At 35.3% G+C, this 72,089-nt stretch overlaps 2 protein-coding genes across 2 annotated transcripts; one reads left to right on the plus strand and one right to left on the minus strand.

Annotated features, from left to right (window-relative positions):
- Positions 1-4,925: 4,925 nt before the first annotated feature.
- LIPI (lipase I) lies at positions 4,926-39,156 on the minus strand. The gene is given in 10 exon segments (XM_053667265.1): positions 4,926-5,013; positions 13,384-13,560; positions 17,001-17,109; positions 26,327-26,428; positions 28,069-28,236; positions 29,192-29,281; positions 32,967-33,068; positions 35,982-36,090; positions 38,718-39,111; positions 39,113-39,156. Coding segments are annotated over 10 exon segments (1,383 nt in total).
- Positions 39,157-49,133: 9,977 nt separating this feature from the next.
- On the plus strand, positions 49,134-57,138 carry RBM11 (RNA binding motif protein 11). Its single transcript, XM_037136408.2, has 5 exons — positions 49,134-49,229; positions 51,731-51,893; positions 53,207-53,279; positions 54,398-54,494; positions 56,756-57,138. The coding sequence occupies exons 1-5, from the start codon at positions 49,134-49,136 to the stop codon at positions 57,035-57,037; spliced, it is 711 nt and encodes a 236-aa protein (XP_036992303.2). The 3' UTR covers positions 57,038-57,138.
- Positions 57,139-72,089: the final 14,951 nt, after the last annotated feature.

Here is a 72,089-nt window from a genome sequence, read left to right on the forward strand (position 1 = left end):
CTTGCTTTTCCTTGTTTTTAATGCTTCATACCAATCTCTTTTAGCCTGCAAAACTTCTGTCAAAAATAAACTGACAGTGTTAACTATTTTTCTCTTGCTGCTTTTAAGGTTCTCTCTTTATCTCTAACCTGTGTCATTTTAATTATGATGTGTCTTGGTGTGGACCTCTTCAAGTCCATCTTGTTTGGGACTGTCTGCACTTCCTGGACTTGTGTGTCTATTCTTTTTACCAGATTAGTGATATTTTCAGTCAATGTTTCTTCAAATAGATTTTCAGTCTCTACTATTTTCTTTCTGGTGCCGCTTTAATGCAAATGTTGATATACTTGATGTTGTTCCAGAGGTCCCTTTAGCTGTCCTTATTTTGTAAAATTCATTTTTTGAAGTTCTGATTGTGTGTTTTTTGCTTCCTTGTCTTCCAAATCTCTGATCTGATACTTCATTTCAGTTGTTTTATTCTTCATTTCTGACCAGTTCTTTTTAATAACTTCTATGTCCTTAATGTTACCTATCTTTTTGTTGAAGTTCCCACAGAGATTATCTGTTCTTCCCTTAAATTTATTGAGCACCCTTATAACCAGTGTTTTGAACTGTACACCTGGTAGGTTGCTTCCCTCCCTTTTGTTTAGCTCTTTTTCTGGAGTTTTGTTCAGTTCTTTCACTTGGGTCATGTTTCTTTGTCTCCTTATTTCATCAGCTTCTCTGTGTTTGTTTCTATATAATCAGCAGATCTGCTACCTCTCCCAGTCTTGGTTTAATGTAGTAGGTGTCCCGTTTGGCCCAGTGGCTCAGTCTCCTGAGCTGGGTGCTCCGTCTCCTGTGTAGATTGTGTGTGCTCTCCTGTTGTTGTTGAGCCTTGATTGATGTTGACAAATAAGTACATGAGATTGACAGGTTGACTGTTATGAGGACTGGCTGTAACTACAGCAGACAAGCTATTGTTTGTGAGATAACCCCAAAGAGTAGGATTTGCTTTAGAAGGTCTGTTGCCTGTAAAGCCTACCTTTTGGGTATGTTGTTTGTGGAGCTTACTGGATGGTACTCTGGCATGGTCTGAAGTTGGCCACCAGAAGGGCTCTGGTGCAGGGTAACATTAGCTGCTGTGTCTGTTCTGGGGCCATCTGGTAGGACCTGTCAATTGATCTTTGGTTGGAGCTACCTGTGCTGGCCTTGGAGATGCTTGGGTGTGGTTATGCTGCAATCTGAGGCTGGTTACCACTAGTGCTAGTCTTGGGGCCACTTGACAGGTGTTATGAGACTGCTTGCCTGGAGTTTGCGAACCTTTAAGAGATTTGAGGAAGGTCTGCAGTGTGGGCTCAGGCCTGCCACTTGTGTGGACTAGCCTCTGAGAAAGGTTTGGGCCAGGCGGGTGAGTTGGACGAGTATCACCAGGACAGGGCTAGAGCAGTGTTAGCCAGATGACTGGAGAATTGGACTGGCGGTCCCCCTGCCCCTGCCATCCGTGTGTGTGAGAGGGGACCAACGAGAAACAACAGCACCTGCCAGCACTTTAGTTCAGAGAGAGCTGTCTCTAGCCTTTGCCCAAGCCAAATGATTCAGTTTCTCCCCTCGTGTTCCTGGTGCTTTTTGAGATGTTGCCCCTTCTCTGGAGTTTAGAGCTAGTATTTGTAAACACCTTTGTCTACAATATCCTTCCATGTCACATGGACAGAATCCAGAATCCCTGCTGACTTTCACAGCCAGCTGCTAAGGAGACTTCTCCTGAAACTGGTGCTCCAGGCTAGGGAACCTAGTTTGTGGCTGGTACCCCTTTTTCCTCAGTGGGGACCTCTCTAACCAAGATATTGCTCTTGCTTCTTAATCACCACACATGAATGTGGGACTAGCCTGTTTTGGATCCCACCCCTCCTACCAATCCCAACATGGCTTCACCCTTATAATCTTAGATATAGAAGCTCTGTTCAGCTAGTCTTTAGGTGGTTCTCAAGAGTGGTTGTTCTAGAATTTAATTTTAATGTTGTGTGGTCATGAGAGGAGGTTAGCACAGCATTTGCCTGTTCCACTATCGTGACCTAAAATCCTCAAACTACACTGTAGATGGAACTTTTAAAAACAGTGAGTTCAATCCTGTGACTTGTGTCAAGCAGACATTCTGAAGGTTCGATAATTGAAACACCTTATCTCTTTGTTTCTTATGTATCTGATCTAGGATGTTGTGTCTTCAGAGCAGCCTGGAATAACATATTTTGTGCATAAGAGCTATTTGTTCTTTTTGTTGGTCTGGATAATTGCTACAGAATACCTGGGCTTTCTCATGACCCATTGAAAAATACAGGTTTTTCTTTTTCAATTTTGATCTATGACTTCCACAAATTTTAAAAAATAAATAGGATTAAAATACTCCTTGAAGACTATAAACGTGAGTATCAGAGGAGTTTCTTTCCCTCACCACCAAGAGGAGTTCCAAAGCCTCCCTTTCTTCATTAACCTTTATGTTGAAAAAAGATGCAAAAGAAATTGGGATACTGGGGAAGATATTGTAATGTAAGGATACTATAAGGGTATGTCTTTGCATTATCCTTAAAAGATTCTATCACCTGTGTTTTCTATCACCTCATAAGTTTTATTATGAGGATGATGGGGTCATTTACTTTGCTATGAAGCAAGCTGGCTACTGTTCCTCTTTCATCCAGGGCCCTAAGCAGTCACACAGATGGCAGCAGGGTTTCTGCTCCTGGAAACGTGTGTATAGTGCATTTTATTTAATTTTAAGTATTAAGGTCATCAAATGAGATTTAAAAGTTTCTGGAGATATTTGCCAAATTAATTAGGGGGGATTGGAAAAGTCAAGTTATATAAGGGTTTATGGTTTCGTTTAAGAATGTGGGAAGTTTGTGAGCAAATGCTGAAGTGACAAAAAAGAAGGTATCTCTGTGGACTGGAGTCAGAGGCCTGTGGAGTGATGGGCTGTGGCAAAAGCTGAAGGAGTCGTTTTTATTTATTTTATTTTTAAAGATTTTATTTATTTGTTTGTTTGTTTGTTTATAGAGGGGGGGAAGAGAAGGGGAAAGAGAGGGAGAGAAACATCAGTGTGTGGTTGTCTCATGCACACCCCCTACTGGGGACCTGGCCTGCAACCCAGGCATGTGCCCTGATTGAGAATCAAACTGGAGACCCTTTGGTTTGCAGGCCAGCACTCAATCCACTGAGCCACACTAGCCAGGGCAGAAGTTGGTTTTTAAAAATGACTGTCAGACAGTAGAGGGGCAGGTAGCCCTGCTTACATCCCTAAGCAAAGAGAGAAGCTGCTTCTACTTGTCTTTGCACAAGTAGAACACAGATCTAATACACCAAGGATATTCATACATTAGTGTTCTCCAGGTAGGCACCAACAAGGACTCTGATTTACCTTCAAATGACTCATTAGGCAAATCTCATCATTGTGAAGCTAAGAAGTTGAGACAGATGTTATAAACTGAACTGTCTCCCCAAAATTCTTATGCTAAGGCCCTAACCCCCAGTACTTTAAACGTGACTATATTTGGCGATAGGCCTTGAAAGCGGTGACTAAATTTAAATGAGTTCATTGGGGTGGGCCCTACTCCAAAGCGACTCATGTCTTTATAAGAAGAGAAAATGTGGATACACTAGAGACACAATGCACAGAGGAAAGGCCGTATGAGAACACAGCAGGAAAGTGGCTGTCTGTAAATCAAGGAAGGAAGCCTTAGAAAAAGCCAAACCTGTTGACATTACGATCCTGGACTTCTAGCCACCAGAACTTTGAGAAAATAAATTTATGTTGTTTAGGCCACCCTATCTGTGGTATTTTGTTAAGGCAGCCCCAGCAATTCCTCCTGGGGAATTCAAAAGCATATACAGGCTGACTCAGTTCATAGATTGGCTAAGAAACATACATAAAGCAAACCTTGGGAACATTCATATATAAGTGAGAGGGACCTACAGCCCAGGAATTCTTGCACTGAACAAGTAAATAGGACAATGCCAAGTACATGTAGATTAACATTTTGAATGCAATAATATTTGTAAATACAGATACTACCATGTGTTGAACTGTGGAGAACACTTTATAGGGGTTAAAATATGGACAAAAGGCCTGATGACTTTGATTTTGATTTTGGTTTTGAGCATGATCCTGGCTATGTTAGTTCACATTTATGTGCCTCGGTTTCTTCATTGGTGGTGACAACAAGGTCAACCTCATAGGGGTTTTGTAATGATCAAATGAATAGAAATATAGCAATTTATGTGTTAACTATCATTATTTTTACCATTAGCATTACAGGCAGACATTAGTCAAAGCATTGAATCAATCTTCACAAAAATTCTGAGTGACTGAAACAGGGCAAGATAAATCTGGTTACTCATGATAACACCATGAGTAGCAGCGGACACAGGATCTGACCTTAAGCATTATGGACCCTTAAACTATTATGCTCCTAAAGATTTTGGAAACAAAATTTTTATTTACAAAGCATTACAAAATACTGAATAGGTCACTAAACTGAAAATGCATTTATGTTTATAAGAGCTACATTAATCCAAGTGGCTTCTCCCAGTGACAAATTTACAATTTTAAAATTTTCATATATGTTACCACTGTAGTCTGAGAAATGGAGAATGTTTAGACAGTGTATTGAAGCAATAAGCTTCTTTTTTTTTATAAAGACATATTATCTATTAATAATAAACAAGGGAAACATTCTATGATAAATGGTTGATTGAGGTAAACAGAAATAAACAGCTTTTAGAATGAACTCAAAATGATTGTCATATATATTTTTAAGTTTTATATATTTTTGATTTTTAAAAGTTTATTTAAAAAAGTGGAAATATCTGACTAACAGATTTAACAATGCATTCTAAAAGAAATAGTAATTACATTGTTCCCAGTTATACCTTCTTTAATTCACAAGTTGTTGCAATTAAAGGAAGAAGGCATGTCATATTTCCTCTGGTTTGCAAGTACATAGATTGAGAAATACTTCTTTGTTTTCTTCAAGTACGAAGTCATACCTACAGAGTGGAGGTCTGTGAGAGAGAAAAAAAAGAAAGAAAAAGAAAAAACCTATTAGTAAAACAACAAAGTTTCTTTTTCTCATAAATATTAGAATATGTTATGCTTATTATAACTAACTAGTTTTCCAAACACAGGGAGTTGGAACAAACCTACAGGAAGGTTTCCACTCTCTTTTTGGGCTTTGCTGGAATGAAGCAGACATGATGGTTATGAAAAAAAGAACAGAATTTCTGTGTTTAAACTTCTCTCTTTGCTGCTCCACTGAAATATGTACAATGCGTGGGAGATATTGCTGGACACCGAAATAAATGAAACCCGAACTCAGCTCAGTGGCTGGGCCGCTGCTCCTACCACTGAAATGCACAGACAAGTGCTGATGAAGTGACTTAATCAATTATCTTTGCCACCTACTAAAATGGAAGTGATAATATGTGAAGTATTCTATACCTGGGAGAGATTGTGTAGTTGGTAATTGAAGATTTTTGAGAAGTCAAGTAACTGTGGTAAATCAAGCATCTTGTCTAGTTATCTTCCTCTTAATATCTTGAAAATCTTCAAAACTATAATTAACTAGAATTAATAAAAGATTGGGAAGTGTTCAGAAATGGACGGTAAAGAAAAAAATGGTGGTGATAAATAGAAATTTTCTATGTCAGCAATCGGAACAGTCCAGGAGAAGGGACAACTCAATGTCACAGGGGCTGGTCATTCGCCATTATTTGTCACAAGCACTTCACCGGTTCAAGGGACAGAAGCTCCCAGCCTCCTAGCTTGGTGAAGATGTCACTGAATACATTTTTAAAATATTCAACAGAATTTTTAGGTTAAGTTACTTAATTTTTAAAATAAACCAACTTTTCTTCTGCTAATGTATTTAAAAGTAATAAAATGTAGACATTCACCTTTAATTATAAAAGCTGATAAAAATACTATAGTATTTTACATTTAAAATAATAAAGACATTAACATTTTAATGTTAATACTATAGCAGTAAAGGTACAATAAAATGATAATACTTGAATCTCTTAAGAATCTTTAGATGTTAGCAAAATATCTTTTCAGTGCATTCTTAGAGGTCAGAATATAATTGAAAAATCAAACTCACCTTTCTCTCCCCTGTATGAGAGAAACAATACAGGGGAGAGGAACACACAGGGGAGATGTAAGTAGAAGGATGACTTTACCACTCCCCACCCAAATGTACACATATTCATACCAGTTGTTTATCCCGCCACACCCCTCATTCACCGAATGTGCCTTTGGTTTTTGGGTCTCCCTCTGCTTCCTTGTTTAACTTATCCAATTATCAATGGATAAACTACCTCAGCCATTAAATAATACTGCTATTCACATATTGTAATACACAATATTAAGATAAGGTTTTTTTCAGTCCTCACACAAGGATATTTTATTATTGATCTGAGAGAAGAGAGGAAGGGGGTCGGGGAGAGAGGGAGGGATGTAAGAGAGAATGATCAGTCAGTTGCTGCCCGGACACTCCCCACCCAGGAATGAACCCAGAACACAGGTGTGCACTCTGACCAGGAATTGAACCCACAACATTTTGGTGTCATTTTGGTGTCCCCAACAACACTCCAATCACCTGAGCAGCCCCACAGGGCTGGCTTTTCATTTTTTAAATCCTCACTAAGGATATGTTTTCCTTCCACTGACTCTGGAGAGAAAAAAAGGGAGTGAGAGAGAGGCCGAAAGATGAAGAGACAGATACAGAGAGAAACGTGCAGAGGGGAGAAACAATGATGTGGGAAAAACATAGATAAGTTGCCTCCTGTGTGAACCCTGACTGGGTTTCCAACCTGTAACCTTGGTATGTGCCCCTACCAGGGATCAAACCTGCAACCTTCTGGTGAATAGAACGATGGTCCGACCAACTGCATGACTGGCCAGGGATGATTTTCCTTTCTATAATAATACAGAACCTCTGAACCCTGTTACTAATTGAAGTGTCTTCAATTAGTAATATACTAAATGTATACTTATAAGTAAGTATTCCAGGTGGTACACAGCCTCCACAAGCATTACACACAGGTTAGGCTGGTTTGTACTGGTTACAAGGTTAAATTTCACCAACACATATGAGGAACACCAAGCTTGTGTGTTTCTGTGTTGTGAAAAGCCTATCCAGTCCTGCTGTCACGGTTTTAACTTTGACATAACTTATTCTGTTACTAATAATTCCTCCATAGGCAATAAAAAAGATTTTAAAAAACCTATACTTTGTTTCAAAGTCTGTGGTACATGTTGAGTTACCATGGGGTAAAAATATTATGTTTTTTTCCAATTGCTGAAAGAAATAACTATTGCATTTTAGTGCTTTGCTTACCACACATTAGCAGAAATGAACATACTGTATTGATAAATTATAACTCTCTAAAATCCAATTACAACTAGTGATAATTTCTCTAAAATCCAATTACAATTAGTTTTTTTATTTCAATCCATATATATTATGACAAATTACAAGAGATATACGTTCTTTCTCATTTCAAAATTCACCTGATGGATTTTGCACAACATATCAGCACATCCGTGCCCCTAATATTCCTTTAAAATGTTACCTAAGATTAGGTTTCCGGCACTAGCACATGTGCCTGTCCCCACCTATCAGATGGGGAAAACTAATAACTCACAGATCTCTGATAAAATGCATAAAGAGATCTTGCCTCAGTTGTCAGAATAATGGACCCAAAACTGAACACTACTCCAGGTATGCCTAAAAAATCTTAAAAGCAGAACCTGAAAGAATCAATTTGTTTGTAGGTAACTGAACAGCATCTTGAGAAGAAACCTGAAGAACATTCATTGCGCTAGAAAAATATAAGCACTCCATGTGATAAAATACACAATGTCTGGCACATCATCAAGAATTTCCAAGCATGCAAAGCAGTAGGAAAATGGACCCAACATGATGGTCAACCAACTGAAACCAGCCCAGAACTAGCAGAGATGTAAGAATCAGCAGGCAAGGGTATTAAAAGAATTATATAACTGTATTCCATGCATTCAAATAGGTAAGTAGAGACATAAGAGATACAAACAAATCCAAATCAAACTTCTAGAAGTGAAAGCTATAATGTCTGTTATGAAAAGTGCCCTGGCCCTGGTTGGTGTGGCTCAGTTGGTTGGGCATCATCCTGCAAACCAAACGGCTCCAGGTCTGATGCTGGTCAGGGCACATATGAGAGGCAATCAGTTGATGTTTCTCCCTCACATCCACGTTTCCCTCCTTCTCCTTCTCCCTCCCTTCCCCTCCCTTTAGAATCAATAAAAGTATAAAATATATACATTTTTAAGTACCCTGGATGAGATTCATATTACATTAGACAATACAGAAGAGAGAATGGTGACCTTAAAAACATAGCAATAAAATATATTCAACATGAAATAAAAGAGGAAAATACATTTAAAAATTGAGACCATCAGTAAGCTGTGGGAAAATTTCAAGCAGCCTAATAAACTTGACATTAGAATCCTCAAAGGGAGACCAGATTAAAAAGGGACACAAAAAAAGATTTTTAAAAATAGTTAAATTTTTAAATAAAATTTGATAATATGTATGAGCCCACAGACCCCAGAATGTCAACAAACTCCCAACACAAGAAGTAGGATAAAATTATAAGTTACAACATAATCAAATTGTTTAACATCAGTAATGACAAAATCTTAAAACCAGCCAGAGAAAAATGGCATATTTTCTTCACAGGAACAAAGGAAGGATAGTAACAGATTTCTCATTAGGGTAAATGCATAGTAAAAGACAGTACAGCAACATGTTTAAAGTAGTCAAAGTAAAAAAAAATTAAAGCTGTCAAACTAGAATTCTATAACCCAATAAATTATCTTTTAAAATGAAGGTATTAGAAAGATTTTTCAGACACAAAAAGTATGAAAAAATTTACGACCAACAGACCTACACTATAAAAAATAGAGTTTAAAGAACTCTATTAGTCAAAAGATAAATTATACCACATGAAAATATCCATCTACTATGGCTTAGAAGTCCACTAGAAGTGGTAACTAAGTGGATAAATACATTAATTTTCTTAAGTATTTATAATCTCTTTAATAGCTTGACTCTTTATAACTGATAGATTGGATTATGGAATTTCTGGCATATGTAAAAGTAAAATGTATGCCAACAACAAAATGAAATCTATAGTGGAAGAAATATAATTATATTACTTTAGTTTTTATGTTACATGTTATGTGGTAAAAATCACTTGAAGGTACACTGTGGCAAAGATTATAATATCAATCCCCCAAAAACATCTAAAATATTTTTAAAAGAGTTATAGATGATAAACCAATAAAAGAGATAAAGTGGACTCATGAGACTATTGGATTTATACAAAAGAATGCAGACAATGAGAAAAAAGGAAATAACAAACAGAATACAAAATAGAAGATGATAAATTTAAACCCAACCACATTAATAATCACATTAAATTAAAAGATATAAATACCCTTAATCAAATGGCAGAGGTCATCAACATACTCTGTCAAGTTAAACCTATATTTACAAGATGATCCAGCAATCTCCTGACAGGTACTTATCCAAGTAAAATAAAAAGTTATATTTACATAAAAATATGTGTGCAAAAACATGCAAATATTCGTGTTGGCCTTATTCAGAGACAGATATCAAAAACTGTGAACAAACCATATGTCTTCCAACTGGTAAATGGATAAAGAAACTCGGGTATACCATACACAGAATACTATTCATCCATAAGATTCCATGGATATAAGGAAGAACATGGATAAATTTTAAATGCACAAAGCTAAGTGAAAGAAGCCACATTTAAAAGGCTACATACTATATGATTCCATTTATGTAACGTTTTGGGAAAGGCAAAACTAGTACAGTGGAAGGAGAAGTGGGGAATGCAGTTGAAAATGAAGGCGACAGCACCAGGCAGTTTCTGTGACTGATGGAAATGATCTGGATCTTGGTCGTGGTGGCTACACGAACGTATCAAAACTCCTAGACCTGTATGCCTAAAAGAGTGATTTTACTGCAAAGTTTAAGGAGGTAGCTTTATTCCAACTTTCCTCAAGATGTAATACCATATCACCAACACTGTGAATGTACCTCTCAGTCCCCAAATTCCAAGGCCCTGCTCTCCAGGAAAACCCTAGAAGAGAACTACACTGTAGTCTTTACCACCCTTGGTTACAAAGAAATAATCACTGGTTGAGTGCTTACACAATTTAATCTGGACCATAAGGCATCACATTTTTATAACTCATGTTCCTAATAATTTGGCAGTGCTAATTCTCATTAATTGCACACTATCTGTATGGACAGATCTAAATAGGAAAAGCAACTAAATGGTTATGACAATTACCTAGGTAATTAAATTGGAGGCACACATTTTATCCAAGCATCTGTTAGCATCTCCAGCCAGCAGGAGATGTTAAGAGTTTTGCTAAACACCCACAATGTATTTTAGTTTTTTTCCCCTGAGTAGAAAATTTGGTGAATTTTCATAGTCTATCCACTGTCTAAATTTCACATAAAGGTTAGTTACAATGCATGCTTACTTTTTGTGCTGTAACATATCCCTATGACTTCACCCTATTTCTTAGCTAACTAGTAAATGAGTTGCATAAAACATTTCTCTATGTAAATCATAATTAAGAACATAATGACTCAAACATAACAGCAGTCACATCTGTCTGCCCTTCCTTTCTCCCTAAAATAAGTCACTTAGAAAGGCATGAAGGGGGTGCAGTGGCTGTCCGTAGGCTCACCAACACTCTGTGTCAAGGTGTGACATCATGTGGTGAGGTGGAAGATTTGAAAATGTGTCTTCTCCTTGAAATGTCTTCTACGAATATAAAACCAAGGAACTGTTCAAAGTGCAGATAGTTGTCTATACGTAGCCAGTGTTTATGATAAGCAAATACTAAAGATAAATGAAGTATCCAACAATAAGAGAAAAACTAAGTTGATGATTCCACAAAAGACAGCAGCCATTAACTTATGGTTGGAAAGACACAACTGTTTATAAACAGATTCATGTTGCAAAGCTTCCAGTACATTGTGATTGTACTGTTATTATCTATGTGAACAGTGACCCTAGAAGCTATTACAGGGAATGACCTGCATGACTCTCCACAGTTTAAACAACGAGAAGTGAATCTAGCCTTGGCATTTGCCCATATACACATAAGGCAGATTATCCTTGGTCCTTTTACTGTTTACATGGAACTAAATTTATCTTTCTCATTTTAAGCTCCTGGGATGTTTTATGTACAGCGATTCTAAGCTAAATATTTGGTGCCTGGCCTAGATTTACATTGTGTGCTTTTTCTATACTATGGAGGTATTGCTTTTGTTTCTCTTTCCATTTATGGTATGTAGGAAAAAGACTTTATTCCTGGACAATATGTACCTTTACATCCAAATGTCAGAAACAGAGTATGTAAGCTAAAGCCTCTAACTTCATTGTTTATAGTTACTTTTCTGATGCTCACAGAGGTATTAATAGGGGGAGGGGGATTTAAGGGAATATGATGGTGCAACAACCCTGGCCCTTTAAAACCTGGCTTTTGGGGACAGCAAAAGTACAATTGTCCCTTGAACAATTTAGGAGTGCAGATTCCACACACAGTCAAAAATCTGTGTTTAACTTCTGACTCCCCCAAAACTTAATTACTAACAGCCTACTGTTGCCTGGAAGCCTCACTGATAACATAAGTAGCCAATTAACACATATTTTGTATATATATGTATTATGCTGTATTCTTGCAATAAAGTAAGCCAGAAAAAAGAAAATATTAGAAAAATCATAAAGAACAGAAAATACATACATATATTGTATGTGTTCATGACATACCTAGCTTTTAAATTTTCTAAATTTCTATGCTATGTGATTCCTGTACAGTTTTTTTCAAATTTTCATAAATCTTTAAAAGCTTTTAAAGTATATTCATTTTTAAAAAAACTGTCCATGTGTAAATGGGTCCATGCCATTCAAATCTTCAGTCCTTCAAACATGACCTCATAACCCCCCCCCCAACACACTGTCAGGGAACAATGTTGCTAATTTCTTAACTAAAAATATCCATATATTTTCATATTCCAAAAGAAAAGGACAGTAAAAATATCCCAGTATTTTTCCATTATAATGACATCTTACTTTTGACTTTTGAATTACTAAATATTCTTTTATACCAAGTTACAAAATAACTTATGCTTTAAAGAATTGTCCCAACTCTCCTCTATTTGATATATATGTCATCTAAATGAACATTACTTACCATTTTTATTATTTTATTCTCCAAAAATTCTATTTACTAAGTTCAACAACACCCATAGATAGGCAAATAGGAAATCAAATATATTAATACAGAGAATAATCAATACAGAAGAGTAAAAATTAAGTGTTGCCCCAACTAAAGAAGAGAGATTTGAACAATCCCCAAACCTATTGATGTCGGCACTCAGTTGATGATGTTCCCTGTGAGAACACCTGCTGTTCAAACTGCCAGATGATCAGCTCACTGAAGACCTCTCAGTGGTTCTTAGTGCTTTCACAGGGGCATTTTCGTGGAAATATGGCTTCTGCCAATGTGAACATGTATTGCTATGCCAAGACTGTGAGGACAAGGATGGAGGGAAAAACCTTCTTGGTTGTGAGGACATGAAACCAAGAACAGCATATCAAATGGGCTTAGGAAAATGCTGTTAGAGTCTATTATCTTTTTAAAAATGGTACCCACGCAGTAATGCTGATGTCACAATTTTTGGAATAGAGATATTGGTGATGTTACTGACAAACCAAGACAGGGGACTGTAAAACTGCAGGGGGAGGGGGATATGAGATACTAAATGGTAATGGGAAAAACAGAATAAACTTTTTCTTTAAAAGTGTAGAGTCAAATTCTCCTCATGTTGTTATTGTATATATGCTAAAGTCTGACTCCTGTCAGTATACTCTTGGGGTTGAATCTCTAACGATTGGTAGAATCTTATATGTCTTACTATAGTCCTTTGGACCTCATCTAAAGGATTGTATAAAAGGACAATAAACCACTGTGTACAATATATGCATATGTAAAAATTATTGATATACTTCTAAGCTAGACATTTGTCTTACTCTTTTCATTTTTGTTGTGTCTTATGCAATAATTGTGTGTGTTTTTCTTTGATGGGGTGATGTGATTCCAAATGAATCTCCTCCAAGCAAAAAACAAAAGTATTTTGTACTTTTTTAAATATTCTAATAAAATATAATTTGAAATACACACACAAAAAAGATATTTGAGTACTTGAATTCTTAAATCATTTTATAGCAAACCAATATTTTCAAGTTTAAAAGGCAACATATTTAAATCAAAATTTATTTTCTTACCTCTCTGGATATGTAAGGGATTTTAACATGAGACGCTGGATTCTATATTGGCATGTGGAACACTGATGATTTGAGCTTTGATAATATGCCAAACCGATGCTTGAGATATTTACAACATCATTTAAAAACTGAGCAAGAATCTTGACTTCTCGAACTTTATGAAGTGATTTATTATTCCTAAACAGAAAATTTGACATATTCAGAATATAAGTACTTTGACATATAGCTTCACTCTAAAATCAAAATAATATGAACAATGCAGGATAGAGACCAATCATATAGAAAAAGGCCAAACAATAAACATTATTTAAGTAATTATTTAAATAGTTTAAACAGTAATTTAGAACAAAATATATAAAATAATAATACTTTCATCCCTATACACAATATTTGGGGAATACTTTTTGAAAAAAAGTGGGACATCTTATCTTTCTGACTAGGTGTTTAGATTATTCCTTTGTCTAAAATTAGATAAGTCATCTTATGCTTCTTTTTTTAGACCCCTAAACAACTATCAGAGTTCCCTGAATAGAACGGTGCTCAAATAATAATCCTTTGTTGTTCTGTGCCACTTTATCAAATATTTGTGAATTAAAGAGACAATTGTAAAAGCCTGAGTTTCTAACGAAAAATAATAAATTCAGTATTAAATAAGCACAATTTCCTGAATGTTTATGATATACCAAGAACTACAATAAAGCTTTATATACTTGATCTTATTTGATGATCTCCACAATTCCTTTTATTAGGTACTATTTGTGTTACCATTTTACAGATGAGGAAACTGAGTATTAGAGAATATAAGTGTCTTTCCTAAGCAAGTGAATGCAAAACTGGATGCAAACACAGCCACATCAACACGCTTTACCACTCTGCTCAATTCCTTATCCATAGGTGTCAGAACTGTGGGGCCCTGGGGTCAACACAGGTCTGCTGACTCCAGACAGAACTCTGAGGAAAATGAAAATGAGAAGAAAGAGGAAGAGGGCGAGGAGGAGGGGAAAAGGGAAGGGGGGAAGGAAGAACAGGAAAAAAGAGGAGAGGGGAGAGAAGGGGAGGAGAGAAAGAAGAGAAAGAGAATATTTTTTAAATCTGTTAAATAATTTCCTTCTTTGAGGCAGCATTTTGCTTGTGCAAAAGTCTCAATCACACACAGAACAGCCCGAGTGCAACCAGCTGGCACCTGGCACTAGCTCTATCTTGTATTTATCTCTGCTCTCCTCTCCTTTTGAATCTTCACAGCAGGTCAGCCCGAATGGTTATCACTCCCTCAAAGTTTATCTCCGTACAGTCCTGGCTGAGTCACTACCTTCTCTTTCACAGAATATGTCATTGGCCACACCTCTCATTTTTGTCCAAGAGCTTATCTAGGTTTCTCAGAGATATTTCAGAGTAAACATATTCAGTTGGGTATGTGTTATCTTACTCCACAAAGTCACATCTACTCTAATGGTTTCAAATACCTTGGTTTGTGACCACCAAATCTCTGCCTCCAGCTTGGTCCTGTCTGCTGGATTCAGACCATATACCCGCTGTTATTTACCATGGCCACTTAGATATCCATCTCAAGGATACCTAAAGCTCAATAGGCTAAATATAAATGACACTCTCCCCAACGTCTACCTCTCAAAAAAAAGAAAACCAAAAAAAAAAACACCAGAATCTACACATTTCCTTACCATTTTAAATTGTAACCCTCACTTATTCCCCAAACCAGACAACTAGGATTAATCCTTCAGAGTATCCTCTCTTTCATTTCCTACACCCAGTCAATCATAAATTCCTACTGACTTTACTTGTGAAATTCCTCAAATATGCTTTGAATTCATCCTCATTTCTCCATTACCACTGCAAACACTCTTATCTCAGGACCATTTCTTGCCCATATCCTTACAACACTACCCTGTCTTTCCTGCTTCCAATCTACTGTGGACAAACAGTCTTTCCAAAACGAAAATCCGGTCCTGTCCCAACCAGACTGCCTCAGCTAACATGTCAATGGTTTCCATTTTCCCCATGAGAAAAATATAAATCCTGGAACATGTCCTACAAGTTCTAGTTCCTACAAAACCTAGGTGCTCCCTACCTCTCTCAGGTCTCCCTGCCTGTATTTTCAGACATAATGCTCTTTGTTCAGCACCTGAAATTGAGTCTGCTCCCTCCTGCTTCAGGGTCTGTGCCTGTATTGGCCTCTCTGCCTGGAATACCGCAAAGCAGACTAACTCCATCTCACCATTTAGGTCCCAATCAACGAGTATAAAACATCCTTGGAGAAACTTGTAGTGGCCCCACTAATTCTCATCCCCTCACCCCAATTTTACGTTTCCTTTCACACCATAGTGTGCCTCAAGATATATTATGAGATATATAAATATGACAGATTTTATTTACATATTTTCATAATTATTTAATTATTGTTATATTTTTCATTAGGGTTCTAATGAGAGTAGGACCATGTCTGTTTTTGTTTATCCCGTTATCCTCAGAACTTAGCACAGTACCTACTTCCATGGGGATAGTCATTAAAAATTGTTTGAATAGAGAAATGACAAACCATTTTATTTGTATTATGTATTTGTACAGTCTCTCTGCTGAACTAGACAATATAAGGATAAAAATATAGTTAATCCAAAATTCCAAGCCCCAATTTTTAGTGCAGTTACTGGCTTATTATTATTATAATAATCAGCTTTCTATTCTTGTTTTTCTAATCCCCCCATTAGCCACTCATCTGGGGAGTTATTCTCACCTCAATATCCATTATTGATAATGGCTTAAAATCCTAGATTGGCATATTAATATATTTAGTATCATATTTTAATGTATGTGACTTTAATGACATAGAGAAAAGCAATCATGCTATAGCATTTACATAAAAATCAAGACAAAACAATGTGTGACAAGATCCTAATTTTAAAAAATAATATGTGTGTGCACAGGGGCATGTACTAAAGGAAAATATAGGACAAAAAAGAGGAGGTGAAGAAGGAAAAGAAGGAGGAATAGTTATAAATCAAATTGTAAAACTGAATGTTAAAAATGATATAATTGTAGATGATTCTCATTGTCTGCTGTATAATGTGACATGTTCTTTTACAGCAAGCAAATATTCCTATTTTAATTTTGAAAAGGGAAATAAAAGCTCATTTAAATGTCTCTGACTTCCCTGGCATCTAATGTAGTTTAAATCCCAAAGCATAACTAAATTTATTAGCAAAGATATTAATGGAAACATAATAAATTCACTGGCCAGACATAGATGGACAAATTTACCATAGATAAGTGGTCCATATTTTATATTATTTTATAAAAAATGCACTAATTCAAGTATTTGAATAAAATGCCTCAGTATTTCATGGTGCTCTGGATAGGACATGATGTCTGTAAAGGAAATGAAGACTCACAACCTCCTTGCCTTCTCAGCCAGTTTGAAGCAACTGTTCTAGGACTGCAGTCTCGGTGCTATTATTGAAATCAGGCACATTCCTACCACTGTCTATGCCTTTGAAAGCAGCCTGGTGAAAAAAGTTCACATGATTTGAATTATCTTCCAAAGCAGATGCTGGAAAAAACAAACACTTTATTTCTGAATAAAAATAATACTAAATTATACTTACGCATAGAGCTTTGGTTCTTCAACTCTTCCAAGCTGACTTAATAATCTAAACGTAATAATGCCGTCCTTCATAGTGTCATCCAAAACGATACTGAGTACAAAATAATAGGCTGCAAAACAAATAAATAGAATGCAGTTCACATTTAAAAAATGTTTTGGTATATATGCAGATGTATATGTGTATACTCTAGGGACATATTATAAACACATACAAATAACATCAAGAGGCACTTATTTGGTACCTGGGTAATATATTTTACTTCCTATCAATTTTTAACCAGTCTTAAAAACAAAAAAACACAAATCTTCTGGGCAATGAAGCGTATGGTGAAAAGGTGAACAACTAGTATTAGTGAATACTAACTGTTCTGCAAACCAAAAAATCTCAGAATTTAAGTAAATTAAAGAATCTTTTAAAAAAAATAGCACATCTAAAGTAAATACAAAAATAGTCCTACCTAAGCTTGCTTGAAAAATATAATTCCCAATCTCACTGGTTGTTTAGGAATGACTATGAAATTAAATACTCCTAGATAGAGTAAGCTCACAGTAGTTCTTATTCAAAATGCTCTTCTTAATAATTGATACAGTATATCTTTCAGAGGTTGGGCTAAACAGAAAGTACAGACCTTCTGTGAGTTTTCTTCCCAAGTACTGAACAACATGTCCTAAAGACAATGTATATAAACAGAACACTGAACATATGAAATTTTCTTTTGAGAAATACATGCAGTAAAATTGTGCATGCTAGCTGTTAAATGTTGCTGCTAAACAGCCAAAAGTAACTTGTCTTTTGCCTGATGCTTAGTGCTACCTCAAATAATATAACAGATGTATGACTGTACCTCGTCAATTTCTGACACGAGAGACAAACAGGTATGCTTACTTATTTCTTTGAAGTGACTGCACAGTATTACAGAAAATACTTGGTGCACCTCACCCATAAAAGGTGGGAGTTCAGACTTGCTCAAGTGATTTCTGGCAGCACAACATGTGGAGATGTTACAGAATAAGTCCTCCTCCTGCTAAAGCACATAGACATTCTGGATGTACAATCCATAAGTTAAAAACACAACCAAGCTCAGATGAAGAAGGGAAGTATCAGGATGCATGAATTAAAGTATACCTAAATTAAATTAAATTAAAGTATATAAGGACTAAAGCCCTGGATCCCTATAGAACTTAAGAACTGGGTATAGCATGGAGACAAAGTCTTACTTGTCAACTTCTGCTGGAACAGAGATGTGATGCTAAGTGATAGAGCCAAAACAAAAATCCCTGCACAGTATCAGGGTCCTTATTTTTTTTGTGTTGTCACTGAAAGAGAAACATGGATTCCCTTGGTTGTGCATGGGTCTTAGGCAGAAAAAAATTTTTCTGAGATTAAATAAAACTCCATGTTACATGGAATTTAAATTTATATTCATCACTGGTGAAAGTGTCCCTCCCCTAATTTATATGGAAAATGCTCCAGGATTATCTTACCTAAGTTTGGGGGGTAGAGGAAGGGAATACAATTTGCTCTGATGGGAGAATTTTGAGGAAGAGCTGACTGTTAAGAATTTTCTATATTAAAAGAAGACATGGATTTTTATTTTGATAACACAAATATTTTATCTTTACTTATTAACTGAAAGTTGGACTGACCATTATGACTAGAAAATGATAATAAGTCATTCCTAGAGAGGTAGACAGACAGACAGATAAACAGGCAGATAGATAGATAAATAAATAAATTTAGCCAGAAGAAAACTACAGATTTCTGTATGGAATAATTAAATTGACAATAAATGAAAAATAAAAGGACTTCATCTGAAGAAGATAATAAATACCTTCACCTTGCTAAGTAACTATAACTCTCAATGTAGTACTCTGTCCAGAACTAACTCTACATTCCAAAATAAGAAAAAACTAAGGTCACTAAGGATATATTTCAGCAAGGTAGAAGTTTAGACCCAAAAGAAAGAAGTAAGACACGGCAAGACAAAAGTGTGAAACATTGAAGATCCAAAGGAAGACACACAAAGGCTTCATGAGGCAAATTCTTGTGACAGAATCCAGTAAATTGTCTTTGAGGAAAGATGCATTCTTATATGTAAAACAAAAAAGAAGCAGGAAAATAGAACAACCCTGAACCTCTATATATTAAAAAAATGACAACCTCAGAATACATAGGCAAAAACCTAAATAGTGTGACTAACTGCTAAAAGAAAATACTCAAAATCCAACTCAAATTCTAACATGACAGACAAAATGTTCAGGATGTGACTTAAAATTACTTATTGTATTAAGAAAAAAAATCAGAACTTTGGTGAAAATAGACAATCAACTATGACTAACACTAAGATGAAAACTGAGAATTACCTGACAAAGATTTTAAAGAAGCCATCATAAAAAAGCTTCAAAGTCATAGTCTGTTAAAAAAATAAAGAAATAGAAAAATTTCAGCAAAGAAATGAAAACTATAAAAACCAGTAGAAACTACATAAGTAAAAAATAAAACAGATACATAGTTCACTGGATATGCTCTATGGTAGAGTGGAGATGCTAGAGCACAGAAATCAGTGAACTTGAGGACAGATCAATCTGTCACCCAATCTGTACAACAGAGAAAAAGCAGACTGAGAAGGGAAATGAACAGGGACCTGGGCAACTATAACAAAGATATAATACATGTGTTAGCAGAGTGTCGATGAGAGAGAAAAGAGAGTGGAACTGTAAGAACATTCAGAGAAATAATTGCTGATTTTTTTCTTTTAATTTGGTGATGGAAAAAAACAAACCAACCACAGATTCAAGAAACCGAGGCTAACAGGATAAACCTGAAACAATCCTCACCAAGATATGTCATAATTAAACTTCAGAAAACTAAAAATAAAGAATAAGACCTTGAAAGCAGCCAATAAGAAATGACGCATTATCTACAGGAGAACACCAACCGGAGTCACAGTAGATTCCTTCTCGAAAACCACAGAGAGCAAAGGTCAGTGGCTCCACATCTTTCCAGTGCTAAAAGAAGGACTAACTCTGAATCATATGCAGCAAAACAATCCTTTGAGGAAAAAGGAGAAATAGACATTCTCAGACAAACTACAAGAATTTCTCATTGGCAGACTCATTTCTCATTATTATAAAATGGAATTTCTTTACACAGAAAGGAATTGATGAAGTAAATAATCTTGAGGCATAAGAAATAAAGGGGAAACAATAAAAAAGAAGATATATTGCTACATACAATAAATTCATCATTTCTTCATGAATTTTGTAAATCTTATTAGATGATTGAAACAAATTATCACACAATCTGATACTCAAGACAATAATATTTAAAATTGGAGAATGTGAAGGGAATCCAGTGGAAGTGAGGGTGCCACATTCTACTTCCGAGTGGAAGTGAGAGTACCACTGAAGTGATAAAATGTGGACACCAGTGGTCTGTGAAAAACCACATATGCATATTGTAATTGTGGTATACCTCCCCAAATAGGTCATGTCCTAATCTCTGGAACCTGTTAATATGCAGAATATTAATTATTTAATTATCCTTTGAAATTAATCGGCAGAATCATGTCCAAACATCACATAGAAAGCAGAAATTATACATTTTAAAAATTGGACATTTAACTGAGGAGATTTCTAGGCAAAGGGTCTAAAGTGTGGTCTTATTTATTATTGGTGTTTATGGGTAAATATAAAAGAAAACACATAGATTGAGATAAAAGTTTTAAACTGAAGCAAACCTTACCCTGATGACCTGAAAAATCCTTATCTTACCAAGTTTGTAAAAAATACTACAACGACAAGATTCACCATCAGAACAATATGCTCTAGAAAAAGACTGGAACTGTGGCTGGGCAATCCTTTACCTTTAGGAAGATCCAAGTTAGAGATTCAATAACATAAAAGCCTCTTTGAAAGAATTACACGTGTGACTTGAAGATTCCCTTAGCCATTTTGGCAGAAGCCAAAAATGCAGAAAAGATATTTTGAGGAGCCTTTTGTCTAATGGATCTCTGAACCATATATGCAGAGCTACAAGTTTTTTGAAAATGTTGTAGCCCCATGAATACTACTGGCCTGGATTGATCGGGACATAGAGCACAAAATGAAAGAAGATATGGGACCTCCACAGTTCTACAGGCAAGAAAGAAGCTGATAAAACCATTCAGCTGCTAGCACAGGCTTCCATTCATATAAAAATAAAAAATAGGGAAAGAAGATAACTCTGAGAGTTGTGAATATGAAGCTGTGAACCCCGAAGGAAAGAACCCAGGATGAATGAACCAGAGGGCATTATTCCAAGACCCTGAAACCAAATGAATTTGTCTCACAGGATTGCAAATATGCTTGGGACTGTTTTCTCCATTTGCCTTTCATTTTCTCCCCTGTGAACAGCAAAGTCTATAATGAGTATCCTTTGCCTGTATCAACACTCTTATTTTTAGAACAGGTACTGTGACTTAATTCTTCAGTTTCATAGGCTCACAAATGGAGAAAAACTGTGCTCAAAGGTGGATTCTGTCAAGTCTCACCCAAATCTGATCGACATTTAGAATTAAATGATATGATTTGGAAAATTTTATCAGATGAGATGAGATAATATTTCAGCTTTGAGTCAGTAGTATTGGGGACCAACCAACAAAATCTTACTGACATATATAGAACACTCCACCCAACAAACACAGAATACACATTTATTTTAGGTACTTATGAAGCAGTCACTCAAGTAGAGCATATCTTAGATTATAAAAAATACCTCCATGATTAAAAAAAATAAAATTATACAGTCCATTATCTAACCATGACACCAAATGAGAAATTAATAATGGAAAGATAGGAAAATCTATAAACTGTGAAATTAAGTAGCATGCTTATAAAAATGACCAAAAGTGTCAAAAAGAAATATATGAAACTAATTAAAAATGAAAATACAATGTATCATAGCATGTGGGACACAGCTCCAGCAGCACTAACACAGAGGTTCATAGGATTAGAAATGAAGAAATACCTCAAACCAACCATCTAATATCTTGCCTTTTAGAGAAAAAAATAAATAAATACCAAAAAGGTAGGAAGAAAGATGTAATAAAGAGCAGAACATAAATCAATGAAATTTAATTATGGAAAACAATAGAAAGTCAATGAAATAGAAAGTTGATTCTTGGGGGAGAAAGAGTAATAGAATCAATAAACTTCTCAACATAGACAAAAATAGAAATAAAGAAAAGACAAAAGTCACCACTATAACCAGTGGAATAGAAGGTATTGCCACAGACCCTGTAGTCATTTAAAAAATAATGAAGAAGTAGTAAAAACAACTTTAGTATCATAAATTTGCCACCTTAAAATAATACTGTCTGAAAATTACAAACTATAAAAATTCAACCAAGGTGTAATTGATAATCTGAGTAGCCCCATGTCCATGAAAGAAATTGAATTTGTAATTAAAAAGCTTTCAAAAAAAATCTTGAGGTCCAAGTGGCTGTCCTCAAAAATTCTACCAAGCACCTTAAAAAGAATTAGCAAAATTTTTCACAATATATTCCAGAAAATAATAGAAGAGAGAAAACTTACCTACTCATTTTATGAGGTTGCATTACTCTGATATGAAGACAGTATTATATTCATGAACTTAGACTCAAAGTCCTCAGCAAAATATTAACAAATGAAATCCAACAATGCATGAAAATACTCACTATGGCCAAATTGGATTTATGACAGGAACACAAGACTGGTTCACATTCCAGAAACATTAACATAATACAATATTTCGACAAAGGAAAGGGGAAAATGTATGCTTACATTAGTAATCTAGAAAAGCACTTGGCAAAATCCAAAACATATTTATAAGAAAAAAGTCTTCACAAGTTAGGTACACAAAGGAATCACTTCAACTTTATAAAGATCAGACACATAAATCTTACAGGTAAGCGTATACTTCATGGTGAAATACTGAATGCTTTTTCTCTAAGATTGGGAAGAAGGCAAGATGTCTGCTCTTACCACTCTTATTCAACACAGAATTGGGAGTTTGAGCCACTGAAGTAAGTAAAGAAAAGTAAATAAGCAAAAGACTTACAGATTAGAAAGGAAGAAAATAAAAGTTCCTCAATTTGTAGGTGACATGATTGTCACATAAAAAATTCCAAGAAATCTATTTTTAAAATCCAAGACATAATGAGCAAATTCTGAAAGATCCCAGAAAACGAGTTCAAAACAAAAGATTCAGTTACATTTTTTTACACTAACAGTGCAGATGAAAATCACAAAAACTTTAAATATCATTTACTATCACTCAAAAATAAAATATTTAGGTATGGATGTAACAAAAGGGGTAGGAGATCTGTATGCTAAAATTCATGAAGTGTTAATGAAAGAAATCAAAGATTGGAAACAAATGGAGAGGGGACATAATATGTTCGTGACTCAGAAGATTCTACATCGTAAAGATGTCAGCTTTCTTCAAACTGACCTATAGGTTTAATGTTATTCCTACCAAAGTCCTGGTTAAGTTTCTGCAGACATGTACAATCTTATTTTAAAAGTATATTAAGATGCACAGACCTTGGAATATCTAAAATAATCATGATGAAGGCAAATAAAAAAAATAATCATTCTACCCAATAATAAGGCTTACTATACTACACCCTAGTAATTAACACTGCGTGGCCTTGGAAAAAGGGTAAACACAGAAATCAATGAAACAGAATAGAGAACATGGTGTAGACCCAATAGAAACAGATCTAAACAACTATGCTTAACTTGCTTTTGATAAAGGTACAAAAGCATTTCAATGATGTAAGAACAGCCTTTTCAACAAATGGTGCTAGAAAAAAATGAGCATCCATGGGGGGAAAATGAACTTCAACCTCACATATGATAGAAAGACTAAACTAAAATGGAATACAGACTTAAATGTAACACATAAAACTATAAAACTTTTAGAAAAAAATTGTAGAAGAAAATCTCCAAAACCTAGAGCTCAGCAAAGAGTTCTTAGACACCAAAAGCATGGTCCATTAAAGGAAAAAAAAAAGATTAAAAATTGGACTTTATGAAAAGTAAATACTTTTGACCTTGCAAAAAGCCCTTGTGAAGAGATAAAAAGACAGTCAAGTTATAGACAGGGAGAAAATACTTTGCACATGAAGTATACAACAAAGGCTACTATCAAAAACAGTTAAGAGGCTTGGCCAAGTGGCCCGGTTGGTTGGAGCGTGGTCCCACACACTGAAAAGTTTCCGGTTTGATCCCTGGTCAGGGCTCCTACAGGAGGCAACTGGTTGATGCGTCTCTCTCCCCTCAATGTTTCTCTCTCTCTCTCAAGTAAAGAAACATGTCCTTGGGTGAAGATTAAAAATGTACAACTAAAATGAACTCTCAAAACTCAGCAGTTTAAAAAACCCAATTGGAAAAGGAGCAAAAGACATAAATGCACATTACACTAAAGAGAATGTATTGAAATGATATTCAACATCATAAGTATTCAGGGCAAAAAATAAAAAACTGCAACACAGTTATTACCATTTGTTTATCACAATGAATAATTTTTTAAAAACAATGATAACACCAAATGCTAATAAGAAATCTGAGGAACTGGATCACTCATACTTTGCTGAGAGGAATGCGAAGTGGTACCATTACTCTAAAATCACCTTATAAATTTCTTATCAGGCTAAATCTGCAAATGGTTTGGACCCAGCAATTGCATTCCTAGGCCTTTATGATAGATGAACGAAAACTTACATTCACACAAAAACTTGTACATGAATATTCACAGCAGCTCTATTGATAAGGGCCAATAACAAAAAACATTCTAATGTCCTTCCACAGATGAACGATGAAACAAACTGTAGTACACACACACCATGGAATACTACTCAGCTGTAAAAAGGGATGAATTATTGATACATGCTGCAACATGGATAAAGATCCAGAGAATTATGCTGAGTAAAGGAAAAAGCCACATTCTGAATTACTGCCTTCATATTTTCGAAATAAAATTTTAGAACTGTGTTAATGGAGTACAAGGATTAGAAACAGCAGTGCCACCCAGAGGATACTTGTGGTAATAAAACTATTAATATCTTGACTGCAGTGATAGATACATAAGCCCTATGAGAGTGATTAAATTGTGCAGAGCCAAACACACATAAAAGCACAAGTCTGTGAGGAAATAGGAATAAGATGTATGGATTGTATCAATGTCTTGCTCTGGCTGGTGTAGCTCAATGGATTGAGAGTGTGCTTGTGAACCAAAGGGTTGCTGGTTCAATTCCTACCCAGTCAGGGCACATGCCTGTGTTGTGGGCCAGGTCCCTAGTTGGGGGCACATGAGAGGCAACCACACATTGATGTTTCTCTCTTTCTCCTTCCCTTTCCCTCTCCCTAAAAAATAAATAAATAAAATCTTAAAGAAAAACAAAGTTAGTATCTTAGTAGTGATACTATATTTTATAGTATTACAAAATTTTATTATTTAGAAAAACTGAATAAAGTATACACAAGGTCTCTCTGTATTATTTCTTATATCTGTGTGTAAATTTAAATTTAATTCAATAAAAAATGAATTTAGAAAATGGACAGGCTCAATTATGGATTAACGAAAACCACTAAACTTTAAAGAATTATACTATCTTATAATTGATAGAAATTGTGACTATAAAACATTGACAATGACTAATCTAAATATTTTAAAAATATGATCATCTCTTTTAAATATTTATCTCTCAGTAACCAAAGTTAATGACAGTGACTGGAAACTTTTCTTACAATATTCTTCATATGATATAATAGGATCTACTTTCATTCATAAACTACTTCGAGCTTTTCATCTCTAAACAGAATAACTTTGCATCCTTAACTAGCCCTTCATAAATATAATTATTTAATATATTTCTAAAAGACTCTTGTTCTTCAATTACTTTCCTCTTATCTAACTCTAAACATGTTAGAAAAGTTATTATTTGCATTTTTGCATTTATATAGTTTAGTTTTAGTTCCCCAAATGTGGTAATAATGTTGATAGGTGTCAAGCTCTGTCTGGTTTATGCTGACACAACTGTAAGGGTGGGAAGGATAATCATGTAAATGTGGGGGAAAGGACAAGGACTTCCTTGTTTCCTTGGGAAAATGTTACCCAAAGCATATGTTCATTTTATCTAAATATCAAGTCCTTATTTAAAAACTTACAACTGGCTCTAACAAGTTTTTAACTTTCTTGAAAGTACATGATGAATTTGAGTGGGCAGAAAGAACATTTTGGATAAAATATAAATTAGCCCATAAAAGCAATCATTTATTTATTTGCTAAAAATGTTAACTTACTACAGAATGGATTTGTGCCAGTAGTATCCAAAAACACAGTGGTCCTAAGAGATCTTTTTCTTCTTTCTTTTAAAATATCTTTCCATAGCTCAGCTTGATAACCTGAGATTTGAGAAACAAAACATTAGAAGTCAGACTTCCATCAAATAGCATGCAAAAACTTCAAATTATTAAAGAAACTAAAGCACAATAATGAGTATAATAATAATAATATTCATATATTTTATAATGTTACGATTTTCAAAGAATTTTAAATTTTATTTAGTTACGATGATAATACAATCTCTGGAAATTTTATCAGAGTTTAGTGTACTCCAAATTGCTACAGTCCATTTGTAGGCATTTTTACAATTGTATTATATGTTCAGAATTTTACTTGTAACTCTTTTTAGTAGATTCAGTGGAATAAATTTATTAGATAAAACTCGAACACTAAATTTAGCTTGGTGAGTACAACCCCAATGCTTCTATACATACATGGATATAAATATGGTATGCATAGGTATACATTATATACAATATACATTATATAGATAGCATCTGCATATACTATGTATTGTTATATATAATATATATTAGATATGTAAGTTATATGTACTTAAGAAATCTGTATTATATATACATATATATTTAAGATGCTTTCAATTCATGTATTTGTCTTTTTCCACATTGCTGCCTCAAAACTTGAGATCTGAATATAGTAGAAAAGACAGTTAACTGGGAATTCAGAGGTCTAACATAAGTTCTCACTTGTGCCCTTAAACAGTCCATATGTTCATATGAAGTCACAGTTTTCCTATGTATATGGAAAAGCAATGGGAGCAGAAAAACAATCCCCAGCGTGAGCTCTGAAGAAAACCAATTCTACATAATGCCTTGTGAACTGACAGGTCTGCAAGGAAATAAGCCTGGCAAAGCTTGCTTATTTCCTGTTTCTCCTTAGCAATTCTGTCCTTTAGTATAAACCTCCTGCTGAAGAAAACTGTGGGAGGCTGTTTAATTCAGCCTTTGTAATTGCTATGGATTTCATTGAGCCTTTGGGCCTTTGGAAACATTTCTGGAAGATCTTGTCATGATACTGATTGGATATTTACATGCTCGTGACATGCACGGGGTCTACTATTCTCTTTAAAAAACGCTGAACAAACAGCCTTAAGATTCTTCCCGGCTCTAACATTTTATTTTTATGTGGAATCTTTTTTCACTAAATTTCTCAAGCTTCTGTTTTCAGAAGTGACAATACTTAACTGCTCTTACCAAGCTTTATCAATTTCGAAGGTGTGAACCATGCATGAGTCATGTCTACTTGTTAATAGCAAATGAAAAGCTAATTATGCCTCATACCTTTTCACTTGCTCCTAACACTTCACATTAAAAAAAATCTGTGCCAGTAAGATTGCACAAGTCTGTTTCTTTAGTGGGGTTAGAGAAGGATTACAAATAGATAATGAGATTCTTTTGGATACAAAGAACAAAGATCATCATGAAACCACCAAATCTGTCCATTACGTATACCACAGAAAGGCAGTTGCTCAAGCTCCCCTCACTGAATATGCTAAAAATATTTAGTAGGAAATAAACTGTTTTTTCTGGTTGTTTGTCCATAAATAATTATAATTATCCAAAATAATTTGTCCATAAAATGTTGACATAGAAATAATAAAAGCTTCAAGCAGAAAATACTAACAATTATATTATTCATTTCCCACAAAAATGATAGTAATTACAACAATAGCTCTTACCTAGCCTAGGGCATGATTTTTTCTCAAAGTCATCACAATCCACACATGAACCAGTCTTGTAATCTTTGTATGAATGACAAGGAAATGAAATAAAATTGCAGTTTGTCTCCAGAGCTGCCAAGAACAAGTGAACTGCTCTCTGGTGGTCGCATTTAATAAATTTGATTCCTTAAGTGTTAAAAATCAAGCAAAAGAATTGTAGGTGTATTAATCTATGTTCAAGGAAATTAGAGAAAAATTAACGATTAAGTTCCACTCAATACCATGTTTTATGAATATTAAAGTGTTGACTGTAATGCAGTGTTATCTTAAGCAACTAAATAAATCGTACCATTAAAAACTTAAATTTAGTATGTATTTTACCTGATATTTGTAAGAAATTTTTCTAAAGTAATAATTAACACAGCATAAATGCTTAATTTCAATAATTTAACAAACTCTGCAGACAGGGTTTCACCATATTTAATAACTAGTGAGTATATCTATCTTTTCTAAACCCACATCCTTAACATTTTACTCAGTGTCAGAGATGACTACGAAAGCAGGTCCCTTTCCTTTCCCAATGCCTCACATGCTTATCCCTTTGACCGGATTTCTCTAGCTGCAGTGGCATTTGGCCGAGTGTTATTTGACCAGTTGCCATTGTAGAACTCAGAACATGCCTCACTAAGGTTCTGAGGTTAGCCAAATTCTATACCTGGAGCCGTTGCTCAGCCATTTCTGTAGAGAAGACCCAAGTGCAATAGTTTGTAAATCCGTGTTTGGACACTACTGTGATGATGGTAGAGATGAAATCCTGAGCAGATTTACATTATTATATGATGGCAACTTGGTTGGCAACATGTGCTCCTTCAATGACATAACTTTTCCTAATGTTAAAATTATGATCTAAAACTGCTGAAACTATAATGTACTAGGTCTCATCCATGACCATATGGGATGTCAACTGGTAACCTTTACAAACTGAGAAGGATAGAACTAAACCACTTTCCACCAATCACTGCTGATTCATGTGCAATGGTGATCAAAATCTTGCCTGCAGATTAAGAGAGGACAAAGTCTATTGATTGTCTTTCATCATTTTGAATCATGTGTACTTCATTTGGAAATGCTATTAGTATACCTGAAAATATTGATTTAGGACAGCCAGGCTGCTTTTTTCCTCCATTTGGATAAAAATCTATATGTCCCAAGGGTTCTTTAATGCCTAAACCTGAGAAGAAGAGCACCCAAGAATCACAAAGTACATCCAATCAGATCAGCAACACTTGTATAAAATGAAATGCCCTATAAAATCTATTGAAAGAGACTTTTCCATAGAGTTTTATGGCTCAATCTATGGAATGAGCCATAAAAATATGGCTCATTAATTTAACACATTTACCAGTCACCAGTTTACTGTGGGCCCATCACAGTCCTTTGTGCTATGAATATAAGTGAAAAAGAAAAATGGAGCAAAAGTATTGTCATGGAAATTGCATTCAGTGGAAGTAAGACATAATAAACAAGTAAAAACAGGATTTCAGACAAGTGCTATGGAAAAAGAATAAAATAAGAGCAGTAAGAGACTAATGAAGGTGGCAGTTCACACTTTTAAGTAATTTAGTTAGAGAATTTCCTACTGAAGTGGTGAGAGTTGAGCAAAGACATGAAAGATGTGAGTGAGGCAGTGAGCCAAGTATTACATATAACTGTGTGAGCATGCCTGGGTATTCAAAGAAACCAGGTCAGCTAGAGTAAAATGTGTAAGAGGGAGCATTGGAAGAAATGAAGACAAATCATATAGGACTTTTTAAGCAAGTATGATGACTTGTTCTCATTCTGGATAATAATGCCTAGGACGTGGTGCTAGATTCACAAATAGAAAAAATCTACATATGTGTTTCCGTTGGAACAGGTTGGGCCAGCGTGACATGAAATATGTAGCTGTAATTTAAGGGTTTTTCTGCATTTGTAGTTCCTTAGTGTACTGGGAAAAGTGCAAAATCTGTGTCTGTTACCAAAATAGAGTCTATAACCCAGGGGATCCATAAAACTGAAAGAGGGTAGCAAGCTCAGAATATTCAGGACTGTGATTAGATAAAAATCTTGCTGCCAAGTAAGACTGCAATGCTTGGGCTTCAAGCAGAAGACATATTTAACCTACAACATAATGAACTTTTAGAGAGATAAATAGATCAACAGCAAGGACTAAGATGCAACAACTTGATTTAATTCTAGCATGTCACAGAACAAGTAAACAGCTAGTGAGGTGTCCCCAGGGCATGAGAACTGGACATGGGCATTATAGGGGAGTGGATTCGGCACATAAGGAAAGACAAAGCATACTTTAGGTTACTTCATCAGAACCCTCTAGAATTCAGAGAAGCATGTGTGGTTTGACTGTGGCAGTGCAAAGTGTATGCTAACCAATCCCTCTTTATCTGCTTAGTTTGTTGAATTTAAGCAAGGATGAACAAATCTTCTGAAAATGATAAAAAAAGACCAATAATTTTTGAGATCTTTAAAATCTCCTCACATCTGAACTCAACACAAAATTTCAAGACCAAGGGTTACAGGTTTAGAGTCATCATTTTCTCCAATCTGCCACCGGAGTAGATTCAAACCAAGATGACTTCTCAGGAATCATGAAGCAGCAAAAGATATTTATTATTAACTTACAAGCTGTCAATTCATGCACATTATTTTCCCTTTATCAGATGGAGGGGACAGGGCAGCTTGGTCTGTTTAGGACATTCATTTCCTTGGTTTCAAGAAGGATAAAGAGAGTAGCTATGGGTTTTTAATTATTTTTTATTATAGATGTGACATATAGATGTGGAAAAGAACATAAAGCATGATGCTACTGATCATTATATAGCCAGTAGCCACTTAGCCACTCAACACCCAGGTTAAGAAATAGTAACTTAGAAGCACCTCATGTGCCCTTATCCAATCACCAGTTTCTTTCTTTTACTAAAGATAAACACACATCTTTTCTCCTAATAAAATCACTTTTTTTTACTTTCTAAGCATATCTCCCAAATCATTACAGTTTAGATTTCATCACTTTGAAAATACCTATAAATTGTCATAAAAATATCAAAGAGATCTCTTGGTCTCTATGACACCTAGTGGCCACTTAGATCTGACAGGCTGTCATCAAAAGACAGTCAGAGTACAGTTGGTCCTCCATATCTTTGGATTCTGCATCCATAGATCAACCAACGGAACGTCAGAAATATTCAGAAACAATTGTTATGTTGTTGCTGACATGTAAGATGTGGACAGGCCTTGTAGGTAGGCCTGTGATGGCTACATCGATACTGAAAATGTGCAGACTTGTTTTTGTCATTAGTCCCTAAACAATATAGTGTCACAAGTACTTACACAGCATTTACATTCTATTAGATATTATAAGTAATTTAGAGATTAGTTAAAGTCAATGAGAGGATGTGCATAGGTCACATGCATGCACTATGCCACTTTATATAAAGGACTTGAGCAGCTGTGGATTTGGGTGTCTGTGGGGGTCTTGGCACAAATCCCCTACAGATACAGAGAGATGACTATACAAGTCAACCCAAAAGGGTTTACTAGGAAAAGTGAAAAATGTGAACAAAAATAAGAAAAAGGTATAAAGGCCTAATTCAAAAGGCCATAGGCAGAATAGAAATGGGAATTTCAGAAAGAAAATTTCAGACAAAGAACTTGAGAGTAACTGGGCAGCAGGTGTGCTGTGTGTGGTAATGTTAAGATGGTATAAAGAACTGGAGATAAAAGAGACTTGAGATGTAGGGGCTATCATGCTAGGAATATGAAACTGGGCACCACGGGTTAACTTAGATTTAAAACATGGAGCAGAATTGTTCCCATTATAGGCCCAGCCCATTGGCGTATAGACATAGAAGTTGAGAAATTGTCACCTGTGGCATTTATACTCCTGAAAAAATCATCAGTAGGGATCACCATAAAGTGAATTCAGAGGAATATGAGAGCAAATAAATGACCTGGACCAAAGAGACAAGAAACCCGAGGAGGCAGAAACAGGGTCGTCTGAGTGCCACTTCCTCCTGTCTCTGTCTTAGCACCACACCCTCCCCATGCCCACAGCCACAGCACATCTTGATCAGACTGACATACTGGTGTAGACTCAGTAATCCAAAGGTGTGATTTCAAATTCTGCCTCTGTCACTTACTGGCCTTTTGACCTTAACCCTAGCTTCCCCGTTGGTAAAAGGTGGATGATAATGTTCACTTATCTCATAGAAACTTAGAAGAATTCCATAATTCACATAAAGAAATTAAAACATTGCCTGATGTATATGAAGTGCTCAATAAATATTAGTATAATCAGTTTCAAAGGGGATCAGGGTCATCTAAATTATTATTTGAAAATGTCTGCAATGTACTCTGGCCAAAACTATCAATAGTCTGTTAGACATTTTCATGAGGATAATTAAAAATGACAGAGCAAATATTTCCCTACCTGTAGGGAAAAATATTCTCTATCTGTGCCTAAATTGCTACGCTCAGTTCTAGCTGGCACACATCACAGTGAGAAAATGCGTGGAGGGAATGGTAACCTAAATGCATTAAACGTGGGGGACATTATGAGCAAATCAATAAAACTGTCCATAGAATGAACAGGATAAAGTATTGTTTTTACGAATTTCAATATTTTGATAACATGATGTTTCTTGAAATCTGAAGGTGGAAGCTGAAGACGGAGTGTCACTTGATACCACATGATTTCACTAAATCCAAAAAATAGTCTCGTGGGAAATACAGTCACCACAAAGGTACAGATTTATCATCATGCTTCTACTACTCTTACTCCTCTTATGTTCTCCTTTCCAAGAGTCTACATCTCCTTTTTTCATTTTCAAATAATTAGGCAGTAAATCCTGCTTTGGTACCATCGGTATCAGAGTGGATGACATCCACAAACTTTGCATCCGTGTAATCTAATCTGCCATTTGATGGTTTTCCACAGAATTTTGGCCCAGCAGGGTCAAGACCTGAAATTCAAAAAAAGAAACTGTCAATCTAGTAATTAAGTCCTACTGTACTGTTTGTTAGATAATATGTTTGCATTATTGTTACATTATAAACATAAGCCTGCACAGTTTTAGCTTAAACCTGTCTAAAGACAAATTTTAAGATAAATAAAATTGCGTGAATAGCAACTATCTTTAGTATTTGAAAAAAGCACTTTTTTACCAATCTTCAAAGTTTACGAACAACATAGTATTAAGCCACACTAGAGACACCTGACAAAACTTTGGAGAGGCTTCTTTCGCAGTTTCATTTAAGGAGTAATTAGAAAAGAATGGGACAACTTTAATAATAAATAAATATGCCAACTCCTAAGGCGGAAAAATCAGTCGTATCCTGGTCCTAGCTTGAAGCTTATGTCTTATTGCTCATTCTGGGTCTATCTATATATAGGTCTAAAATGATTTTTAAGTGTCAGAAGCAATATGGGCTATGGGATAAAACATATTTATTAGTTTTATATTTAAATAAACATGTTTAGCATTCATTTCTCACAAAAGTTTGCCACAAACACAAGGGAAAAAATATAGCATATTTTGGACTATAAGATGCACCCCCTGGTTTGGGAGGAAAATGGATTGCATCTTACAGTCTGAATGTAGCTCACCTGGCTTGCTGTGGGGGGAGGCCGTGAAGCAGGATCACAGATTACTAAATAGTTTACCACATTTTTTGCTTCAAAGTTTTTCCCTATTTTCCTCCCCTAAAACCTAGGTGAGTCTTATGGTCCAATATGTCTTACAGTCCTAAAAATATGGTATTAAAAGTTCCATGCAATATGAATATATTTCTGATATATTTGAAATTCTAAATAAAAATTCTAGGCTCATGACCTACTGAAGAGTATCAAAAAAAGGAGGGAAAAGGTAAAATCAATGCCTAGGATGGGAGGTGGGGATGGCTGGGGTGGGGTGGGGTGGGGTGGTGGGAGGGAAATGGAGGCAACTGCCCTGGAATAGCAATCAATAAAAAAGAGAGAAAAAATGCCTTGAGAAGATCTATGCAATGGAAGACACAATCATCTTAAAAAGATATTTTAAAAAGTAAAATATACTGTTGCTTATCTCAGGTCCTTCTACTATTCCTGGTTTATTTAGCCCACTTACTGAATGAAACAGAAATTTCTCTCTTCCTATGAATTATTCCAATGTGGAAGTACATCTTCTGGCCTGGTAAACTTTCATAATTGCTTGGCATGTGGAGCCTTTCAAACTGGTCTAATATGTGTATAAACACACCTTAAAATAAAGTAGGATTACCACCAGTTTAAACTGAGCTAGCATGGTGATTGAAAGAAAATGGGCTTTGGGTGCTAAAGACTGTGGTGTAAATCCTGGCTTAGCTGTTGCTAACTTTTTAACCCTCTCGCATTCATCCGATTAACCTCAGTTTTCACATCTGTATAATGAGAATGATATTAAAACTGATCAGAGTAAAGTATACTAAAGGCTTGTAAACATCCTAACAATCTGTAAACCTTACCCACCTCTCCCCTCCTCCTTTGTTTAACTTTGTTAAAAATCCTAATACCTTTTATTTACACTTAAAATTATTATGCATCTTCAAGGGGCATGGATCTCCATTGCTTTTTATAAGCTGAATTGGTTGGGGAGGGATATTATCCTATTAGTTCTAAAATTGCCAGCCTTCCAGGGCCAGGTGGGCACTAGAATGATCGAATACAGTTACTTTGTAAATTATGTAGTTGTTTAACCACTATCCTGAATACATGAAACTAATATAAAATAATATGCAATGTCAACTGTAACTTAAAAATAAAAATTAAAAACAGTAATAACAAATTAAAACAAAATAGTCACTGATTGGCACTTAGGCCAACTATGAGGTCCAGGAAACCCTTTGGAGCCCGGGACCACTGGCTGCTGGGAAATAGAACCTTACTGGCTGGATGGCATCACAGGCAGAGAGAGAAGCTGGCTACGACCATCTAGTGACAACTCCACACTGAAGAAGTGGAAGCATGCTTGTTGTGTCTGTCTAAGCCACTTCTGCCTCTGTCCCCAGAAAATTAAAACATGCTCCAAGAAGACAGTGGGCAGAGAAAAAGAAGGCCTGTGCTCCAATTTGGGCTCTCTCACTAATTAGATTGCATCACAGACATAGGAAGACCGGATGGCCATGATTTTCCCAGGATGGGCTGCTGTGCTGTGTGGTTGTAGCCTGGAGAACTCAGGGCGACACCACTTCCACCGTGTCCCTAGAGATGGACACTGTTCAACCCGGGCAGCCATGCTCTGCGGCCTTAGAGCCAATCCATCCCCACCATAAATGGAAATGTTTCCATACAAAGCAAATCTGTAACAAACAAACAAACAACAGCACTCTAAAGGGAAGCATGAAAATCCATATCAGCATTATTTGGCTACCAAATTTAGGATGAGATAATTTTGTGAAGGAAACATGAGGGGCACTGGGATCCAGAATCCCTTACACTTGAATACCAACTCTTGATTCTCCTGTCATTTCAGTAAAATGTTTAAAAGAATTGAAATAAATCAAAGTTTATAAAAATTAGATACTATACTTATTTATATTTTTATTTAATACATGAAAATTGTTTTACATTAAATGGACCAAATTTTTCTCTAGATTGTCATAATAATGTGTCCTTATAGAACTGAAAATAACCCATGGGCCATGGGAGTTACTCTCAATGTGATTATTTTCAATTCTATAAGGGTAACTTAAGCTCAGTTAAGACTAACTAAAACAAAGACTAGTATTTGAATATAATGCAAAAAATAATGGTGTATCATTTTTATTGCTTAAATATTATACCTATTAAAATGTAGGTATAATACGCTTCTCATGCTTAAAATTATGCTAAAACATTGATTTTATCAAAAATATTTTACCTGTTATTCTTCCAAGTTGACCTCGAAATAGCTTTCCAACATATCCACTAATATGAGCCCCTAGGCTCATACCTATGAAATGAAAATTATCAAGAGATGCTCCATGCTTCTGCAATTGAAAGTATAGTGTTACCATATTCATTCAGAAAATCACAAATTATGCCCTTTGCCTCAATATTTTAAAATTTGTTATTCTTTCCAGTGTAGCCCATTTCTGAGAGATAGGGAATAAGTTTTGTAATTTCAAAACAACTACACCTTTATTCAACTTCTTCTATTAAATACCTGATTCTTCTCTATACATATTTAATAATTACATTGAAAATGTACTAAAAAATGTAAAACCCTTTTTCATATATTATGTAGAATAGTATATGCAAAATAATACATTTAGTTAACAAAGTATTTTGTAACAATAATAATTAAAGATTACTGGGTACTTTGTACTAGCTACCTTAACAAGTGCCTTATAAATCTCATATTAAATATTCACAATAGCACTGAGTTGTTTATTTTTACCCTATTGCCTAAAACTATTCCTGGAACTTTTTGTTTAAGATTTTATTTATTTATTTTTAGAGAGGGGAAGGGAGGAATAAGGAGAGGAGGAGAAACATCAATGTGTGATTGCCTCTCACACACCCCCTACTGGGGACCCACCTGCAACCCAGGCATGTGCCCTGACTAGGAATCGAACCAGAGACCCTTTAGTTCACAGGCTGGCACTCAATCCACTGAGCCACACCATCCAGGGGTGTTCCCAGAACTTTTAAAATGCTGAGTAAATATGGTTTGATAATGAGTTGCCCACAGCCACATATGTGTGTACTTATAAGAGCAAAAGATAGACTTCAAGTCCAGGTCTGTTTAACTCCAAAATACATGCTAATCAGATTATGTCAAGAATTCTTAGAAAACTGAAAAGTGTGAATAATCATCCTCACTTCAGAGATGATAAAATGAGACTCATGGATGTTAAATGTTTTCCCCAAATCACCATCTGGAGAGTGACGAAATCTGATCTTTCAAGCCTAGTTTTAAACACCTCTCAGAGTTCCAGACACTCCTCCCCAGTAGGGGTGGAGGTGGGAACAAGTTAGAGCCTAAGTGAGGGAAAATTCCTTCCCCCATGCTCTCAAGGAGCAAGTAAGTCATGGTCCAGTTGACACACTAACACATCTGATGACTTGTAAAAGACATGGAGCATTTACTTTCAATGAGAAACTGGACACAGGCTTCCCAAGCACAGGGTGGTAATTTTCTTCAATTTTTTCAGAGCAGTGCCCAGAAACCCGAGGGAATATCACTTTCAAGTTTAGTGTTACTGATCTTTTCTTAACTTCTCAAAATGAAGCCTTTGCAAAAAAAAAAGCCACTCTTAGAAGTTTATCTAACACTACAAATTTTCATAATTTTTTCTATTTAACACTCATAATTCCCACACTTTGAGGTGAATGTTAATTAGTTAAAGACCACTGGTATAAGAAAATATCAAGTATGCAATGTAGAGATTTTCAGTAAGAGCAAAGTTGCATCATTTACCTCTGTCTCTCTAAAAGGATGATTTGGTTTCGTCCAAATTTGAGTATGTAAAAATAATTATAATAGCTGATTTTATTCAATGATTATAATATTTTCATATGAAAGGCATTGGTTAAGAGTTAATTTCACTTAAAAAGTTTCGTTATTCCAAAAGGATAGCTAAGGAAATGAGGCAGAGAGGTTAAGCAATTACTCAAAGTTACACAGACGATGAGCTGGATTTAGTCTTTGAAAAGCGCCCATCTGACCACTAACCACTACATGGAATTACTTGTTGGATGTGTTCTGCTTGCTCGATTTCAGCAGGGACTTGGAAAATAAGCACAACACAACTCAAAGGCAGATTTCAAGCCCATGATTGCCCCCCAAATCAGATATCACCCTTTTTCTCTTGAGTGCCCATCACAGCATTTCTCTCCAGACAAGACAAGGATTCCCATTTGGGTTGATTTAATAAACAGATTACTTAAAACTGTCCTGAATTTATTTCACTTGTCCCAACCTTGGACCTAAATGCTGGACAAAAATGAATGAAACAAACTTGCTTCCAAGGTTGGCAGAAGTAAGCTACTTTGCAAGTTGTTTTTCCCTCGTTTTTTACCAATTCACACTTGATTGACTATAAACATATTAGCTATAACTTAGAAAAAATATCTAAAGTAGCTAATGATTATATAGTTTATTTCCTATGTCCACACAGAAACAATACTTTATCCTGAAATCTGTATAGGAAAAAAAAAACCCTTAAAACCTTAAAAATATTATAAGATAAAATAGTAACTTAATCTTTAAGATAATTTTTTTTAAATTAGATTATGTCTAGGCATAAAATTATCCATTTACACAAATTTTAAAAAGCTGGCTGAACACATTATCACATCAAAGCAGTAAATCTGCATGTTTATGAGAAAAAAGCATTAAGCATTAAAAGTATTAAAAAGCATTATTTCCTTGGCCATATAGCTCTTTTGATTAGAGCATAGGTGGGAGAACTTGATTCCCAATAAGGGTACATACAAGAAGCAACCAATGAATGCGTAAATAAGTTGAACAACAAATCAATGTTTCTCTCTGTCTCTCCCCCTCTCTCAGCTCAACAAATAAAAATTTAAAACAATTATTAATACTTTGTAGTGTTGCATAACACACTGTAGATTGTATAACACATAAAAATACATAACATTCCAGACTTACCAAAAGCCTCTGAATGCACTCGCTCAAACTCACAGCAACTTTTCTGGCATTGTTAACTGCTCTATCGTAAATAAAAGTTGTAGCACCACGGTTCCAGTCTACTACAACTATGTTCATATCGTCTTGATTCAGCAAAACCCTTAGAAGTTTCTGAAGCCAGGATGGAACGGAGCCCATTGGTCTGTATCCATGAATCAGCCAGATTGTTTTCTTACTTGTGTTGAAATTAACGTTAAGTGAATCATCCTGCTCAAACAGGGCCTCAGCACAGTTTAGGTTGTTCCTTGTATACATTAGCAGAAACATCTGCATTTTGGGATTAAATAAATCTCTGAAGGAATCCTTTATACTTAGGTCAGAGAATTGAAGGCATGGTTTTTTATTCTCTGAAATAAAAAAAATCAGTTAAGCTCAGTACTGAGCTAGTACTCAATTCCATTCCTGCTGCTCTTGCAAAAAATAAAATTGAACTCTAAGGTAGGGAATTTAATTTCATTAGCACTTCAACATAATTTACTAAGTAACTACAATGTTGATTTGTTGATTATTTAAAAAGAACTTTTGAACAAAAAATATATAAGATTTACAGTAAAAGCAGAGGTAAATGTGGTTAAAAATTCTTCATCCGTGAAAAATAGCATCAATGTGATCAAATCATTAATATTATTAATAAAGAATGATGTGTATCAATAAAAGCAGATAAATCATCAACTTTAACAGAAAGTCTGCAGAAAATACTTATATATAGGTAATAAGCATTAGAAAATATATTTTACCTGACTAGTGATCAAATAAATACAAATCAAAACACTGGTATCATTTTTCCTATCAAATTAAACAACAGAAGAATCCTTTTAATACTCACTATTTGTGACGGTAGTAGAACAACTATTCCTATACATGGATGCTAAGACATAAGTTAATACAACATTCTTTTGACATTTTATGTGTGTGTATATCACACACACATGATCTTAAAATATTTATTCTTCCTGATTTTTTTCTAGGATATATATTAATGAAATAAATAATTATACTAAATGTAAGTACACTAATCACAGGGTTATGCATAATCACACACATTTAAAACATCTTAAATATCATCTTATGTTTTCTCATCCCTGTGTGCATTTTACCTATGTATCTATGTATCTATCTACACATTATGAATCTGTCTGTATCTTCCTACCTACCTATCCATTCATCCATCTATCTTAAAAGGAAATAGGGCAGAATATAAATAAGCCAAATCAATAGTCATTTGCTAGGCATTGCTAGGCATTTGCAGTTAATGGCTAGGCATTGATATAATGGCTGCTTGATATTTTCTTTTTCATAGTTTTTCAAAATTGTACTTTTTTTCAAAACAAGTGTATTATATAATACCAACTTTTTTAATGAGTATATACTTGTGCTACTTCTGAAAGTTTAACTTGGAAAAAAAATTTGAGAAAACAATCTCTCAGTATATTAAAAATTCACAGAAGGGTTAGTATACTCTATGCCAGTAATTCCACTTTGCATAGTTTATCCCAAGTAAATGACCCCTGAACACATTTAAAAATGAACTAAAATAAGTTATTTCATTACTAGAGAAATAAAAATGATTTAAATGCTCAGAAAATTAATTTAACTAAGTTACATATTTGATAAATATAAATATACACTATTATATAAATAGATAATACATATTTGATAAACCATAATAGTATCTGTTAATGTTTATTAATAAAATCATTCTAGTTTGGGAAGCATGTATGTGATATTATAAATATTATACATAATACTTATTTAGAAGATATAAGAGGAAGGCAATGAAGGAGAAGCAAGACCTGAATTTAATTCCCCAGTTAACAGTGGAGAGATACTTGGTCAAGTGAAAATCTTTGATTCTTTATTTTTTCTAAGTACTAGGGAATAAGAAAATTAAGAAAAGGAATGAATAAACCATAGTGCAGTATCAGTTCTTATTACACTGTACAAATTGTGTAAGAAATTGAATGCATCCACTTTCCCACCATCCTGAACCGTGAGAAGGCCAAATGCAATGGATGCATCCAAACTCCTGGTTTGTTCCAAACCAGGTGAGGTTTTACTCGGCCTTAGAATGAGTAATGAGGAATAAACCAGTAAGATCTCTGTTAAAATATAAAATAAATCACCCAAAACAATTAACAGAGAAATCTATGATATATTCTCTATTATCTATTACCATATGTAGAAGTAATTGCAGGAAACTATAATACCTTAATTGGGCTGCAAGAAAAATCATTAAAAAAAAACCCACAGTAACTTATCTTAACCTACTTGATACTGCTTTATAATTAACCAAATCACACACACACGTCATTTCCTTGGAAATTCACAAGGCAGCAAAAGTATTCATGGAAAAGGACAAGATTGTGGTGATTGCTGGGGGGGAGGGGAGAATAAGGGAACTAAGTGGTAGTGAAAAAACAATAAAAACATTTTAAATAAATAAATAAACAAATTAATTAATTAAAATTAGGTTCAGGGAGGTTCAGTGATTTAGCTTGGGATAACAAGCCATTAGAACCTGAATCTGGGTCTTTTAATCATAAATCCCATGTTCTTTCAGGTTTTCCTAATTTTAAATAAATAATAAAATAAATCAATAAATTTAATAAATTAAAGTTGCTTGTGGTATCTGATTTTACTAAATCAATAAAAATAAGTTACTGGTCATATAAGAAATATTTTTATACAATTTAGAGAAAAATAACGATGAATTTGTTGAGGTAATGGGCTTAAAACAGCATGGGTTTTGAAAAGATCATTGCCCTACAAACAGCCTACTAAGGTTCTACAAATGTCTATACTCTTAGTACTCAAAGTGTAGTTTACAAACCCACGGGCATCACCTGGGAGTTTATTAGAATTGCAGAATCTTTGGTTTCACCTCCACCCAAAGGATAAACATCTCCATTTTAAGATTCTCAGTTGTCCTATATGATATACTGTAAATCTATCATCTTAGAAAAGTGAATCAACTTTTCTGAATTTCATTTTCTTCAACAGTGAAATGAGAATGAAATAATCTCTTTAACATCTCTTCCAGCTTACTGAAAAACAAGAGTTGACTGACTACAGGCTGTAGGTCAAATCTGGCTAGCAAGCTAAGACTGGTTATTACACTTTCAAATGGCTGAAAAGTTAAAATAATATTTTATAACATGTGAAAATTATAAAAATCAAATTTTAGTGTCTAAATAAAAATTTTTAGAACACAGTCACAGTCACTTCTTTACAAGTTGTCTATGGGTATTTTCATACTATGATGGCAGAGTTGAACAGATGCAAGAGACTGAACAGCCCTCTAGGCCTAAAATATTTACTCTCTAGCCCTTTACAGAAATATTTGCTGACCCTTGCTATAATAATAATAATAATAATAATAATAATAATAATAATAATAATAAAGCAACCACAACTGCCAGTTAAGCAGTTTGTATGAATCATAAACTGTACTGAGTATATATACATATGCATATAATTTGAATATATATTCATATATATTCATATATAGTTTGTTCAGCTATCCACTTCCATTTTATTCTATTCTTAAAAAAAAATTTGACCAATCTGTTTTTCAGAAAAATTTTTTTGTTTATTGAAGGAAGATGTGATCACATAATTATTTTCATATTGAAGAGTTTGATACATGACCTCTGAGAAGTATATATCAGAATCTTTAGTGGAGAAGGGAGGAGGATATGTAATTTGAATAAAGCATTCTTATATAAGTAAATTATATAAGCTTAGTACAATTCAACAAAAATTTCAACAAAATTCAAAAAAAAATTTCTTAGGCATGTGAGAATTTGGGGAAATCTGAGCAAGCATAAGAGTTTGCATAGTGTAAGAATAATTTTGAGAGTCACTGAGACCTTTAATTTCTTTATTTCCTATTTACTGTTAATATGTAAAAGGTCTAGTATTTTAGTCAACAGAGATCAAAACATACTTACTAATCATATATGAGTTTTCCCAATTAAGAATATAGGCAACTGCCTAACTATTAACAAAAAAAATAATCTAAGAAAGTCAGCTCTGTAAATGTGGAGGATAAACCGTGATGTCAGAAAGATGTAAACCATGAGCTGACTTTCTCAGGAGAAGCTTAGGAGCCTAGACTTCAAATTCCTCTTTCTTTCAAGTTAAGGTATTATTATTATACACTACAGAAACATAACATGCCTATAAAGAAACTTCCAAATAAGTAAGAAATAAATGATAAACTATGTATTAATACCATTTAGATTCAATATTTGAATTGTGAGGGTTCAGAACAAATCACCCTAAAATCTTGCTCTGTGTTTTTCTGATTGTTTGAACTAAACACAACCAAGGCCCTGTAGGCTCAAGAGAAATTTCTAACCCCTCTCCTTAACTATATAGACAAAGTTGAATTAGGGGCCTTGCCTATATTTAGAGATTACCTAAATATACTATTTTTTGACCTATTTCTAGGGCTTGGGAGACTTCTAATTGCTAAACAGCTGCTATTATCATCCTGGAAATGACTTTACCCCGACTAAAGCCCCAGGTATCTTACCTCACCCTTAGCTTAGACTCTCATGTATACCATTTTCACTTTCTATCTTTGAATCTCTCATGTATGTGGGGTTCCCATGCATACGTATGTATTAAATTTGGTCATTTTCTCTTGTTAATATGTCTCATGCTGATTTGATTAGACCAGTTGAAAGTACCTTGAAGTTAGAGGAAAATTTCTTCCTCCGCCACAAAATATAAAGCTCAAATATTTCCAAAATTTATAATCTGCTCAAATATCTAGTTGAAGAGAAGCAAAAAATAATTTGAATTTCCAGGTTATATTTTTAAGGTTATTCAAGTATGCCATCAAGAATTTTAAATAAATCAAAGCAAAAAAAAATGTTTTTGCACCACCCCTACAAAAAATGATTCATCATGAATTTTAAATGTTACTTTTCTTATTATCATAAAGTAGAACAGTTCTACTTTATTGCCACAAAGTAATAAATAACAACATTCAATAAAATTATTAAAATTAGTAAACTTTAATATCAAAAACTAGAAAACCAAGAGAAGAAAGTTCTACTTTATTACCACAAACCAGTTTGGGTTTTGATTTTGCTTTAGCATAATAGGAGAAAGGAAGAAAGGAAAAATTGAAAGTTTGCAGTATATGTTTACTTTGTTCACTTTACAATTGATAATATACTTATGTAAAATTTCCTCAAAAGCAGGGTTATTTGAATAAATGCAATTGAAACAAGATGTTTATTATGTCATAATTTTCAAATACTGAATTTCTTTACTACTGAATTACTCTAATTTCTCTTGAATATTTCTATTTGTTCTCTATATCTTCTTCTAGTTACAAATTATCTGGAAAGAAAATACAGAATATAAAAGTTGCTATATATATATACACATATACACACACATATATACTTTATTCATAGTAATCTGTTTCATATCATTAGTATCCATAAGTATATTTTTTCATATCATGTCAGCATTCTCTATCCCACAATATGGACCATAATGGTTATTTTATAGACAATTTTGAAAGATAAATCAAGTTATCAAGTTCTTACCAGATCTTGCCCAGCACATCAAACAGAGAAATATATAAACTCTCATTTGGAATCTGATGAAATTTTTTTAAAAAGTACTCAGATTCACCAAAAAAAGAAATTCCAAAATTCAGCAAGGTTTCTCTTTGGTAGGATTGTCACAGTCTGGTAGGTTTTAATGAAAAAGATCCTTGAACTTTAGCTCCACCCTATTTGTTGAAAAGGTGAGGTAGTTTGTTTTCTCCCAATTAGCTTGTGGTTGTGAGGCAGATTTTTAAGTCAAAGACTTTGTAATAAGTCACAAACATTCAACTACACAAGTTGAATTTAAGGGAAAGAAAAAGCTAATTATATCTTCTTTTATTCCTCTTAGCCTCAGGATTTCAGAAGTGGTTGGGAAGAACCTATTTGTTGAAAGCCTAGAGCAAATGTGATGTTAGCAGATGCTAGAAATGGAAAGAGTCAGAAAAAGTTGTGGTTTACGTTCATTTTGATTATAAACTAAGTTGCCTTTATACACCGTAAAATCAATAATGAAATCCATATCCATCAAGCTGTCAAGTATAAAATATGGCTTTTTCATGTTTGTGACATTTTGCAACTCAAACTCAGTGGCTATTTTAACATTCAAAATGCTAGCCTCTCTCTGGAAGTCTACAATTTTAAAATAAAAAAATTGTTTTTAGTATAATGAACATTTAAAAAAATATTACGGGTTTTCTTTACACATTTACTTAATCTTTCTCTTATTTTCCCTCCAGCAATGGACTTTAGTAGGCAAGGAAAACAGAGACCCGTTCTAAATTACATGACTTATAAGTTGAAAGCTAAATTTGTTTTTCAGAATTTTAAGTCTGTATATTTCCAAAGATACTTTAAGAGCAGACATGTTTAATTTAAATCATTGATTATCAAAAACCAGTCTTAGGTCTGGGGAGGTGTTTCAAAAGATCCACAAAAAAATATTCCTTTAAAAATCATGAAAAATTTAATTGCTGATGAAGCCTCCTCATTATTTTTTCACTCTTGACTCTGGAGATTTAATGCGAGACTTCATTTTTAAAAGGGTGCCACCATAAAAATTAGACTGAAGACCACCCAATAACCTATGTTCTTCCACATTATTTAGCTATAATAACTGCCCTTCTCTAACAAAGATATAACTAGACAACATCATTTCAAAATTTAGGAAGAAAGTATAATTGTCATTCTGTTAAAAGTGATTTTGCTTAACCATTTTATACTCAAATTAAAAACTAAATCTTCCCTTTTTAATATAAACTTTCCTTTTGCTTTGTGCTTTTGATATGATAGTGTAATATGAATCTTATACATTATTTTCATCTTTTCCATTCTAAAGAACTCACATTGAAAATATCAGTTGGGCATTTAAGACAGCATAATACATAGCAAATAACTGGGATCAAAATATAAAATTGCCTTTTCATATTTTTTATTTACTGTAAATAGTGAGAAAGTTGGGATTATTAATGTCCATTGCATTAAATAGCAAAATAGTCGGGAATGGTGAAATATTACATAAAATACCTATAATTTAGGAAGACAATATTTATGTACTTATTTATCTCTCTTTGGATTAAAAATGATTTTAAGAAGCTTATAGACATGCATACCATGTAAACAATACTATAAAAGTGATAATGAGGATGATGATGATGCAAAATTGATTGAACCCTATCTGCAAAGCGTACTTTTAAGCACTTTATAGGTAAATATAATAGGTAGTTGAATACTGTTTATTGAAATGGGGGAGTCATTAGTTATCAGAATGTATTTCGGCATGATCTTTTATACAATTTGGCATTATGTGTCAAAATATTTAATGATCATACTCTTTAATTCAGCAATTAAACATCCAAGATTCTTTCCTACAGAAATATTTAAACATGTGCACAGACATATAAACACAAATGTTTATCTCCAAATTTTATAATAGACAAAATATAGCAATAATGTAAATGTCTAACAGTGAGGGATTAATCTAATTATGCATATACTATGGATTAAAATTGGTGTTGCAGATAAAGCAAATCAATATTTATTGGTGAAGAAGGCCTCCATTATATGGTTAAGAGGAGAAAAGACAATCTAAAAGACAACATGTTTAGTAAAGTTTATTTTCCTAAAATATGTTTTATGTGTATATGCACAGACCAAAGTTAGCAAGGTTTTCCTTTAAAATGTTTACCTGTGTAAAATAGACTTTAATGATTTTCACTTTCTTATTTCTTTAAATATTAAAATATTTTTTAAATAAATATCTAATACAAGTAAAACAAAAATATTATGTTTACTTAAGATAAATATGATTAGAAAAAATCAGAATAATAACAAAATGAGTAAAATAATGAAAGTGAGGTAAATTTTTAAAATTCATCCACTACAGTCTCTTTTTAAAAAACATACTTATTTATTTTAAAGAGGGGAAGGGAGGGAGAAAGAGAGGAAGAGAAACATCAATGTGTGGTTTCCTCTATGGCGCCCCCTACTGGGGACCCAGCTTGCAACCCAGGCATGTGCCCTGACTGAGAATTGAACTGGCAACCTTTTCGTTCAAAAGCCTGCACTCAATCCACTGAGCCACACCAGCCAGGGCCCACCAGAGTCTCTTAACACTAACTTACCAAGTTTCTTCATACATTCATTCATTTGTACATACATTTATACAACTTTTAGTAAGCATCTACTAATATTCTGACATATCAGATAACTGATAGCCAGGTGTAACTTTTTCATACTGTGTTATTTTCACTATTTATAATACATTCACAGATATGTCAGGGATTGTGCTAGGTATGAAAATATACTTAGCCTATGCTGCTTAACAGTGAGAAGGACTTGAAAATGTATGTCTACAAAAACTACAGAACCACACAGATGAGGCAGCCAGCTAATTCAGACTGAAGACTTCAGGGAAACCTAGTTGGAGGTGCTACCTGTGCTGAACTACAAAAGAAAATAAGAGTCAACTGAACAAAGAATGGGATAAAGGAGCTCTAATTGATATATAAAATATAAAAAATATATACATTATATAAAATATAAGTACATAAATTTATCTTACACAAATATATCTTTATAGGAACATACTTTATAGTTTTATAAAGGATATTATTACATATGAGTAAACATTTTCATTTTTGATGTGTTTGTACATTTAGGGGTTGAAAATATCCAGATATAAATGAAGAAAAGCTAATTCTTTGTAGAGTGTCCATGCGCTTAACCCATAAACCTCATCTGTGACTAATGGTCCTGCAAATGCTGAGAGTAAAGTGAATTATTTTTTGGCTTCTACTATGTTTGTGACTATGCATGCATTCAATATAAGTTAAGAAATACAGTATGCTTACATAGAAAAATGATATATCAATATCAACTTTTGAACAAAGAGCTAACTGCATGACTTTCAGAGCTTATAACATTAAGTATTCCTAGAATTATAAGCACTATAAACTTATGTACTACCTGAAGAAAAGTATGTAACAGGAACTCCAAAATCATATACATTTGTAAACAAAGATTAATGCAAATTTCACTAGAGCAAGATAATATGATAATTACTTATAAATATAAAGGTTTTAGCAATTTGGTCATATATACATATATGCTACATGCTTTATAATAAAATCTGAAGATTCATCTACCGGATAAGATTCTGGATAATCTTATCCTTAGAAAAAATGAAATTTACTTACCTATTATACTTACCTAAAATCGTAACACCAAGTAAGGTCAGATTTCAATTAGAAATCAGGGTTCCAAAGATGTGTCCCTTTTCATTACAAGAGGTAGTTGATTTTATTTTTTCACCAACTAAGTAAAATCATGCCTGAATTCAACATGAATTATCACAGGTGCCAACCTAAAGATCAGATGGTGTCCTGATTACTTGGATGATAGTTACACAATGATTTCAAGTTTCTATGTAGACATACATTATCTTCAGAAAGGAAGCCAAGTTAAAAGTTGACAGTTGATTTTCCAGACTGCTGAAATTCTAAGTTTCCTTGCCTCTTTCTTTAAATTATCTTTATTGTTTTTAAGATTTTTAAAAATCCTCAAGTAAGAATCCTTCACATTGGTACACTGTATACAAAGTACAGTCCTAATAGAAAGTGCATATACTGGAACCCGCTACAGTGCCCAGGAGCTGTCTTCAATAATTCTAGTATCAGTCACAAAACTTGCTATATGCTCTTTCCAATATTCCTTGGTATAGGCTATTTCCTCAGGTTCAAATGCCTTCTAGGGTCCCCCTAAAACCTCTTTAGCCATTTTCAGACTTCTCAAGAAGTCCTTCCTAGGTGAATTAACTTCAGCTTTAGCAGTCTTGTATCCACATTCATGCATACATTTTTTTAAAAAATAATTTTATAAAGAATATAATTTTAAAATTCTAATGATTTTATTCAATCTTTGCAAACCGATTAGCCTGGGAACTTCTGTAGTGCAATCAGGACAACTCAATCTCTGTAGACAATGTATTTAAAATGTTGGTTGAATAAATCCAGAATCAATTAACAATGTCAAGCCCAGGAATATGGCAAGCACTGCACAAGCACGAGGGCAAAGCCTCTTTTACACAGATGATCCTTACTCTGACTCACTCCTCAATGGTCGGGTGGGATCTCCAGGCCGCGCGGTGGGCGTGGTCTGAGGGCACTGAGGGCGTGGCCTGTACTCTCGCTCCGCCCTCCGCGCGGTACCCAGGTTGTCAGCCCCACCCCCTCGCTCCGGAGGCGGGTACGGAGGCCAAAGGGGTGGGTAGTCCCCATCTTCTCGTCAATCCGCGGCCGCGACCGGAGCGATGTTCCCTGCAGTGGAGGAGGCCGAGAGGACTGTGTTTGTGGGGAATTTAGAGGCCCGCGTGCGGGAAGAGATCCTTTATGAACTGTTCCTTCAGGTACCGCCGGTGGGGAAGGGGCGGCCTAGGGGCCGGGGCGCTTCGAGGCAAGGGCGCATCCTCAGGGGCGGGGCGCACTGTACCTTTCGGAGCCCGGCCCCCTCCGGGCCCCAACTTGGGCCCTAGTTTTAACTCGGTCCTGCCTTGCTCGGGTGTCTAAGGGAGCGGTTGGGTGGTGGGGTGACTGTGTTCGCCCTCGCCCCATCCTCAGTGCAGGAGCCCTGGGAATGGGCAGTGATTGGGCTCCGCCCTGAGAAAGGGCTTCGGGGAGGCAGCCTGGGCCGCGGACGTGCTCCGCAAAAACAGAAAACGGCCGTGTCACTGTCTTCCTTCGGGCGATAAAATAAGCACCCTCACGCCTTACATCCCGCGAAATGAGGGGTATAGGTTTTTAAATGTCCCCCTATCTGTTACTGTTTCTCTAATCCTTTTATGTGGCGGGTGTGTGATAAAGAGATTTGAGTGATTTGTTCCGCAAATGACTGTGACCAGTTAATAACCTGGCCAGTCCCTTTTATTTCATACCAGGAAGACTTGGAAAGTTTCCAGACCGGCCACCTCCAGAATCTCGTCTCCTGGAAACATTCATCTATTGTACACACACACCTAGGTCTCACTTGCTGAAGAGATACCCTCATTCAGCCATTCATCTAACCGGTTAATGGTCCAGAACCCCGTTTTAAACAGTAAGGTACTGGGCATACAAATTTGAGAGAGAGAGATGTTGGCCTTTCTAAAAGCAAAAACTTAAAGTTAATTACCATGGCCTAGGATGATCTACAAAATAGAGGGATGCACAATATAGCAAAGTTTTTTTAGAGTCAGCTCAGATGTCAGCAGTGACCTGGGCTGAGTAACAATAAAAGTACAACAGTTTCCTCAAATGTTGCGTGGGGATAGTAGTATCAACAGTATGATGAGTGAAGGTAAATAAGCTAATGCAGGTAAAACAGAATTGAGCCTGCTCCTTGCTGTTTGATACTGCTGCCACTGCTACCAGTAGTACTGCTCCTGTTACATCGAGAAATCTGACAGGGGCAAGTCAGAATAAGAGCAAGTTCCAAGTGAGAACATAGCAGAGCTAAATTTCCAGGAGTAAGTATGAGTACCAGCTGTGAAATGGGCTACTCATTTAGTTTTTGAAAGGCCTTACCTGTGTCTCTGGACTAAAGCACTCCCTCCTCTTCTGTAAATTATAGGTACCCACAAATTTATAGAAACAGTCCCTTCCAGGAACACATTTCCTGTCTTTACATAAAACTTTTTAGTATTTGAAAAATAGTGTTTAAGTATAAGGCATTCATGCTTATTCCTCTGATGACTCGCCATCTTTTTAAACTTGCTTTTTAAAACTCTGCTCTAATACTTGTATTTTCTTATAGTTGTTCCCCCCCACCCCGTGTCACTGAAAACTTGTCATTCTATCTAAAAAAGCAATAGAAAGAAGGGAGATGGAGGGAAAGAGGGAATGAAAAAGGGATGGACTTAAATTGTTCTTTTTCTCTAGAATATTTATTTTATGTTGAACCTCCAGAAATGAAGGAAGGTAGGAGAACATACATTATTTTTATTCAGTGGGGACTGGATAAAATTGCCTGTAATGTAGAGTTTCCTATTAACACCATGAATGTTTCTTGATAAGCCAGAAAGTACCAAGAAAATGTATGAAGTGTAATATGTATTTTAGGAAAATATGGTATTAACAGAGCTACATAAAGCTGTGTGTGTACAATAGATGAATGTTTCCAGGAGACGAGATTCTGGAGGTGGCCGGTCTGGAAACTTTCCAAGTCTTCCTATATAAAAGACTATATAATATACACAATAAAATGAGAATAAAAAATTCTCATTTTTTATTATTTCTACCTAAACAAAATGTTCATCTTTCTTAATAATCAGGCAACCAAGCATATGTTTCTATTTTGCCTAGGTCCTTCTTAATTCTAGAACAGTGATTTTTAACCTGTGTGCTGCAAGAATTTTTAAAACATGCAGTACCTGATTATTAGAGTCACTGACCACTTTTCCCTTAGATTGTCAGATAAAAAACTGACAACAGTCAACACAACAATAACTGTCCAATGTACATGAATCAAAATTACACCTATTTTTTGTCAGATTGGCAAAAATATATATTTTGGGTGTCCTGCAGTATTTTAGTAATTAATTTACATGTGTCATGAGATGAAAAAGAAGTTGCTAAATTTGTTTTGCTAAGTCTAATCAAAGGGTAACAACTTTCAAGATCTGGACCTACTGCATAGAATTGCCTGTAATGTAGAGTTTCCTATTAACACCATGAATGTTTCTTGATAAGCCAGAAAGTACCAAGAAAATGTATGAAGTGTAATATGTATTTTAGGAAAATATGGTATTAACAGAGCTACATAAAGCTGTTATTGGTAACAGATTTTTAAAAATCTAAAGTTAAATATTCTTGATTTATCTAACTGTAAAAAATCTTTAGATTTATGAGAAAATAATTTTTAAGTTTTTTATAGGCTGGGCCATTAACCAAAGTGACTATATGCAAAGACAGAGAAGGCAAACCGAAGTCTTTTGGATTTGTCTGCTTTAAACACCCAGAATCAGTGTCTTATGCCATAGCTTTGCTGAATGGAATTCGTTTATATGGAAGACCAATTCATGTGCAGTATCGATTTGGTAGGTCTATCCAAGTGAGTTTTGTTGGTGGTGATGTTCTCAGAGGTGTAAATATTTTGTTTTCTATATAGCATAAAACCAAAAATGTTCCCCCATAGCCTCTATTAGTTTTCTCAGAACACATGTCTAATCCGTAATGGTATGCAGTTAGTATCGCCGGTTACATTATCAACCCTATTGCATCTGTTTTGTATTAACAATTTTAATGTTCTATTTTAGTATCAGCCAGCAAGTATCTATGATAGTTGCTCTGTTATAAGTTAAGCAAATTTAAATGAACTGGGAGTACACAACTAGAGCTTTTATATAGCAAGACTATGCTAATCTTTTTGTCATTGCTAATGTATGGTATCAAATACCTACTATTTGGAAGATAGGGTGGGTGACTTAGTCCTACTAGGGGAACCATGGAATATATATATATATAGGATGTATATATATATATATATATCCATCCCTGGATTTAAACCCCCATGAGAGCAGCTGACCAAAGACAGCTGCCTAGTGACACTTCATAGTGGTAGAGGAATACTTTCAGAAAAAAAATGGCCTCAAGTAACTTCTCCTTGCACACATGCTAAGAACGAATCACCTTTGATTAGCTATCCAGAGGACACTGTACTAAAACTCTAGCCCTTTCATGTTTAGAGGACTGATAGAAGCAGTCCCTCTAAATGTTTATGTTGCAGTGCTTGGAATGCTTATGTTGCTTCCCTCCCTCAAATGAGTCAGGCTTATTGATATATCCCTTGTTTGTTTGTTTTTTATTCTTCTTGCTAAACAAAAGCACATAATAATAACAAAACAATGTCTTGCTGAGGAAAAGTACTTCTCTTTGATTGCATATTTTTAATGTCTTTGTAAAGAGAATTGGCTGCATGATGCTTTCAAATACTGCCCAGTTATGTTCTGACACTTACCTAGTCAGTTGCTTGGCGTCCTCTGCAATGTTGCTTTGTCAGTGCAGTTTAAAGAACTCATGCCTTATACACGGGAGGTAAATAACACTGATTGTTTTGCCATTTTTAGCTTACAGGTATGTAGAACAAAAGAGCATGTATCTTATGTGGTCCCATGTCAATGTAATTCTTTTGTAGAGCCATTGCTTTGAATAAAGTTTGATTATAAGTCAGTCATTTATAATAATACAAACAATGTGTAAATTACTTGGGAGACCAGAGACATACTCATATCTTATATAAGTATAGAATTTTAATTAATACTATATCCTCTTGCATTTGGAGGTTTTGATGGTTTAATGTTAGAACTTAAATTGTACCATGAAGTAATCCATTGTTCTGTTTACTCTGAAGGGAGTTCCCGCTCTTCTGAACCAGCTAACCAAAGTTTTGAGAGCTGTGTTAAGATAAATTCACACACCTACAGGTAATAAAAATATTTTTCATGAAGGCAGAGGGAATAAACATGTTCTTATACCATGTATAAGAAGAGTTTTTATATATTCTGCATTATTGTAAACCTTAGGCATGATAAAATTAAGGAATTCATTTTTTTCTGAAACCATTAAAAATGACAGAAGATGTTTTCATTTAAGTTCAGGCATATTATCTTTAGTAGTACATGGGTTTAATATTTGTCGTATTATTTATAGTTTATTGTATTCTTTCCATAACTATTATTTAAGCATCCAAGGTCTCATTGTGATGAATCATTTAGGCTCCTGTGATACTATTCTCAACACTTATTAATGGGATATCCAGCTATTCATCTGACTGCTTCCTGTTGTTTTCCTGCCCTCATCTTTGCTTCTGCCCATCCATGTTAATTTTGCTCTTCCCACAGTACACCTTCTGTCCTAAGGGTTAGTAGTAGTAGCATTAAGACTGGAATACTATGGAGCAAGTAGAGTAATGAAGACTAGCTATAGGTCTAGCCAGTATTTGTAACTTTGCAATTTACTGATCATCTTCATAGAAGAAAATACAAGGTGTCACACTTCTAAATGAAATTTTAGAACACCACAGTTTTTAAATTAGTGATATTTATTATCTTAATGTATAGAAGAAATCAGCAAATATTCTTGTGAATATCAGCAGTACATTTAGAAAATAACAATTCACATAGACAATGAATATATATTGAAAAATAAATGGAAAAAAATGCTACCTTTCTCTTTTCAATAACTATAAAAGACTGAATATGCCTTTGGTAATTATTAATGACTTGCTCTGCTGTGTTAATATCTAAGTGTTCTTTATAAAATTAACATTGCTTAACATTTTCTTATCAAAAAACCAAATATGACTGGAAATTGAGATTTCGGTATAGTAATAAGTAAGACCTCAGGCACTGCTATGTCAGTACATTATCAGTATAATAACTGACTATTTGTGGATGAATGTTTAAAGTTAACTAATCTTAACTGAGCTGTGTTACAGAAACTTTTTTTTAATTACAAAGAGTTGTCTTTTTTTCATAAAGAAAAAAGAACATTTGAGGTTAGGAATTTTAACTTTTTATTATTTTCTTTTACCTTTCCAAAGAAATGAAGAAGTCATGGGTAGATCTTCCTTTCCCATGCAGTTTTTTCCAACTACTAATGCAGCTTTACCTCAAGAATATTTTTACTTTCCGAAGATGGTAAGTTTGATATGCCATTGGTTCAATATGTAGTATGATGCAAATAGTGAAGCATATGAAAACTATTTGGAACTTACAGTGTTCAAATCTAAACCTGGAACAAAGGCAGAAGCTTCTCGTAGCACTTTCCCTAGTGGCAGTCAGCTCTAACATGGTCATCTTAAATCTAACACACAGTATCTCAGCAAACAGCCAGCACCTCTATAGAAAGGGGCAGGTGGCAGTGATGATGCACCGTGGTCCAAGTAAAATATGAATACACAGTTGTCATTTAAATGACCATTTTAAAAGATGTTTTTTAGATTTGAATAATTTTATTTAGTGAATCATTTTTATGTTATGCAAACATTAATCACAAATGTATTACTTTTGGACATGGATTGTTTTAAGTAATTTTTTTCTGAAGGCAAAGATTTTCAATATATTAAACTATATTATTTCCAAAGACTCATAAAAATATGGTTCTGGACTAGAAATCATAATTACAATCTTTATTATTAAAGAGGAACTTAGGAAATTATTTTTTAGCTCCTTATTTTATTTTCATTTATTTATTTATTTTTATTCTCACCCAAAGACATGCTTATTGATTTTAGAAAGGGGAAAGGAAGGGAGAGAGGTGGGGGGAGAGAGAGAAATATTGATTGGTTGCCTCCCTTACACTCGCTGACCTGGGATAGAACCCTCAACCTGTGCATGTGCCCTAAGAGGGAATCAAACCCATGACCCTTCAGTTTATGGGATGATGCCCCAACCAACAGAGCCACACCAGCCAGAGCTCAACTCATTTTATACGTAATAAAATTGAGGTCCAATAATATTAATCAGCAAGCTTGATTGTACTTGTTAGTGACAGATGTGGGACTGTAACACGGGTAATCTGATTCATAGGGTGGGATTTTTTACTAACATCTAGCATCCATGTGAGCTTCAGATTTTTGAAAAAGCCTTTAAAACCTTTTTATTTTTGGTAAAGATAAGGAAATTTGATCATTTAACTTGTGGATAAAACTTTTCTTAGTTACACTGAGATATGAGTAAACCACCAGTTCACATCTAAAACTGTCAGTATCTTCTTCCTAGCATTTTTAAATTTTGGTAGATATGAGAAAAAACACACTCCTTCACTCTAAAGTTATCTCTATTAATATTTAATGTACTTTGAATAGTTAGAAATTTTAATTAAAAATTACTTTAAAAAGAAAGAATTGTGTTTCATAACGATTAACCATGCTACAGTCGTCCCTCGCTGTATCACATTTATTGTGGCTTCACTGTATCACGGGTTAGTGAAGCCGCGATAAGTGAACCGTGCTATAGTGAGGGGCAACTGTACACTTCACTGGTGAGTACCCATATAGAATTTTATATGTTTTTAAAATTACATAAGTTTGAGAGTGTAGAAAGTGTTTAAGAGCATATGAAGTGTTTATAAGAGTGTGGGAAAGGTTAATAAGAGTGGGAAAGGTTTATAGGAATGTGGGAAGGGTTTATAAAGCCTTATAATATATATAAGTAATAAAATAAACATAATGCTGCCACTTTACAGATTTTCACCTATCAGGGGGGTCTCTGGAACGTAACTCCCACAATAGGTGAGGGATCACTGTATACAATATGGTGGCCATTAGACACATGTGAAGCTAAAAAACTGAGTTGTTAATTTTAATTAACTTAAATTAAAATTTGAAACAGATGATTCAGTTATTGGAAAACTTTTACATATATTTAAAAGAACTTGGATATGTATATTTACTTTTTCACATGTAAATTTTATACAATCTAAATTTAGATCAAGTATTTTCTTTGAAAATTTACCATCAGAATTGATATATTCTGTAAAGTATAAAATGTATCCCAGAATTTGAAGACTTAGCATAAAAAAAGAAAGTAAAATATGTCATAGTAATTTGTATATTGGTTTCATGTTGAAATATTTTGAGATAAAGTACATTATTTGATTGCACCTCTTATTTTTTATTGTACCTACTCAAAGATTTAAAATTACATATGTGACTAGCATTTTATTTCTATAGGAAAGCACTAAGCTATATTGTAGTAAGCTATACATTGCCTTGAATCTTTATGTTAATCATTTAAGGAAACTACCACATTCCTACTAAGCCAAGGCATGGCCTTTCTTTTATCAATACATGGCTTGGTTTGCATGTAGTTATTTGTATAATGCATTTAAACTGTAAACTTTTTTGTACCTTTGGGCTTGCTTTGGCAGATGAATGTTTTTGTTTTTGTTTTCACAGCACTGGCATGCATATAATCCACCGCTGCAGCTTCCTTACTGTGAGATGACAGCACCACTTCCTAATAGCACATCTGTGCCTTCACTAAATCACGTTCCAAATCTAGAGGCTGGACCGAGCTCGTATGAATGGACTCACCAACAACCACGTGACTCTGATCTCTACCAGATGAATAAACGAAAGCGGCACAAACAAACAAGTGATAGTGATAGTAGCACAGAAAACAATAGGGGCGAATATAGGCAAAAGTTCCAAAAGTGTAAGAAAAAGAAAAGACACTAGTATTGCCTTCAAATGAATTTGTCTACCCTTGTCTTAATACTATCAAGAGATTTTTAAAAGCCTGTATTCTACTAAATAACCAATTTAATGCTTTTCTTGTCTTTTTCGAAATATACACTAATATGACATCTGATTCACTATTGAAGTTTTGTTTTGAATGACAAGAACTTAAAAATAGTATAATTGACTACTTTTTGTTTTTGTAATGGTATTGTTGACACATTGGTCAACAAGAAATATATTTTGAGTGATATATTTTAGTACTGATGATGACATTGCACTAAACTGTCAATCAGAAGTCACTTACTGAACACATGGATAAGGCACCGTGCCTTCCTGAATCCTCGCTTATATGGAGTGGTAGATTTCCTGAGGGAAACCAGTGCAAATATTCAAGGGTTACATGTAGTTCCTAACAAAAAAGGAATAAGCAGGCTTTAGTTTCCTTTGTTAATAACGTTTATTTCTCCATATGTTATTTCTGAGCCTTCTGTTCCTACAGGTTTATTTCATAAAATGATGATACATGACAGTGATACCCAAGGAAAGATGATTATTATTGAGGTAGTTTTGGCATCATTCCCTTTTTATATGATTGAATATAAATATGAATATGCATCTTCACACTCATTATATTTCATGAAGACTAGTTGGCTATGTCACAATTTATTATCAGCTTTTATCAACTGAGTTTGAGAGGGTGTATTTAACATTAAGTAACTCTTGATAATGAATAATATAAATAGACTATTTCATTAATATATAATTAATATTGTCAAATCAAGTTTCCCATTTCTGGTTTATTTATTTTTAGAAGATGAATACATTACATGTAAAATTAATGGTTTTTGGACATTTTTATTAACTATTTAGCTCACCATGAACTTAAGTTATGAAAATATGTATTGACTAAAGCCAGTTGAAAGACTCATTGGGAAGACCCCATCCAATTAGTAGGACAGGCCATGCTTGGATATTCCTTTTTGCATGTTGCATAGCACTTTATAAATCTTTATTATGTAAAATAATAAAGATGTTTTTAGAAAAGTGAGTAACTGAATGTAACTTTTGGTTATAAATATATATTACAGAGTATTAGCTCAGTTTTAAATGTAGACATTAGTTTTTCCATCTGATCAACATGAAAAACTAAATTCTGGTTGATGTAGCTTGACCTGTATACTTTCAGGTTCCTAACTATTCAAACTAAAAAAGATAACACTTTATTTTTAAATCACATTTTTGCAATTTAGAATTATGCCAAAGGCATGTAAATAGGAAAAAAAAACGCCTTAGCCCTGAATTATTTTTCAGTGTGATTGGCATTATAAGAAATATGTACATGAATAATGTCTCTTAGCAAGTAAAAGTGACATTTGTAAGATAAGAAAATTATCTCGAAATACTGTTAACAAACTAAAAATCTTAAAGCTGCAAGGAATTTTTGCATCTTCTTTCATCACAGGCAGGAGTTACCTCAACAGCAATGTCAGCAAGTCAGCTGAACAAACCAGAAGGCAAATTCATCTGTTTACCTAGTGCCTTGTATTAGTATATATAAAATTCTCTTTAAATGTTAACAACATGTAGAATCCTGTATAAAATTTTAAATTATCGATTTTCCAAATAATATGTTTTTGAGTTAAAATGTATTTAAGTTATTTATTTGCCTTAGAGGGTTTTGTTTTTACACTTTTAATTCTTTGCTCTCAAAATCTATTTTTAAGTGTGTACACATTCAACTCTAAATGTTAGATGAAACTTGGAATTTGAGAACAAAATCAGTCCTCTTATTCTCATATTCACTAATTTATTTTTAAGAATGATTTTGTGTACTGCAGTGGAAAAACAAGAGAAAAATTACTTAAAGTTGATCCAAAAGATGAGTGCAAAATACACCCTTGAAATCTGTAAATGTGCATATTCTACCTCTGTTTTCCATTTCCATGCATCCTAGTAAAGTCAGTTACATCAGAATAAAGAGTCTGTCTCATTAATTTATTTCCTGTCAAGCAAAGTGAATTAATAGCCAGGGATTGATTTTTTTGTGAACATGTGCACTATTATATAAATCTCTATAGAAATTATATTTTACTACAACAAGCTCAAAAAAATATTTTTAACAAACAATGATTCCTGCCTTTACACTTCAAGCCCAAGGAAGCTGAGTGAGCATAGCCCTTCCTGTGTCACTAAGCAGTATTTGCTGAGGTGGTTAGTGAGGATGGTATTATGCCTGATCAGAATGAGCTACACAAGGTCACATGATGCCTCAGCTGTGGGCTAAGTTTCTTTATTCCAAATCATGACCAGCCTGCAAGAATTACTTAATGTGCGTGAAAAAACTCAGCAAGTAAGGACCAGTTGATCTATTATCTGGTTCTATATTATCTGGTTCCTGGCAAAATTTTCTTAGGCTTTTTATTATCCTCACCAGAGGACTTTGTTTTCATTGATTTTTTATAGAGAGAGGGAGAGAAACATCAATACAAGAAAGAAGCATCAATTGGTTTCTTTCCACGCACACGTGGACTGTGGATAGAACCTGCAATGTAGGTGTGTGCCTGGACCAGAAATCAAACCTGGAGCCTTTCAGTTGTGGGATGATGCCCTAAACTGAGCCACTCTGGCCAGGGTCAAGTAAAATTTTCTTTGGAGCTTCCAATACCATCTTGCTACATCATCAACAGGTTAGATAAAGACTAAGAAAAACATACCTTACTGGCATTGTATTCAGAGAACATAACCAGTATAAAAAGATACAAATGAAGATATTTCCTGAGTTTTAAACCTTAAGAGGGGCCAAGCCCAACAAACCTACATCATAGCATCTACAGCAAGGAACCCAGATCTAGCCATAATAGGTTCAACTACTTGACCTTGCTGGGGAGCTTAATGAAAACATTCTTTAAATGAATAAAGCTGATCAGTCCAACACGACTTGAATTCTAATTATTGTCTTTGCTTCTATATAACAAAAATAGTAATATCCTGGATAGGAAAATAACCCTCACCCCAGCTGCTTACTGCAAGCTAACATCCTCATTGATTTTATCTAGCCTCCAAGCTAATCACAAGGGAAACATTTCAAACTCCTGTTTACTAACCCAAACCCTGTAAGTTACTCTAGACAATTCCCTCTTAATTTTTTTCTAAGTGGTCATTAGCTCCTCACTATGCCCTTGTTCTGGTTCTCTTCATTTCCCACTTGGAGTATATATTAAGCATCTCGGTCAACAATGAATATTCTAAACACAGGTTTTGTTGCTGGTGCCCATCCCTGAAAAAAACATGGTTCTAATATTTGAGGAGCTTATCACCTAATGGTGTAGATGGACATTTAAAAAGTTAATTTCAGAAAATGTTAACAGAGGCAAATAAACAGTGCAGTGGGAGGAGGGAGCCAATCACCTGAATAAAGATTTTCTCTACAGACTCATATGTTTGCACATCCCTGCTGTCCACCCCTCCTTGGAGGTATAGCTTCAAGTTTTGAGCTGGTGATTTGCCTGATGTTGGTATTACCCACCATTCTCTTAAGTATTCAGGAACTTGGAATATGGAAATAAATGAAAAAGGTAAAACTCCCTGATTTCATGAAGCATTCTAGTAGGAAGATAAGATAAATAAAGGTATGTTAAGGAAATAAAAAACCAAAGTAGGAGAGGAAGTAAGTGGCATGGATATCTGAAGGAAGAACCAGAGGGAAGAGCTTAGAAAAAATGGAAGGAAGCTGGTGTGGTGGATGACAGGGAGACATGGGATCGGAAGACAATGGGAACTTACTAGCCACTGTAAGCACTTGACATTTAGTGGGGGTGTTTTATAAATAGGGGGTGGGAGTGAGGGTGTGACAAGGGCAGGAATATTTCGACTGTTGAAGTTATCCAGGCAAGGAAAACTGGTTGCTAATACCAAAGCTGTAGCAATAGAAGTGGTAAGTGGTCAGATTCTGTTTATCTTGGGTTGGACAAAAACATGGCTCCAGAAGTGTCTAGTTGTCTTTAATTTCATTCAAAACAATTTTGTTAGCTTGTATTGTGAAAGCTGTCATATCAGCATACATTTAAAAAAAAACAAAATTGGTGAATTTTTGTGTAGCCATTTTAATGTTGAGGATAGGAGAAAATGTACAACATTTTGGCATATTATGCTTTATTATTTCAAGAAAAGTAAAAATGCAACTAAAACACACACACAAAAGATTTGTGTAGTATGTGGAGGCAAAAGTTTTCCCCTTAAGATCAGGAACAAGAAAGGGTATCTGCTTTCACTTGTATTCAACATAGTATTGGAAATTCTAGCCATAGTGATCAGACAAGAGAAAGAAATAAAATGCATCCGAATTAGAAAAGAGGAAGTAAAACTGTCATTATTCACGGGCAACCTGATAGGAAACACTATAATCTCCACACACACACACAAAATACTGGACTGCAGGGGCTACTTTTCTCGAAAGTCCCCACCCCCTGTCCACCACAAATTAAAGTAAACAAAACATGGCATGATCTGTGTGGGGAAAAGAGGTGGCTGATCCCTCAAGAGGGAAGGGCCGTGAGCAGTGGCCATTTTCTTTAAGAAAAAAGGCGTTGAGCAGTGGCCAGTTTCCCAGGGGGAAAAGGCCTCAAGCCCCCTCCTCCAGGGGCTTTTATTGGGTTGTAATACACAGGAATACAGGGTGGCAAGGATCAAACAGTAGATAACATTACAAAGAAATCTGAGGGCTTAGTCTGAGTCAGTGTCTGTCAGGAAGGGAGTTTTGCAGAAATTTTGGTAGACATATCATTTCCTGCTGGGACCCTTATCATATGAATGAAAGCACTCTTAGCAGAGCAGATTTTACAGGTTTTTCAGGAATTCTTTGTGATGCCAGATTTTTCCTTGGGACATGCTCTAGCAAGGCAAGGAGCTGCACCCCTCCCCATCAGGTATTCAGGCTTAAGGAGATTAGAGCCAGGAAGTGATTTTCCCAGAGAACGTAGGTACTTGGGCTATGTCATATAGCCAGAGGGCATGGATCTATTATTTGCTCTTTGTTGCAGCACCCCCCCGCCAGTCCTTTCATGATGGCCTTCCAAGTGACAAGTCTGGCTTAGGTTGCTCGCCACTGTGAGGAAACTCAACCATCATGGACTTCTGACTATGCTTTGGGGGCAGGGAGGAAACTGAGGCAGCATTTGCTACCATAGATAAGTTTTGTCTCCTGTGGCTCACATTCTGGAGGTCACTTGCTCATCCACAGCCATGGGGTGGGGGGATGTTTAGGGTTACAAATCCTGAAACCAGGCAGAGAGATCCACAACACTTTACCTAATCAATGAATTGGGCAAAATAGTGGGATGCAAAGTCAATATTTAGAAATTGATGTCATTTTCTGACACCAACAATAAACTGCCAGAAAAAAAATCTAGTGAAAAAATCCCATTTACTATAGCAAGTACCTAGGAATAAATTTAACCAAGGAGGTAAAAGAACTGTACTCAAAAAACTATAAAACACTGAAGAAAAAAATTGAGGAAGATACAAATAAGTGGAAGCATATACCATGTTCATGGATTGGAAAAATTAACATCATCAAAATGTCTATACCGTCTAGGTTGATACCCAACCAGTCAGCCAGTTCCCAGCAAGGGACAAGGAGCAACAACATTATATCTCCCCCCCCAAACAAAAAAAAAAAAATTAAAAAGCATCTGCATGGCTAAAGAAACCATCATTAAAATGAAAAGGGCCCTGGCTGGTATAGCTCAGTGGATTGAGTGCAGGCCTGTGAACCAGAGTATCGTGGTTCGATTCCCAGTCAGAGCACATGCCTGGGTTGCAGGCCAGTTCCCAGCAGGGGACACACGAGAGGCAACCATACATTGATATTTCTCTCTCTCTTCTTCCCTTTCCCTCTGAAGATAAATAAATAAAATCTTTTAAAAAAAATGAAAAGGGAACTGACTATATGGGATATCATATTTACCAGTGATACACTGGACAAGTGTTTAATCTCCAAAATATATAAAGAACTCATACAACTTAACAGCAGAAAGACAATCCAATTAAAAATTGGGCAAAGGACCTGGATAGACATTTCTACAAGGAGGACATACAGATGGATCATAGACATATGAAAAGATGCTCAACATCATTAGCCATCAAAGAGATACAAATTAAAACTGTAATGAGATATCGCCTCACTTCTGTCAGAATGGTTATCATTAATAATCAATGAACAAGTTTTGGCAAGGATGTTGAGAAAAGGGAACCCTAGTGCACTATTGGTGGGAATGCAGACAGATGCAGCCACTGTGGGAAACAATATGAAATTTCCTCAAAAAATAAAAATGGAATTGCTTTTTGATCCAGTGGTTCCACTGAATTAATGAATTTAAGAAAAGCTAAATTCACTTGGGTAGGAGCACTCTACAAGGAGTAGCTTCCCAAACAGCTAAGAGATAAGGCCGGTGTGCCTGACTAAAAAGAGGCCAAGAAAAAAAGTTTTGTGTGTATATCTGAGAGGAAGGCAAAGTATGAAGGGTTTGACAAGGGCAGCAACATTGGAAATCTATCCTTAACAATAGCCAACTGTCTTTAAGAATTTGAATAGACAGGGGAAGGGCAAGAATAGTATGGGAAATTTAGAAACTAAAAAACCAATGACACATGGACATGAACTAAAGAGGGGGAATGTGGGTGAGAGAGGGTATGGCAGGGTGGAGGGGAATAAGGGGGGGAATGGGACAACTGTAATAGTATAATCAATCAAATGTATTTTTAAAAAGCAATAAAGTACTGACTTAGATGTGAAAAAAAGAATTTGCATAGGTGTTTCTTTGTCTTTGGAAGAGAGATGAATACTCTATAGACTTAAAGCATTTGAGAGTGAGTATTTGACTGCACTGAGATATTTCATTACCTAAAGAGGCAACAGTTGTTTATACCAATAGAAGTTTAAATCTGGGGGCTTCATGACCTCAGTCAGCTGCTGCCTTCAAAAGCACTCTGTTTAGATTGATTACAAACTAGGAGGTCATCAACATCTTGGACAAGAGTGAAGCCTTGGGTAAAAGCCATAGTGTATAAATCAGCTATAGGGACTTGGGAAGATGTTGAGTGGGACTCACATTATCCTAAGGAATGCAAGTTCACATTAACTATCTTCCTCCAGATGTGAATATAAAAAAATTATGAGTCCGTGTGCAATGTTATTGAGAAGGGAGCTAAGGAGAGGTCAACTGCTGTAAGCCACACTGCATTAGCAGATACTGAAGGAAGGACAGTGGATGAGTTAGGGAATGTGGCGTAGCATGGGATCATACGAAGTTAGTTGCTCTTAAGCCTTATAGAAATCGGTGGATTTTATTTCTTCTTGAATCAATTTTTCTTTCTTTCTTTATTGGCAAAATTAGGGTAATGTGCGGTGAGAAGATGAAGATAAGAACAGCTTTTTGTAAAAGGGATTCTATCATAGGTTTAGTTCCTCATTCTGCATCTCAGTAGAGGGAGTTTGGGGCTACAGATGGGAGCGGTCTGCTTTCCCCCAGGTAAGGTATATGGGTTCTGAATTTAGTATTAATGCAACCTCATGTGCATGCAAGGTCCAGGTAATTTCAGCCCCTTTTATGATCCGACCTTTTTCAGAGGATTTTGAATCACCATGGGTTTCTATTAAAGACAAGAGGAAGTTTGAAATTTTTGTCTGAAGGTAGGGAAATAAAAATGCCCTTTTAGTTGCAGTGTAGTTTACCCTTAAATTTATATAATCTCTGCCTAGAAGATTTGCTGGTGAGTAGTTGTTGTAGGCCTCTCTGCATGATTTTAGGAATTATATTCCTACCTCTTGTGGCTAAGGGTGAGAGACGACCTTTGGAATGCTAGCCGCAGGAGACAAAGCCTGTCTCTGGTAGCAAATGCTGCCTCAGTTCCTCTCCCTGCCCCCAGAGCTTGGTTGGAAGTCAAAAATGGGTAAGACCCCTCACAGCGGGGGGCAACCTAAGCCAGATTCGATCACTTGGGAGGCCATCATGGAAGGACTTGGGGGGCTGCAACAAAGAGCGATAGACTCTTGTCCCCACCGCCCCCCACCCCTGCTTTGACAAAGCCCGAGTCCCCATGTTCTCTGGGAGAAGTGCTTCCTGAGTCTAATTCCCTTAAGCCTGAATACCTATTGGGGAGAGGTGCAGCTCCTTGCCTTGCTAGAGTGTGTCCTGGGGAAAAATCTGGCATCACAAAGACTTGTTGATAAACCTGTGAAATCTGCTAAGAGTGCTTTCATTCATATGATAAGGGTCCAAGAGGAAATTAGTATGTCTCCCAAAGTTTCTGCAACTCTTCCTGACAGACACTGACTCAGACTCTGAAGCCCTCAGATTTCTTTGAAATGTTATCTACTGTTTGATCCTTGCCACCCTATATTCCCGTGTATTACAACCCAATAAAAGGCTATGGAAAAGGGCGCTCAGGGCCTTTTTCTCCTCGGAGGAACAGGCCATTGTCTCCCCTGAGAAACTGGCCACAGCCCACTCCTCCTCCCCAAACAGATCCAGCATGTCTCGGTCATTATTCACTCACTCATGTCCATGGCACTGGGGGGACTCTCGAAGAAGTCGCCGCCACAAGTAGTCAGAGACCGAAAATGAGTGGTGAGTCTTAAGAGGCCGTGTAGTATCCATAGCCTAGGATATGGCAGCAAAGTAAGTTTTCCAGGGACTCCAACTGCTTGAATGGAATTAGAGGTAACAGATAAAAATAAACTATCTGATGGTAGAGAAAGTCACATCAATTTAAATACCCTGTTCATTTAAATGATTGGTTCTAGGGGTGTGACTGAGGAGGATTAGCTGATCTTAATCAGTGGTCAGTTGGTGGAGGGAAATTGACCACGGAAGGGGAAAAACAGACCCCCTGAAGATGCTGAGGTCTAGCGGAATTACTATTTAGATTGTATTTTCTTTTAAGCATAGGACATACTTTTTCAAAGGTCCTACCATCATATTTTATCTGCAATTATCCTGAGATTAAAAAAAAAAAAAAACAAGGCTCTGTTGTTGGTAAGAAGTATAGGTGGGTTTTGGGTTTCTAGTAAAGTCACATTTTTGTTTTTATAAAAACTTCAGTTATAAAATGAGGACTGTTGTCTTTACTTCTTTCTTTCTCTCACTTTCCACAAGCTGTTTTCAAACAATTACATGGCAGCCTCAGTAATAGGTAGCACTAAAGCAGGGGAGTCAAACTCATTTTTACCAGGGACCACATCAGCCTCCACATTCCTGAAAGGGCTGAATGAAATTCGAGGACTGTATAAATGTAAACTACTCCTTAACTAGGGGCAAGGGGCTCAGTGCCGCTGCTGGGTAAACAAGACGCTGGGCTGGATAAAACAAGGTGGAGGGCTTGATTCAGCCTGTGGGTCTTCTGTTTGCCACTTGTGCACTAAGCAACTGGCCTGCCCATCCAACTACCTTATTTTAGATTTGCTTTTTCACATCAGAGAGATGTCCAATTAAGAGAGAAATCAAATGCTTCCTATATTCTAAGGCCTCTAGAATAAAGGCAGTTGTGTCTTTAGAATGTTTTAGGCTGTGTTCTATCTACAAAGGCTTTAGAATATCCTCCTCCCTTCTGAGCACATAGTTATACTTATAGCCCTATTCAATTCTGGAGGGAAGGCTTTTTGCTAATGGCTCCCATCAGGCCTGAATATCAGCCTTCAGTTGACCCACTTCTTGATTATTTGTAGAATGGTCTGGGAGGAGATCTGGCCATCTGTATCCTCAGTGAAGAGTATTTTTCTCCAAGGGCCATCTGTCATGTCCTGTAACTGTAATAGAGTTTGAGGAGGGAAGGAAGACCCATTGACAGTTGATGTCTCTATGAGTGGATTGTGGAAGGCCACTCATCTTCCTAGTTCTTCTCTAAATGTGTTAGGATCTCCAGGAATTGGGAAATATAAGGATTTTGTAACTAGAAGGTCAACTGCTGTCCAGGGTTCATGAGTTCTTCGTGATGGGGATACATAATAGACATTTCATGAGACACAAGAGGTTGGTGGGGCCTGATTGTTTGGGACCAGATTAGAGTCACAGAAAGTATGCTCTGTATCTCTAAGCCTTAAGCTAGAGCTCTTTCTTGGTGGACAGCAGTCACATGAGTGACTGGACTACCCTGTTTTGAGGTCAGGTAGGAGAGGCTCTTGTAACTGTTGCAGGGAAAGGGAGACATTTAAGTGGTCAAGAGATTTTCTGGGGATGCTGGAGAAGTCTTGAGGGTTCAAAGAATTGGTTGAGGAAATGGGTCTGGATTGGGGGTGAGTGTATTTGGCTGCAGTCCAGAAATCTAAAAGATCTTAAGTAGTTGACAGTAAAGAGGATTAAAGGAGGGAAATGAAGGGAAATTTAGGTTAAATTATTATTCTAAGTCTGACTTCTAACATGTGTCCTACTTCTTTTTACCTGTTCAAACTCCTGTGTGATATTTGGTATGAAAATTGGCATTTTTTAAACCAGAGACTGTTAAATTAGTAAGTGTATTGCTTTAAAATTCAATTGAGATCTTCACTATCAACCCTTAGTGATAGTGAAGCTCAGGGCTATGCCACAAGATTTTAGATGGCAAAACAGACCAGCTATTTACCTCAATTTCCTTCCTCAGATTACATACAGACAGGTAGAATCTGATTACATAAATGTCATATTCAGAAAATAAGAAATCCCAAATGTCAACCTGTAGGTTGTATGTGAAAATGATAGGGAGGCTGTTACAAGCCATTACTTTGATGGAAATCTGGTACCACCTCCACTTTCTACCCACAGATCATCCAGCAGTCCACACAGGAGTTTCTTCCCTCCTTGTCTGGATCAAAGTGGTATGAAGACACTCATTCCAATCCACCCTGCCCCAGAAGTAATTGGGAACCTTTTCAAAGAATCGTGCAAGATACCACAATGTACTTTCCTGAAGAACACTGAAGATAAGTTCACTGAACTGCTTCAAAGAACTGAATTTTCAAGTAACAATAAAAAAAGAGATTAACCAACTTTCTTTGTTTACTGCTAGATGTTCATTACTTGATTTTAAGAGTGGGAATGAATGAATGAATGAATGAGTGAATGAATAACTGAGTGAATGGAGGGCTGAACCTGTAAGCAGTTAATAATCATAGTTAATCATAGTTAATCATACTAACCACTATGGCTACTACATGCCAAACATTAGTCCTGAGAAAAACAACATACAAATGAGGAAGCTGAGTTCAGTTGCCCCCAAATACACATCTTTTGTCAGCAGAGAAAAGCTAGGATAGGAGTCTCAGGGTAGCTGCGCCAGTGCCGTAGATCTATCACTACACTGTTGGTACTAAAGGTTGGCTTGCAGGACCTGTAATAATCAGATGGTGCACTTGAATGGAGATTTGTATAATATCATAAGAACCTCTTCCTGGAGTTGATTTCATTATCACCTCTAGCTATAAACCTGGGCCTAATGATATGACTGAAAATGAGACCCTCTATAAAGACTCTTATTTAAGTGATTATAAATTTCAAATGCATTAAGCTTACTTTGGATAAATAAAATGTAGGTTGTCCTACAATATTCTGTGTTGAGAATCATTTTATGAAAAGACTGATTTTTCTCCTAATCACTTACTCATCCTATTTTAGTTTCTTATTTCTCCAAGTTTCAATGGTCTTTTCTCAAAATAATATGACTATTTTGGAAATTTAAAGAAGAGAAATTTTAAAGGACTATCAAAGTGTGTGTGTGTGTGCATATAAGAGACATTAGTAGCAAAACAAAAAACCTAACAATAAAGCAGAATTTAAAAGAAATTTTAAATGCAATAAAACCACCTTCTGCAAAGATGACTGACAATGGATTGCCACATTCTTGATGATTTTTAAATACTTCACTTTTTCTTTTGCTTCCTTACATTTTTATGTCACTTGCTTAAAAAAAACCCTGAAATTCAGTGTGAAGAATCCATGAGGAGTTTAGTTTTCTATTTTAAAGTTTAGAAACCTGATTATGTCTAGGCAGCTATTGTGGATCATCTTACATGACATCTCATTTAGAGACCAGTCCCCCCTCACCATGATCCGTGTTATAAACACCATTTTTATAAAAAGACACTTATCTTAGTCACAGATGCTTGAAACAGCTAAATGTACAAATGCCAGGTTAAACCCATTACAGCTTTCTTTTTGCAGCCTCCCACTTCAGAACCAAAGTGCTTGGCTGAAATTGGCATCCAGTCCAATGCGGTGTAACCATGGTCTCTTCTGCTGGAAAATACAAAAGGGAAAAAATGGTGGCTTGATTAGAAAATGCAAATTCAGGGCCTGTCAGAAGCCATTTTTTCATCCTTTGAAAGTTTATTTTTTCATAAATAAACTCAATGAAGTCCTTCATAGAATAGAATAACATAGATATGCTGAGAAAAGCAGAAACAAAAGAGAACAGTTGAAAGAAAGTATTTAGAAAAATAGTTGAAACCTTACATCAAGAATCTACCTAAGAGCCCTGGCTGGTGTAGCTCAGTGGATTGAGTGCAGGCCTGCGAACCAAAAGATCCCGGTTTGATTCCCAGTCCGGGCACATGCCTGGGTTGCAGGCCAGTTCTCAGCAGGGGCCAGCTCCCAGCAGGGACTGCACGAGAAGCAACCATACATTAATATTTCTCTCCCTCTCGCCTTCCCTTCCCTTCTAAAAGACAAATAAATAAATAAATAATTTTTAAAAAAAAGAATCTACCTAAGACTGTATAGTTTTACAACAAAGTTCCTCTTTTTTGTTTAGGTCTTTTATGTAGATTCTAAATAACATACTCTTTCAATCCAAGCATTTATTATAAAGTGAAGAACATAGGTTGAACTTGTAGTGATCTCTGTGTTAAAATCTAAGTTCCATCACTTCCAATCTGTTACTTAGGGTAAGTTGCTTACCCTAAGAACTTGATTTGGTTTTCTCTTCAGCAAGATTAGGGTAATTTATATTCTATCAGCAGCATATGTTGCTTAGTCATTTCTGGCTGCTAAAACAAAGTACCATAGATGGGCAGCATATAAACAAAGTATATTTATTCCTCCCAGTTTTGGAGGCTGGGTGTTCAAGATCAGAGTGGCGGCATGGGCAAGTTCTGGTAGAAACCCTCTTCCAGGTTGCAGACAGTCAACTGCCCAAGGTGTCCTTGTGCAGCAGAGAGCAGAGAGGAAAAGCAAATTGTCTCCGGACATAAAAGGGCACTAATTCCATACATGGGGGTTCAGTCCTTAAGAACTCATTTAATCCTAATCGCTTCCCTAAATCCTCACTTCTTAATACTATCACACTCAGGGGTAGGGTTTCAACATGTGAATTTTGGGGGAACACTATCATCCAGGCCGTGAAATTGTAAGAGGTTTCATATTCCAACAACCTCACGCTAATCGGATATTCAATTTGTTTTAGAATTGTCAATCAGTCATCTAGTGAGCTGAGTATATTATTTCTTGTTATTCATATTTACATGTATATTATTATAAACAAAGCTTGTGAGGAAAAATGGATGATCCTTTTTTCTTATTTATTTTCTTGTTTGTGTATATCAAGTTCTTTGTTCACTTTTTTCTACTGTGGGAATCATATAATCTACCTAGAACTAATGTTATTTTGTTATATAAGTTAAGGATCAAACCTTATTTATTCTCCAATTGTTTGGTTAAAATTACTCTTCTTTTTTGGTTTTTATTTTATTTATTTTTAAGTATTTTTAATCAATTATGCTATTACAGTTGCCCCATGTTTTCCTCCCCTTTCTCCCCTTCTCTCTTGTACCCCCCACTATTCAGCATCCCCCCTCCTTAGTTCATGTTCATGGGATGTACATATAAGTTCTTTGGTTTCTCCATTCTCTATACTATTCTTAACCTCCCCCTGGCTATTCTGTACCTACCAATTATGCTTCTTATTCCATGTACCTTGTCCCCCCATTCTTCTCCTGCTGCTAACCCTCCGTGTGATCTCCACTTCTGTGATTTTGTTCCAGTTCTAGTTGTTTGTTTAGTTTGTTTTCATTTTCTAGGTTTTGTTTTTGTTGGTAGTTGTGAGTTTGTTATCATTTTACTGTTCATAGTTTTGATCTTCTTATTCTTTTTAAAAATTTTTATTTAGTTATTTTTCAAGTACAGTTTTTTTGTCTATTTTTCCCATCCCAGCCCACCCCACCCCATGCTCCCCACCTCCCTCCCATTTCCACCCCCCTTAGTTCTTGTCCCTGTGTCCTTCCTATTTGTTCCTCCAAATCCCTCCCATTTTTCCCTCTTAAATTCCCTCCCCTCTTCCCTCTGGTCACTGTCCCCTTGTTCTCTAGTTCATTGTCTTTGTTTTTATTTTGCTTGCTTGTGTGTTTTGTTGTTTAGCTTCATGTTAAAGGTAAGATCATATGGTATTTGTCTTTCAACACCTGGCTTATTTCACTCAGCATAATGCTTTCCAGTTTTATCCATGTTGTTGCAAAGGGTAGTAGCTCCTTCTTTCTCTCTGCCGTATAGAATTCCATTGTGTATATGTACCACAATTTTTTGATCCATTCATTTACTGACAGGCACCTAGGTTGCTTCCAACTCTTGGCTATTGTAAATTGTGCTGCTATGAACATTGTGGTGCATAGGTTCTTTGAAATTGATGTTTTAGGGTTCTTAGGATATAATCCTAGCATTGGAATCGCTGGGTCAAAAGGCAGATTTATTTTTATTTTTCTGAGGAAATTCCGTACTGTTTTCCATAATGGTTGTTTTTTATCTTCTTAAAAAATATCTTCAACATTTCATGTAGTATTGGTTTGGTGATGATGAACTCCTTTAGCTTTTTCTTGTCTGAGAAGCTCTTTATCTGTCTTTTGATTCTAAACAGAATCAATATTTTTGAACATTTATGTGAACGTATTATTTGACCCAGCAATTCCACTCCTGGGATTATACCCTAAGAATCCTGAAATGCCAATTCAAAAGAACCTATGTACCCCAGTGTTCATAGCAGCACAATTTACAATATCCAAATGCTGGAAGCAACCTAAGCGCCCATCAGT

The sequence above is a fragment of the Artibeus jamaicensis genome, unplaced genomic scaffold (assembly GCF_021234435.1).
Source record: "Artibeus jamaicensis isolate MK-2021 breed Jamaican fruit bat unplaced genomic scaffold, CSHL_Jam_final contig_466, whole genome shotgun sequence".
Lineage (NCBI taxonomy): Eukaryota > Metazoa > Chordata > Mammalia > Chiroptera > Phyllostomidae > Artibeus > Artibeus jamaicensis.

Bases quoted from the DNA above. Each gene is read 5' to 3' on its own strand.
- RBM11 (XM_037136408.2), top strand. From the start codon at position 49,134: ATGTTCCCTGCAGTGGAGGAGGCCGAGAGGACTGTGTTTGTGGGGAAT. The intron at 53,280-54,397 runs GTAATAAAAATA...ACCTTTCCAAAG, and splicing joins ATAAATTCACACACCTACAG to AAATGAAGAAGTCATGGGTA. The intron at 54,495-56,755 runs GTAAGTTTGATA...TTGTTTTCACAG, and splicing joins ATTTTTACTTTCCGAAGATG to CACTGGCATGCATATAATCC.